At 48.7% G+C, this 56,977-nt stretch overlaps 3 protein-coding genes across 8 annotated transcripts; 2 read left to right on the forward strand and 1 right to left on the reverse strand.

Moving 5' to 3' along the window:
- Nucleotides 1-202: 202 nt before the first annotated feature.
- Nucleotides 203-7,623, reverse strand: LOC120652004 (probable ubiquitin conjugation factor E4). 2 transcript variants are annotated; one of them, XM_039929686.1, is made up of 17 exons: nt 6,579-7,429; nt 5,366-5,570; nt 4,567-4,718; nt 4,199-4,466; nt 3,616-3,771; nt 2,859-3,062; nt 2,661-2,773; nt 2,452-2,566; nt 2,251-2,340; nt 1,970-2,173; nt 1,783-1,878; nt 1,443-1,565; nt 1,248-1,340; nt 1,008-1,172; nt 706-795; nt 442-621; nt 203-406 (listed from the first exon to the last, which is right to left on the reverse strand). In XM_039929686.1, exons 1-16 carry the CDS (start codon nt 7,427-7,429, stop codon nt 457-459), a joined length of 3,090 nt encoding a protein of 1,029 aa, XP_039785620.1. In that variant the 3' UTR covers nt 203-406; nt 442-456. The 2 variants fall into 2 exon arrangements, with proteins under 2 accessions (XP_039785620.1, XP_039785619.1); XM_039929685.1 differs by having other exon boundaries at nt 203-621; nt 6,579-7,623.
- A 29,500-nt stretch (nt 7,624-37,123) lies between these two features.
- On the forward strand, nt 37,124-42,455 carry LOC120652006. 2 transcript variants are annotated; one of them, XM_039929687.1, is made up of 3 exons: nt 37,124-37,244; nt 37,332-37,425; nt 41,457-42,455. In XM_039929687.1, the coding sequence occupies exon 3, from the start codon at nt 41,519-41,521 to the stop codon at nt 42,314-42,316; it is 798 nt and encodes a 265-aa protein (XP_039785621.1). In that variant the 5' UTR covers nt 37,124-37,244; nt 37,332-37,425; nt 41,457-41,518; the 3' UTR covers nt 42,317-42,455. The 2 variants fall into 2 exon arrangements, with proteins under 2 accessions (XP_039785621.1, XP_039785622.1); XM_039929688.1 differs by lacking the exon at nt 37,332-37,425 and having other exon boundaries at nt 37,132-37,244.
- Nucleotides 42,456-46,463: 4,008 nt separating this feature from the next.
- LOC120652007 (EID1-like F-box protein 1) lies at nt 46,464-52,139 on the forward strand. 4 transcript variants are annotated; one of them, XM_039929692.1, is made up of 4 exons: nt 46,464-46,759; nt 47,666-48,480; nt 51,800-51,810; nt 51,850-52,139. In XM_039929692.1, exon 2 carries the CDS (start codon nt 47,712-47,714, stop codon nt 48,462-48,464), a length of 753 nt encoding a protein of 250 aa, XP_039785626.1. In that variant the 5' UTR covers nt 46,464-46,759; nt 47,666-47,711; the 3' UTR covers nt 48,465-48,480; nt 51,800-51,810; nt 51,850-52,139. The 4 variants fall into 4 exon arrangements, with proteins under 4 accessions (XP_039785626.1, XP_039785623.1, XP_039785624.1 ...); XM_039929689.1 differs by having other exon boundaries at nt 51,800-52,139; XM_039929690.1 differs by having other exon boundaries at nt 47,672-48,480; nt 51,800-52,139.
- The last annotated feature ends 4,838 nt before the right edge of the window (nt 52,140-56,977 follow it).

Consider the following 56,977-nt stretch of genomic DNA (forward strand, 5'->3'; position numbering starts at 1 on the left):
CAAACCCTCTTAAGTTTAAATATTTATACTACTTCAAAATAAGACCTCATTTTGAAGTAGTACAAATATTTGAACTAAAAAGTGTTGGAGTTACCAATTTACACCCCTAGCTGTAACCCAACGTGGCATATCAGACATGCCTCAAGAGATATTTGCTGAAACAGTCATACAAAAAATCGACATCCATCTGCTCCAACGTCACTGCAAAAGGCCGTGCTCGTATCAACCGGTGGTAGTGTACAATTTTGGAGAGCAGGCTCGCTGTATAATTAGATTTGTATGGATGAACCTTTCAACTGTGCACTTACAACATTTACAAAGAATCAGGACATTGGGGGCACAAGCTGGGAAATCAACTAGATGTGTACCGATAGAACATCGTGTAAATTAATCACCCCCCATCCCCCCCCCCCCTCCCCCCCCAAAAAAAAGTCCATCCCCTGCTCCTGGCAGACTTCATTCTACCATATCAGCAGTGCCATCCGGTTCGCCAATCTCCGATTCAGCAGCTGTTCGCTTTCTTGACTGCTGAGACCGGACAAACTCTTCTATCTGCAACTTCAGCTCTGTATTTGGTACCAGCATGTCTTGAGTGAGGTGGGATCGGTTAAATGGATCCGTCTGCATAAAAACAGTATGCATGTCAGATTAGTGCCTTGAATCAAAAGTTGTTAAGACCAATGATTTTAGGAAATCAGTAATTACCGAATCACTCAGCAGATGCCTGATTATAACGGGCCGATCTATTGTGACCTTTGATGATGGGAGGATCACAGGATCTTTCATCAGAGTATACTGCATTACAAGATCGCACATGTTTAGCAGATTTAGCAAATTTCTGATGTTTCAGATGGAGCTCCGATGATGCCAATGCGTACAAGATTTTATAAAAAACACATATCATGAGTCGAATGGATTGAGTTGCAGGTGACTGCTATTTTAAGTCAGGAGCTCGTCAACATTTACCAGAAAATTGAAAACCTTCTACATAGTCTAAACTATAGTACCTGAATTGGATCGAGAAATTCATCCGGTATGTCCCCAAGGATGGCCTCAGCATCCATAGCCTCAGAAGCAGCAGCTTTTGCCTTACCAGCAAGTTGCATAAACTCCTTTATAATTTGGGGATCACCCCCAATCCTCCACAGAATATTAGCTGCGCTAGCAAACAACTGCAATGGATAGGACAAATGTCAGACTACAAGTACAGGAGCAAACTCAAACTGGATAAAGAAAGCAAAAATTACCTGGTCCTTGTAAGCTCTACCATCTTTTGAGATTGCAGCTGGGAAGACAGCTTCCTTATCACCCCTTGAGATATGGACATAGATGGTAGCAATCTACAATAGAAATAGAAAGACAGTGAAGAAGATGGAAAAGAACTGTCCAATAACAGATGAAAAAAAAGGTGCCTGAAGAAAAGCTAGATGTCTTCATGGGACCTGTTTCAACAGCTGCTTTGGCTTGAACTCATACTTCTCTGGATCCTTTACCGTCAAAGATTTCCTCTGGGGACCAGCAAGTTGCAAGAGGAAGTAATTAAGCATGCTCGCAACCCTTTCCACCTGAATAAGAATAAGGGTTATCAAATTATTTTGTAACATAAATGGATAGTCTAACATGACTCCACTCCCATTTGGACATGACAAGTAATATAATGTGCTGGTGAGAAATAGAAGTAATTTAGTAAAATCAAAAATCTTAAGTATAATTCTATAACAAAGTTTAAAAAAAACACAGGGCATGATGACATACTAAGGGGGGAACCTTTCATGGTCTTACCATTTCAGGGAGAAGGAAAGGTGCTGGAATTTGTTCTGAAGTAAATGCAAGCATCCCAACATCCTCGTTGGCCAGCTTCATGTCAAATCGAACAATCTGGAACGTGAAAAATACATGGGAGGTCAGAAAGTCAATAAAAAAGGGTTCAATTAGACATGGATTGTAGACACTCGTAAACAGGACTAACATTCTCCCACTGATGAAATACACGCAGCCGCTCCTCTCTTTCTTGAGGGGGCCTGCGCTCCCACTCAACGGTGTTAGCCATTTCTGCCTCTATTTCTTTCAGTTCGAGAATTTTGTTCAAGCTCTCGTCAAGAAGATAGATGCTATCATTGATAAGGAAGTTCAGAAAATTTAAGTATACACCCTTCTCCTCCTCTTTAGCAATCTGTCACATAAATAATATGGGAAATATTTCAGTACTAAGTGATTGCAGAATAAACGTGTGCAGAAAAAATTACTCACTTGTCTCCATGCATTTCGATGACTTGGAACATCCCATAAATACTCCAGAAGTTCAGCAATATTATGTCGAATGTTAAACTTGTCAAAAAACTGCAAAAATAGGAAACAATGTAATCACATGAGTCTGACAAGATTTGAAGTGATTAGCACAAGGCATAGGTTATTCAATGGAAACTATGAAACCAATCATATGCCACTCACTTGTGTATGGGAGCCAGTGAATTCAATATCCACATAAAGCTTTAGAAGATTTCTGACAAGGTAGTCAAGACATAGTTGGTGCCCCTCAAATAGTGAGGCTGTAGAACTCAAGCCACTGCACGAATGATGTTGTACGAACTTTCAGTACGCAACATTATGGTCCTAAATCATAGGTTATAATTTATAATGGGGTGCACAAAATTATGAACCTTCTTTGCGGCATCCAGCAATTCAAAACTTCAACCATCTTTGCTCTTAGGTAGGGATTCTTAATGTAAGATGTGCTTCCCATAAACATAATGATGAAACTGAGAAAGTCATCCTGGCAAAAAAAAAAGAACATTGCAACAAAAATCATAAGCAGCTAAGGGATAGTGCATTGCACAACAGACAAGGAGGATACTCACCAATACAAAGCTTTCCAACGCCTTTGGAATTCTAGAGGTCAGAACAAGTAAATCCATTGCATCATCAAGAAAATGTTCTGGAATACAAGAAAATTTCTTGGGGCACTGTGATGGCAAAGGCATCTTGAATCCACCAACTAGGTCTACTGACCACAGTATCATCAATCTGTAGAAAGATAATGCTCGTTGAAGGAATGCACCATCCTGGTAAAAGATAGACTATTAGTAAATCGCACAGTTTTAAACAAAAGCAATCAAAGCTAAAGATAATAAAGGCACTTCATAACAGTAAACTCTGACTGATACCCGAAGGAGATCTGTACACAAGACTTCTTAGAAAAAAGAATCTTAAGAAACAGTCCACAAGGGGTGTATTGACACCTTCACGAGTAATCATGTATGAAATGAGGAACCGGCACAAAGCCTCCTCTTAGATAAGAAATGTTAAGCACCGTAGAAAAAAAATGATGAACAAGAAACAAAACCAAGTAAGTGCATTTTCCAATAGTTGTAAAATATAAATAAAAAAAAACAGAAGAAAATTTGCTGCAGTCATACTGAGCTTGAACAAGAGAGGATTGTAAAAACTAAAAAGGTAGGGTGCATATTGCATAGATGAACACACTCTTAAGTGCTCAACATCCATTCTATGATATAACAGGGAAAAGACTAGGAATAGGTCATACAGTCCCAAATTTTGATCAAAGAAGATTCACATCAATAGGCAAATAAAACAGATCTGGGTTTGTGACCATACTCGTAGTATCTGAGCTTCATAACAGAATTTGTCCTGTGTTAAAATCTCGACGATCTTCTCCAAGCGATTTATATCTTGCTCCAGCTGCGGTGAGCCCCCTCCTTGATCTCTCATTGCTCTATTTGATTCCAAGTCATCTTCAAATCTCGCAAGTTGCTAAATTTGTAGCATAAATGAAATATGTTCAGTAGAGAGTTGAGTACGTGTAATTTGCAATAAGAATGTGCGCAACCTAACAGAACTAGTAATGTGTTTACCCTCCATCCAAGAATATATAGCACATTTATCTAGCACATAAACCAAGGAGACATTTAAAATGACTATAGTAGCCCTTGTGATTATATCTAACAGATATATTAAACACATGCAAGTGAGCACACAGAGTAAAACACTGTATATGTAAAGGACACATTTTGCACTGGAATATGGAATGTGCCCCAAATTTATGGACAAGGCCATTCAAAATAGGTGCCCTATATCTTTGACAGACAGCATGCCAGAATCTGTTATTTAACAGAGAGTACAACAAAAGAACAGATGTACATAAAGAAGAAAAAGGCGTGAAATGAAGATATCTCCACACCTGAGAAATATGTTTGAAGTCTGATATAGCTTTCATCAACCCCAGATTAAGTACCCTTGCAGTCATGAAGAAACATTCGCAAATAAAAGAGAAATTCTCCTTTTTTGCGCACCTAACTAAAGATGTGCTATTTTTGCCCGAGCTTGTGGCTTCCTGTGATTCCATTAAGCGGGCCTCTCCACTGGCACTATTTTGATCATGCTCATTCTTTATGCTCTCTATCCAAGATGAGACTTCATCTGAAGAAGCATTTATTGCTGTCAAATCTCTACAATAGCAATGTAATGTAATAGTTAGTAAACCAATGCAGAATATACATATACTCAGCTCATCAAACATTTCGGTCACATTGTTCCAAAGAAACTCACTTGAAATCAATTCTATTGTTGCAGAAGAGGTAATTGACATCAATCTTGTCCTTCTTTGACTCCATGTTATCCAAAAAAGGCTCACATAGGCGGAGCATCACAGCACTAAGATTCACAAACATACCTGAGCTCGCGCATTTTAAAGGGTCTACCTGTTCCAGGACACAGGAAGAGTAACATTTTACAATCTTAGGTATAGTTGATCCCCACAACAAAGGGCATTATGCCATGTAGGTTGCCATGTATTACACGATTTGTGTATATTACAAACTTTTTGACAATCTGAAACATATAAAGGCATTATTTCATGTTTGTTGTTAGGTACTTAGGTGTAACAATGATAGCCACAGAATCTATAAGTTCAAGATTGTACCATGTCAATGCTGTGTTCACGTTCAGAGTACAGACCATAAATGAAAACTCCTTTTCCTCCGCTTAGGCCCTGTTTTGCACTAAGGCAACTCATATAGAGCACTTTATCTCACAGAACAATTTTTTGTTGTTTATTTCTAGTTAGTATTTAGCGGCGAATTGAAATCTTTCATGGAGTATAACAGTATTGCAGTAAAATCCTGCAAGGATTAGTTAAATTTTTTGTTAGTTTAATTTTTCGTAGCTAGATTCTGCTTTGCAACACACCTAGTACATCAACCTCAGACTGGTCCTTAGCGATAAACAATTCTATACACTACAGTGAACCAAATTTGATCACACAAGCCTTTATTGTTAAACCACAGCGTGTGATTTAAATGAATGATGGCACAAGGTAAGGAAAATTATTCTAACAGAACAGCTTTACCTGCATGCCAGATCTGGAAGCATTTTTATTTATCACTTCTGCTATATACTCAAGAACCTTTTCTCGAGTATCCAAGTTTTTAAGGAGGATTAGAAGAACATCCTTAAGGCCGTCATACAAGCCATTCATGACACTCTTGATTGTTGTGAAAGATGACAACAAATCAGCTGGTCGCCGTGAAGATGCCTCTGAGAAACACTGTTGCCTGACCAGATGTTTAAAAAAATTGGAAGGAAAAATATAAGTCAATATGATTATCTGCACAAAAATTAAGTAGTAGACTTGGATTGTAAACAGTTAGTCTTGAAGTGGAAGGAGATTAGAAAACCCAAAGACATGGTAAATTAAAAGCTAGACTATGAAGATCGAAAAGCATACCTACTTGCAACCATGCATAAAGGGAAACTATGAAATATCTTCTGCTCAAGAAATTTCTTTGCAGCCAAAAAAAAGAGAGAGAGAAAGGACCCGCAGAAGCCCACACGAGCAAAGGACAATAATGAATCCAGAAGTACAAGAAGACTTCCATTGATAGCCTAAATCTTATAGTGATGAATGTTAATTGATAGGGAAATTTCTTATCTAAAAGCCGATGTTCGCCATGCCCTCAGATGACCCGCATAGTCATAGAGGATAAACAATTAATCCTTAATTGATACACGCAAATCCTTAGTTGAAAGCATGCTTCATATAATGTTTTCCAATCGAAGATTGCTGTTCCTAAGTCCTAAGACAGAATCAAGGATGTCAAAACATTGATAACTGGCCAACTACACATAAGATGAAAATCTGAGCTTCCATATCAGTAGCTCAATAGTAAAATTTCTAACTTTAGTGACTAAGCAGCATAAAAAAAGTTTCAACATTCTTGGCTAACTCTCTTAACCTGCCCAAGCTAGTTTGCGTCTATTGAGTTTATAAACAGTGCAGTGCCAGTTCACAGCTTAACTGAATCATTGGACTATACAAAGGTTGTTCAGAAGCTAGAGGATACATCGCAATTCGCAAATACAGAATTAAAGTCTATATACACAAGCAATAGTCATAATTTCGTTGTCTGCACGAGCATATCAGCAGTTGAGTTCTAGTCATAGTAATCAAAACACACACCAAGGTTCAATATCCAAAATGCAAGTTTTCCCCATCTAAATAAAATGTCATAACAACCGTGAAGCGATCAATCAATAAAAAAAGAGAGAGCAAAAGCACTCACCCGACATCAGGCTTGCTGGCAAACTCGCGGTCACGGATGGCGCTAACGTGGAAGAAGGCCCCAAGCACACTGGAGAGCTCCATGACCCTTCCTTCCCCAATGAGCATGATCTGATTTTTTGGTATCCACTTGGGATGGTTCACCAGAGCCTTGGCACAGTTGGGGATCCCCACGAGGCGCCTAAGCACCCGCAGCGGGCGCTGGAAATCGCCAAGCGCCGAGACCTTCTCAACGCTCCGCCTGAGGAGCTCGTACAGCTCCCCCATTGCCGGCTCGATGGACTCGTAGTCTGCGCCGCCGAAGAACTCGTCGATGAAGCCCGGGGGCGGCGGTGCGCCGGGCGCCGGGGTGGGGTCGAGCGCGTCGGCGGCCTCAGCGAGCAGGAAGACGAGGAGCTCGGCGGCGGGGTGGGGCGCGGCGGGCGGGGAGGGGAATGTGTCGGGGTTCCCGGCGACGATGCGCGCGTAGGAGAGGATGAGCCCCCGGAGGTGCGCGATGGAGCCCGCGAGCCTCGCCCGGAGGCCCGCGTCGCGGATGGTGGAGATCTTGCGGGCCTCGTCGGCGGCGCGCCCGAAGGCGGCGGCGAGGAAGGTGAAGGGGGGCTGGGACGCGGCGGGCGGGTCCAGGAGCGAGAGGCGGTCGATGAGGAGGCGCTCGGCGGCGTCGCGCAGGGCGAGGAGCGGGCGAGACTCGGAGAGGAGCTCGGCGGCGGTGAGCTCGAGGTAGGCGACGGCGGGGCTGGGGTTGGCCGGGGGCGTGAGGGAGACGAGCAGGATCTTGCGGAGGATGATGTCCTCCACCTCGTCGGGCGAGCGCTGCGGCCGCGCCGAAGCCGGCGACGGGGACGCCATCGGCGGCGGGAGGCTCGGGCTCGGGCTCGGGCTGCTGCTTCGGCTTTGGGGAATCGCGTGCTGCGGTGGGTCGAGAGAGCCCTGGACTTTTGGGGTTTGCGGGGTTGTTCAAGGGGCAGCCAAGGTATACGGTAATCATCTACGCTACACTTGTACAGTAGTATACAACTACGTATACATACGGTTTGGAATACAAATCCTCTCTCTCCGTATCCAGTTCCGATTACGGTGTGTCGTGCAGCAGGGTGAAGATTTTTTTCAATCAGTTGGCGTAATGGAACAAAAACATGATCAATCAGACCTTACATTACTGTGTACAAAAGTACATTCTGTTTCGCCCAATTTCATGAACTCGCTCCACTACTAGGTTTCTGCTCCATCAAGTCTCTCATCTCACCATTTTGGTACATGATTCCAACTGAAATGCAACTCCATTTTTTATTCTAGAACTTGTGTATTTTGCGAGAACATTCACAGCTATTTTGATCCCAAGTATTCATTACAACTCAGGTTATCAAGCCAAACCGAGAATCAGAATACTGATATGCTGGTTTCAAGTGCTGCCAAGGATCTATTCTATCCAGCGATGCAAGTTTAAATGCAGCCTGAAGAAACAGTGATCTGCTGAAGCTTGATCGTGATCACGAAACTTTGCCAACTTTGCGGGTATTGCTCCATCACTGATGGTCACCAAAGCGAAAAGGTTGGGCGGCCGAGTTGGCTAGCCCAGTCCGGTAGCATCGCTTTCACGAGGTCGTGAGTTCGAATCTCAGCTGAGACGAATTTCTGCTCGTGGGTAAAAAAATTCTTTCGTTGTACTCGCCGTAAGGCTTGGCCCTCTCGGGCATGGGCCAGGGTTCGGGGGTTTTTTTCGCGGCCAGGTGAAGCCATAGTCGCTTTCTCTTAATGAAAAACGGTGGGGTCCGTTCACCCTCCGGCCGCGTTTTTTTTTTACTGATGGTCACCAAACACTACTTCAGTAGTAGTGTCCATCTGAGAACCGGAGACACCAACACATGCTTGATGGAATCTATTGGTTCCATACAATATTCCTTCCATTTCAAATTGTAGGTCGTTTTGTCAAATCTAAATACGTAGTTTTCCTATGTATCTAGACATAGCATTTATATAGATGCTGAAGCGCCCCGACCCGAAGATCAAGGCTAAACCATGTATTATTTACCGAATTAAGTCTCCGGCACAATACATGTTACATCAAGTGGAGTCTAGAGTCATACAGAGCTTTATTTAACACGTACATGAGGAGTAAAGTGACAACACAAAGCTACACAGAACAACCATATGATACCAACTAGCATAACGACATGCAGGACTAGCTTTTCATCCATCATGGCTCCACTCGAAAAGCTTGGGTGCGAACACGATCTACTCGCAGTCTTCCGGCACAAAGTCAGGATCCTCTGGAGAAAATCAACAGGGGTGAATATAAAAGTACTCAGCAAGCTCCACCTCGCCCTACGGGAGGGAAATGACATGCATGATACACATTAAGCACAATGCATTAGCAATACAACTCATGTTATGCAACTCTTCCCGACACAACCCACAGTAGGTAGCTCACTAGTTGTCAGGACCACACTGTAGCCTGTCCATACCGTGGACACGGACCATTCGAATGGATTATACACTTTGCAGAGGTCGTACACTATACCCACACGCTCGACTGCCAGAACGGACAACCGACATAGCCGACACCTAGCCGTGGTCACGCCCCAGCCCGACCGCACAAACCCTCGGGCCCTGACCCCAATGATCTACACCCGTAAACCATCCATGCGACCGTCAGGCTAACCAGTGGGATTAGGCTAAGTCCGGCTCATACCGGAACCTGTGGTCGTACTAAAGTATGCTAGGTGAGATGTCAAAACAACACGGTCCTTATGGTTCACCAGGGCAGCAACCATCCCTCAACATGTCAACTCGAGCCTACCACCACAGTAGCACTCACCTGTCAGTCTACCACCACGGTAGCGCCGGCTCCAGCATACCCAGCTGTCCTAGCCTCAGCCAAAACCCTTCATATCCTAGTCTCAACTCTGAATATGCATAACTACTCATATGCATGTATGAGCACACTCAATCACTCAAGTACCCGGTATATGTAATCGATCCTAAACCAGGGCTACAACTAGACGTCCTCACATTGATGCAACCGCTCACGTAGGGGTCGATGAAACTTGCCTTCGCTTACGTACGCGTCGGCGGCGGCGGCTTCCTGCTCGCGGTACGGGTCTTCTGGCTCCGGCTCACGGTACTGGCCTTCGTACTCCTTTGCAGGCTCCTCCTCGGTCACTCCGTGATCTACGGGCGAAAACGGCACAACCGGCAAACAAACACAAGCAAGCTATAAAATAAGTTCAAATGGAGATGAAAATAGGAGGAATAGATAGTATATGATTTTAGGAGAGTTTAGGAAAAAGAGTTACGTGAAAAAGAGTTGATATGAAGGATATATTGAGTTTACAGTATTGGTTGGTATTTAATTCCGAAAATAGAATGGTTTGGATTAAGTGCTCACGGCCTGGTGGGTGTTTTGGGCCTTTATTAGTATTGCGGAGTTAATGGTCGGGGAGCTGCCTGCCATCTCACCTTGGCGCGGAACAGCTCGAAGAAGAGGGTCAACTGTTGGAGCTTCGTCTCGTGAGTGAGCTGGGCTCGTGAGGAGTGGTTCAGCTAGCGGAGCGAAGCGGCTCGATGTGCTTGGGCTGATGATGGGGCTCGTCACGGCCTCGCTCCTTTTATAGGCGAGGAGAGCAGCAGCGGCGTCGCGCAGGGACGGGCGACGGCGTGGGCTGCGGCAGCTCGTCGTCAACGCGAACAGTGGCAGCGCTGAAGGCACGAGCGTCGAGGCGGCAAAGCCGGCGAGGACGCTGCAGCGGCGTGGGCGAGGTGGGGACGCGGAGGTGGGCGGCACGGCGTGGTGCCGACGGCAGTGCGCTTTCCCGTCGTGGGGCCGGCGTGTCACGCGTGCGCGAGCGAGAGCGAGCGCGGGTGAGGACGGCAGAGAGGGGGCGTCGGCTTCTTTTATAGACGAGGTGAGGCGGTTCGCGCGGCGGAGAAAAAAATCTCGGCCGGCACTGTGCGCGACGACCCCGATTTATGGCGAGGTGGGTGCCGCCATATTTGCATGACAGACTATTTAATATTGTGAGCACTCTTGCCGGCTTCCAGGAAATGGAGTGAGTGCTGCCATGACGGGTCATTTCAAGGTCAATGGTGTGGGTACTCTGTGGCTTCCAGGGGATGATGAAGTTATAGCGAAGGAGATAGGCGATGTCATGATTGTCTGGGAATTATGGCGTGGTACGGTGACTCGAGAGGCTTCTTTGGAAAGAGACGAGATGATTTTTGTCGTAGGTGCAAGCATGCGTATGCTGGTTACTGAAAGGAACGAATGTACTATCGCAAGACAAGAGTATAAAATAGTTTGCCTAGTAGTTATGTAATACCTTATATAACATTAGTATTATTTTACGTTACTAGTTTAATTGCAATATAAGTTTTATTTTAGTGATTGTTGGAAATTGAGGTGGCCCTAATACCCACTAAGTTGAGGATCTACCCCTATGACACACCAACTCACTTCAAAGTCGGTCAGCTTCTAGTCACTTAGTGTACCGGGTCCTTTTGACGGCAGAGCCGCCTTTTGCTTCCGGGAGGCAGAGCCTACCAACAGATGAAGCTGGCTTCCGGGTGACAGAGCCAACTTTCGATGAATCCCAGACCCTTTTGTGATCCCGGGTGGCAGAGCCAATCTTCGATGGATCACAACTTATACACTAAGTACTTAAGTTTAACCGGGAGACTAACATTTATAAAGACACTTACCTTATTGGAGCAATAATGTTACAAAGGAACACACACCTTTAAGTGGCTAGCCTATCACTCACCCTTCTAGCCCTACCACAACTCATCTATCTTGCTCATGGATGGATGCCATGGCAAGGAGGGGGCTCTATTTATAGGTCAAGGGAAGCCATAGTATTAGGACAAGTGTCCCCCTTCTAGAGAATTCCAAAATATTCTAACATTTTCAAAATTTTACTTATTACTAATTCTAGAGTACTCCGTAGAAAATATCTCACTCTTGCTTAGTGGAGAATATTCTAGAGAGTTGCCTTGCATTTCTTTCAATAGCGATGAAAACTAGGATGTTTCAGATGCATAGCAAAAATTATGTATCAGATTGTCGGAACGACCTATAATTTGGAACGAATGAGCTATATGATAGTAATTATTTATACAAATAGACATTATAGACTACATCCTCTCTTGCACCATTCGATTAGTAAAATTTAGTACCAGACACTTTAAAATCATACTACCATGTTCCCCAAACTTACAAAATGTTAATTATCATAATCCTATATCCTAATTTATAATTTTGTCACTGGAATAACAACCCTCGCAATCTTTTTGCTTTTTTTTGAATAAAGTACACCAGCGGTCCCTAAACTTGTTCAGATGTGTCATCTAGGTCTCTAAGCTCTTAAAATACATTTTCAGATACCTAAATTTGCTTCAAGGCGTCACATAGGTCCCTAATCTCTCAAAAATCATTTTTAGGTCCATAAACCTGTCCAGTGGTGTCATGCAGGTCCCTAAGATCTTGAGATGCTATTTTAATTTAGTATAAATGTCGTTTTGCTACTTTAAGTTAATGAAAATTCTTTTGCTACTTTAATATAATAAATTGCTATTTTAATTTTTATTGAGAATAGAAACAAATTATTTTAATAAATTTATACAAAGCGCATGCAAAATATAAATAGTTAGTAGGAAATGTTCAGAATTAGCATTGATATCTCCAAAAGAGAAAACTATAATATCCACCATTGATATAAAATGATCTAGATTAACCCATGATGTATGATTAATAAGTAGCTGATTTAGAATTAAAATAGTCTTAGTGGTAAGATTGCTAAATGAATCAGCTGAAAAAATAGTGTCGGTGTCTTGACCCGACGGTCCGGACCCAACTAGTAATCCTGCGTGTTTCCTCGTTCCAGATGTTGATGCAAGAGGCAACACAGTAACGCACGGATTTATCCTGGTTCCGGCCGCGGGGCCGTACGTCCAGCAAGGGGGTGTGCGATGGCACTGTATTATCTTGCACCGGAGGTGTCTGTAGTAGGGGGTAGAGGCGAGGTGAGAGAGGGAGGGAAGCTCCCAAGTCTCTGCTAGAGGAGAAGTTGATTGAGGCGAATGCCAATATCGGTGCTCAGTGGTGCTGAGTGTGGTGTTCTATCGAGTTGGCCTGATCGCGTGACGATGACGACAACCCCCTTAAAGGAAGCCCGCCTCCTCCTTTTATAGACACAAGGAGGGATGGTGTACATGCACAGGAGATCATGAAAGTCGTCGTATTTCCCCCGAATCGCTGGGGTGCAGTGGTCGAGCACTGTGGGAAGTACACTGTGGGGCATGGCGTCGGGCGTGACAGTCGTCCTGGGTGTCGTCCTTGGTCTTGCGGAGATCGCGTCGGCGTCCTGCCAGCGCCAGCAGGCGGCGTGGTCGTCACTGTAGGGTGTACGTCTTCCAGATATGGCGTGGTGGCATTCCATGGGCCCTGTAGGCCAAGGTCTTGCATACATATGTGCGCCAGCGTTAGCAGGGCACGTGGCGGTCCCGGACCCCCCTGGGCGGAGTGCTAGCGCGTGCACTAAGGGGTCCGGGAGTCGCGTGGAGGTCCCGGACCCCTCGAGGGGGGAGGTTCGGGCCCTCGGCTGCTAGAACTGGGAATCCCGCCTTGAGGGACACGTGGTGACACCGGAGCCCTTCCCGAGCCGGGGGCGGGTCCGGGGCCATAAGTGTGGTGAGGTGGAGTACGGACAGCCAGAGTTGGCAAAATAGTAACAGGAGCTGTGCCGAGCACGTCTCGTCCCGCGTCGCAGGCTCCCACAGTGCTGCCACAGCGTTCGGGATGGCGGAGCAGTGACCGGAGTTTGCGGACAGGACTCCGGTCACAGCCACTGTGGGGCTGTTTGTCCTTTACGTCGAGGGGTGGCCTCGAGCGAGGCGGAGAAGCGGGGCGCGGTTGAGGGTCTCGATGGGAGCCCTCGAGCGAGACAGAGATCACCCCGCGGGTCCGAGGGGGTGCGGATGGGCCGTGTGCTAGGCTTCCTTGAGTCCTTTCCTTTCTTCCAGATTGGAAGGAGGCCGTAGGCCTTCGTGGGCTCAGTTGCCTAATATGTGCTTGCGTTTTTATGGTGATTTTAGTACCCTGATTAGGGTGCCCCTAATCGCGGTACCCGATAGTAGCCCCCGAGGCTTTGGTCGAGTCAAGGGATTCGGCCAAAGGGTATTTTGGCAATTTTACCCCTTGACGTGATCAATCGATGCTGCGCTCCGCCAGGCGCACCTGGGTGTCGGCCCAGCGGATGTGACAACTCGTCGGTCGGGGTAGTGCGCCTGCGGAGAGAGTTCTCTGAGGCGCGCGCCCCTTCTTGTTTTGTTCCGGTGACAAGATGCGTCAGCGTGCTGAGTGGGCCAGGGCCACGATGGCGTCTGCTGCTTTGCAGCCGGTGCGTTTGCAACGTTGTCCCGCGCTCAGGGTCTCGGCCCGGCTTTCCCTGGTCGCTTTGCGACGCACCGTTCGAGGGCAGTCGGCCAGCGCTGGTGCTGCGCCGCTCAGCGTCCAAGGGCTCAGCTTTGCTTTGTCTCGTCATGTCTCAGCACGGTAGCCGAGGGTATCTCTCGTTCGTGGAGGGCCGCGCCATCACGGGCGGTCCAAGCCTTCACCCTTCGATAGGCTTGATGCTTGGCGCCCGACGCAGCTATAAATAGGGGTCGTGGGACTCCCTTTCCTCTCCAACTTCCCTGCTCTTACTTCTAGCATCGCCTAAGTCTTGTAATATTTTCTTTTGCCTTTCACGACCGGCCCCCAGACGGGGTGGCCTGGCTTTTTTAGGCTTTGATGTTAGAAGAATGCTTGCGAGCGGCGGGGGAAAGCCGGTGAGGGCGTGCGCTCCATCCCTTAGCTTCAGTGGGATCAGCAGAAGAGCATTGGGCCCGCGGGGCCCTGCTTCTGCAATGTCCCTTAGCCTGAAGGGGGATTGAGTCGCTTGACCATGGTGTTGGTGCCAGATTTGGTGGCCGTTCTTCGCATCGTCCCTCTTGGCGACAATGTCGCGCTCGGGGAGATGGTGTGGAGGGTGCCGTCCGCCAGCTTGACCCCCCGCAGGGTCTTCGGTGGAGGAGATGCTAGAAGAAGGCTTGCGAGGAGGGCATCCCGCTTGACCTGTGCGGTCCGGGGGCTGTTCCTCGCAATCCCTAGCAGCCTGGCCGTCGCATCGGCCAAGGGTTCGATGCTCTTCATCGTCGCTCCCTCCTCCCCAAGACAGGGAAAATTACCACGCAGGTGGCAATGCGTTTGTACCTTTCGACGGCTTTAAGCCGGTAGCCCTTTGTAATCTTTGTTTGTAAAGAGCAATGAAGTCTCCTTCTCCTTCACGGAGAGGACGACAGAAAGTATATGGGTGGATACCACCTGTGCATGGGATTTTGGTCCTCGAATGTGTGAAGTTTCCTCCATGGGGGCGCATCAGCGCACCCGCGGGTGTAGCCCCCGAGGCCTTGGAGGAGTGTTTGCACTCGTCCAAGGGCTATAAAAGTCGCCTCGCTTGGTTGCTTCACTGAGGTGGCCGTCCAGCGTCTTTTTCAGCCGGCATCTACACTCCTTTCAGCTGGCCTCAGCAATTTTCGTGCTGGCACAGCGACCCAGTATCCAGGTTAACCATCTGGAAGGCGTGTGTCAAGAGTGGGGGTTTTGGTTAAACACACAGAACTTCATAATCGACGGTCGTCGATCCATTCAATGGTGCTGCCTGAGCCGTGGCGTGTGAGGAGCCCCCGAGTCCTGGCCTACATAAAGGCATTCGGTTACAGCCCTCGTCGCCCTTCCGCAGGGAGGAGGGGTGAAGTGCACCATGCTACCCATTCCCGGGCCGCGAGCTATGGCTGCTTCGGTGAGCTGTTATCGGCTAGTTCAAGTGGACATCCGTGCCCCATTCGATAGGGTCCGAGGGCTCGATGCTCTCCCTCGTTGGGATCCCCCTGCTAGGCACCATCGACTGGCCTTGAACACTGCGTAGGACGTCTCAAACTCCGCGTTCGAGGGTAGCTTGTACAGCACGTCCATGCAGTCCCTGACTCTGGCGATCTGAGGCACCTGTCGAACCCTCGACGGGCCAGGCTTCGAACCCCTAATCAGTAAGGCCTCGGAATAAGGTTCCCTCGAGATGAAGAATCCTCGAAAGGAATATTCCGTCACAGGTCGCAAGCGGCGCGGAGTCGCTAGTCGTGTGCGCTGGTCTTCCGCTGGTCGTGGGCGACGTGGCCCGATTCGTGCGGTGTAGTGCGGGCGCGCCTTTTCAGGCGGCTACCTCGGGTAGACGAAGCGACGTGGGCGGCGGCTAACGGATGGAACAACGCAACAGTCGCGCCGCGCCCGTCGATTACTGCGCAGTAATTATTGCCGAGTGCGCGCGTGGGAGACTCTGTGGTCATGGGACCCATCCGTCAGCGACGGCAAAATCTACCGCATTGAATGCGGCAGATTCGGGCCATGGCGGCGTATCCGCGCATCATGGTGAAATAAAAGCGAGAGAGGGGGGACTGTTCGGGCTCACTTGGCCACTTACCTTCATCTCCCTTGCCTTCTCTGCCTCCCCTGCATCATGTGCCCACAGCCGAGAGCGAGAGAAGGGGAGAGCGAGAGCGTACCTTAGGCACCACAGAGCTTGCCTTCCCACATCTCCCCATAGTTCAAATTAATGTCGGATGTTCGGGAGCCGTTGCCGTGGGGGAAATCCACCGCCACGGAGGCGGTTCTGGAGCAGCTGGTCGCCGACCGGCTGCTACCGATGAACATCAGCTCGGAGCAGCCGGCGTGGATTCCCCCGCGGCCGGAGGAGACCGAGCCGAATCCCCCTAAAGGCTACGTCGTGAGCCTCGTGCGTCTCCACGAGCGGGGATTCGGCGTCCCCGTCGGGAGATTCATGCGGGCGTTGTGCGAGCACTACGGGGCAGAGCTGCACAACTTCGGCCCCAACTCTATCTCGCAAGCGGCGGTCTTCGTTGCCATCTGCGAGGGATACATGGGGATCGAAGCACACTAGGATCTGTGGATCCACCTATTCTGCGGCGAGCTCTTCGTCGAGAACGTGCGGGGGCAGCCGAAGAGGTTCGCGCGCGCCGGAGACCTGATGCTCCATTTGCGCCCGAGCCGGAAGAACCTGTACATCCCCAACAAGATGACCACGAACAACGCCGGGTGGACCCGAGGGTGGTTCTACCTGCGCAACTTCGGCAACAAGCTCCCAGCATTCACCAATAAGGTGCTTCGGGAGAGACCAGCTAAGTGGGACTGGGGGGTATCGCCCCCAGCGCACCAAGCCTGGCTCGAGGTCCTCACCGAGGCGTTGGTGCACCTGGCGAGGAAAGGGTTGACGGTGGCTGCCGTCATCGCGAACTTCCACCGGCAGAGGGTGATTCCTCTCACGGAGATGAGCCTGCCGATCTTCAGCCTCACCCCCGGGGTCCCGGCCTCGGGCTCGAGGACGTTGATGGTGCTGCTCCCTCGAGGCATCGCCGCCCGGAGGGCGAGGAACGCGGTGGCGGAGTTCCCCGATGACGCAAACGATCTCTGGGAGATCAAGATGCACCCGAGCCGGGGTTCCTTTCAGTGGTGAGTTCTCGATTTCAATCCATTGTCGATTTGTGTTAGTCCTTTCCCCACTTCCTGACTCTGATTTGACTGCATTTTGCAGGGGGTGAGCCGCAGGTGCCACCCCTTGAGGCCTCCGATCCCGAAGGAACGCAAGGTCAACCGCCTGCACGCAGAGGCGGTGAAGAAGCGGAAGGAAGGAGCGGAGGAGGCTGCCGAAAGGAAGAGGAAGAGGGAAGCAAAGCACGATAAGGCGTGCAAAATCGCACGTGCGGAGGGGAAGCCGCGGCCTGCTATGCCCGAGTCCACGGATGAGGAGGAGGACACCTCGGATGCCGAGGCCAACCTCCTGGGTGATGATGAGGTGGCAATAGGCGTGGATTGGGGTTGTTGGCGGACCCGCCCCTCGCGGGGACGGAGCGAAGGTCGCCCACGCCAGCGGCGGGACGAGGGTCGGCCACGCCGACGGTGGGCGGAGGATCGTCTGCACCCGCGATATCGATGGGCAGCGACCAGTCCGCGGCGAGCGCGGGGACGCCCGCGCAGATGGCCTCGAGGCCTCAGGCTGGCCCGAGGGCGACACCCTCGGATCAGTCGTCGAGGGGCGTCAGTGTGCCGCGGGCCCGAAGGAGCGGCACGAGCAAATGCAGTATGAGCGCCCGATCCGGGTAAGTGTATTTAGTTTTATTCTTTGCGTTCGTTTAATCGATTCCCCAATCCTGCTAATCTCTGTTTTCCTTCCCCGATTTTCAGCTCCGGGGCCGTGGCCAAGGATGCAGTCCCGCTCGCACCGGCCAAAGCCCTCAAGACCGGGGCGCGCGCCACGCCACACTCGGCGCCGCAGCCCCCGCTCGTCATAGATATTGTGGCGGAGGCCGCGAAGCTGCGGGAGGCCATGGCTCGAGGGGCCCAAGCGGCCCAACAGGCTCGAGCGCCGGGGAACGAGGGTGACACCGGCCAGAGTGGCGTGGCGGCAGTCGCTCCGGCGGACGCCGTGGGGGTGGCTGGCCGGGGCGGCGCAGATGGCGCCGCCCGGCCAAATATCGAAGTCGAGGCCGGTCGGAGCACCGCGGGTAGCGCCGCCCGGCCGGTCGCAGAGGAAGGAGCTGGTGGGGATGCGCAGGAGCGCCCCGCCAGCGAAACGGAGGTGGAGACCCTCGTCCCCGAGCCCCCGAGGGCTGGGGTCGAGGGCGTCGCGGAGGAGGAGTTGGCGCCGAGGGCGCCGGTGACGGAGGAAACCCGTGTCTCAGTGCCCGCAGAGGCCCGGGACGAGGGTGTTGTTGCGGCGGTGACGGCGCCGGCGTTGAAAAAAAGCATGGTGCCGGTGGTGCAGCTGCCAGACAGCAGTGAGGAGTTCGGGGATTCGAGAGACATCGACCCCGCTGCTACGGCAAACGCCGCCGACAAGATCGCCCAGTTTATGTCGACCTACGCGGAGGTGCACGACGAGGGGACATCCGAGGGGCCCCATCACGGGGCAATCATCCAGTCCGGGGTCCCCCAGGAGTTTCTCCACGATGAGTGGGAGGAGGAGTTCGTCTGGCAGGCGCAGATCGAGGCAGGCTCTCAGATTCTGAACCACCTCGATCGCGCCCTGGAGCTCAACAGGACGACAGATTACCAGATCAGCCAGGTAAGCGGCTCCCTCCCAGGAATCGTTAGTATTTTGGCCTTGATTTCATTTGTTTTACCCATGCCTTTCCTCTTGCAGCGGCTGAGGGACATCTCGCGCAAAAAGAGCATCGAGATGACACGGCTGTGCTCTCAGGTGCACTGGCTTGGTCAGCACAATGCTGGTTTGGTGCTCCAGAACATCGACGCCAACACCAAGATGGCGGATCTTGGGGCGCGTCAGCAGGCGCTTGAGGAGGAACTGGCTCGGGCCGCCGACGAGCATGACGTCCAGAGAGCCACAGCAGAGCAGAAGGCTCGGGAAGCCAAGGCGCAAACCGCCAAGCTGCAACGCACTAGGACGGCACTCGAGCTGAAGTAAGCCGAGCTCCAGCGCAAGAAGGCCGAGCTCCAGCGCGAGAAGGCAACCGTCGCCTCGCTCACCGGGACCCTCGAGGAGAAGGAAAAAGCCCTCGAGGGAAAGGAGGTGGCCCTTCAGAATGCGGAGGCCGCCCTCAAGGAGAAGGAGAACTCCTTGTCTTCACTCGAGGAGGCCGCCCGAGTCCAGCGAGAGGAGGCACAAAAGAACATCGCAGGTGGGTGCTCGAAATTTCAATGTTGTTGGATTCTAGTTTTTTGTAGCTTATCTTGGTTCCTTTGATCAGAGCTGAGGCAGCAAGTGGCAGACGAGGCTGCGGCAAAGGAGGCGGTCAACACCGCGCTCATGGCGGCACAGGCGGAGTACACTGACCTGGAGCGAACCGCCGTGAGCGTGTGCCAGGAGCTCGAGGGGGAGGGCGCCGTGTCTGGTAGCTCGGTGATCAGCCGCCTGCGAGCGCTAGGTGGCCGGATAGCCGAGCATGCCAAGGGCACCTTCCGCCTCGGTGTCCTGTGAGCCCTCGCCGTGGCCTCGACGCACTATATCATGGATCTCTAGAGGGTGTCGTCGGGGTACGTCATTCCCAATGACGCCGATGCGGACGCCGCGTCAGCTATCATGGACGATGCCGACGCAGCCGCCGAGGAGTTCGCCACAGTCTTAGCCGGGAAGCTCGAAGCTGACATCCCCCCGATAGCCGAGTTCGATGCTGTTGCAGATCCACAAAGGGGGGACGATAACCTATAGAGACACTGGGCCTCGGATCCCATGTAATGGATTAGTACTTGACTTGATTGTACTTTGTAAGTTAAGAAATTCGTTATCGTTAAATCGTCAGTGTGGCCCATCGAGGCCATCTGCATTCGAGCCCTCGTTTTCTTTACTCTACTTCCGTGTTCTTGTATGCGACTTTGGTAAACTTCTGCAGGGAATTTCGCATTCATAAGCGACTTAGGCATGAGGTGGTGAGGGGGTGCCGTATCCCGGAGGCGTAGACGGCCCCACGACTCGGCCGGCCCAGTACCGTAGTTGCTTATGCCTCGCGTCCGTTTTTTCCAAGTGTACGAGAAGCTTAGAGACGGAAATTTTTCGAAAACACATTGGCACTTTTTGGGGACGTTCGGGGGTTCCCCCCATAGTAGCCCCCGAGGGAGGCTTGGCTTTGCCGAGGGTAAAGCCAGGCGTACCTCAGTGTTCGTGCGCATCCGAGCCCCCGAGGGTCCGGAAGGTTCCCAAAAAATAAACAAGTAAAGCATACTCCTTTATTATTTCGGGAAATCGAAAATGCGAGTACAAACGATGTACAAGTAGCTCGGAATTCTAAGGATAGAAGCGACATAGCTGTTGTATGTTCCAAGCATTGGTGAAGACTTCACCGTTTTCGTTCGCCAGCTTGTACATGCCGGGCTTGAGCACCTCGGCGATGATGTATGGGTCTTCCCACGGTGGTGAGAGCTTGTGGCGGCCCCTGTTGTCCTGTTGAAACCTCAGCACCAAGTCCCCTTTGTTGATGTCTCGGCGCCGGACTCTCTGCGCTCGATATATTCGCAAAGACAGCTGGTAGCGTGCAGAGTGTAGGAGTGCCACGTCTCGAGCCTCGTCCACTTGATCCAGCGAGTCCTCGTGGGATCGCTGGTTTTGCTGCTCTTGATAGGCCTTGAGCCTTGGTGACCCGTACTCCAAGTCTGTGGGGAGTATGGCCTCGGCGCCATAGACGAGGAAGAACGGGGTAAAGCCCGTGGCTCTGCTTGGGGTCGTTCTCAGGCTCCAGATAACCGAGGGTAACTCTGTGAGCCACCTCCGGCCAAACTTGTTCAGCTTGCTGAAGATCCTTGGTTTCAGTCCTTGGAGGATCATGCCATTAGCATGCTCCACTTGCCCGTTCGCCTGTGGGTGCGCCACAGCCGACTAGTCCACACGTATGTGGAAACTGTCGCAGAACGCCAAGAACTTCTTGCCTGTGAACTGGGTGCCGTTGTCGGTGATGATCGAGTTCGGGACCCCGAACCTGAAGACAATATCAGTAAAGAACAGAATGGCTTGTTCGGATTTAATCTTGCCAATGGGTCGAGCCTCGATCCACTTGGAGAATTTGTCGACTACCACCAACAAATGGGTGAAGCCCCCGGGCGCCTTCTGCAGCGGGCCGACGAGGTCCAGTCCCCACACGGCAAACGGCCATGTGATGGGGATGGTCTGCAGAGCATGGAACAGGAGGTGCATCTTTCGAGCATAGAACTGGCAACCCTCGCAGGTCCGCACGACGTCGGTGGTGTCGGCGACCGCGGTGGGCCAGTAAAAACCTTGTCGAAACGCATTACCCACGAGGGTCCACAGCGCGGCATAATGACCGCAGGTGCCAGCGTGGATGTCGCGGATCAACTTCTTGCCCTCGGGGATGGGGATGCATCACTGCAAGACGCCCAAGGGATTGCGCTTGTACAGCTCATCGTCGATTAGGGCGAAGGACTTGGCCCGCAAAGCGAGACGGCGCACCTGATTGCGGTCCGAGGGTAGGACCCCTCGAATCATTCAGTCGAGGTACTGGGCACGCCAATCTTGCGAAGTGGGGGCCTCGTCGATCTCCATCGCTTTGACCTCGTCCGCGGAGGAGGTCCCGAAGTCAATGTCCATGGGCTCAGTCTCGTCCGCCGGGGGGTTCCCGCCGGAGGGCCCGGCGGTCGAGGGGCCTGGCTCCGCCGGATCCTTGAATTCGACGGAGGGCTTGGAGACGTCGTGAGCGAAGATGTTCGGGGAAACGGTGGTACGCCCTGACGCGATCTTGGCTAGTTCGTCGGCATCCTCGTTGTACTTGTGTGGGACGTGGTTGAGTTCTAGGCCGTCGAACTTGTCTTCGAGGCGGCGTACTGCTTTGCAGTATGCCTCCATCTTCGGGTCGTGGCAGCTAGACTCCTTCATCACTTGGTCGATGATGAGTTGAGAGTCACCGCGCACGTCGAGGCGTTTGATGCAGGGAAGTGCAAACGTATTACGTATTGTTAGACGCAGGGAAGTGCAAACGTATTACGTATCGCATGTGATCTCCGAGGGGTGAGATGAAGAGGAGGCCGGCGCCGGCGCCGGTTTTCATCACCGGCCCGTTGAAGTACATTGTCCAGCATTCGGCCTGGATTTGTGGTGGGGTAGCTGAGTGTCCGTCCCCTCAACCACGAAGTCAGCCAAGACTTGGGACTTGATCGCTTTGCGGGGGGCGTAGGAGAGAGTTTCTCCCATCAGCTCCACGGATCATTTGGCAATTCTACCCTCGGCCTCCCTGTTGCGGACTCTCTCCCAGAGGGAAAGACGAGACCACGGTGACGGAATGGGCCTCGAAGTAGTGGCGCAGCTTGCGCCGGGCCAAAACCACTGCGTATAGCAGCTTCTGAATATGAGGATAGCGTGTCTTGGTTTCAGACAACACCTCGCTGATGTAGTACACCGGCCATTGGATAGGCAGAGCATGACCCTCCTCTTGTCTTTCGACAACGACCACCGCGCTGACCACTTGGGTCGTCGCAGCTACGTACAGAAAGAGGGGCTCGCCATCCGCGGGTGGCGTGAGAATGGGGGCGTGAGTGAGCGATGCCTTCAGCTTGTCGAGGGCTTCTTAAGCTTCGGGGGTCCATGTAACACCCTAATTTAAATTCCAGCATTTAATAATAAATTTAAATGTCTTTATTTAATTTTCTAAGGTTTATTGTGTTAGACTTGCATTTAATCTAAAATTTTGTTTCTTAAGTAATTAAAATTTTATCATAGGTTTAAATTTTGGTGTTGCATTCATGCTGGTGCATAGTTTTAATTATTTGAGTGTGGTTTAAATTCAAATTTGTTTTTGAATTCAAACTTTGTTTGAATTAGAAATAGAAAAGAGGAAAGAAATAGAATAGAAAAGGAAGAGAAGAAACCCAGCCCAAAACCAAACTCCACTAACCCAACCCAGTGACCCAGCCCGGCCTTCCTTTTCTTGGCCCAACTGCACCCAGCGGCCCAGCCTTCGCGCCGGCCCGTCTCGTCTCCTGCGCCAGCAGCCCAACACGCACGACACCGGCCAGACTTCGCCCGGCCCAGCTTCCCTATCCGCTTCGGCCCGCTCTTTCCCGACCTGCCGCTGGCGCCCCGGCCCGCTCGCGCGCGGGTTCTCACCGACTAGGCGGGCCCACCTGTCAGCCCTTTCGTCTCCGCCGTGCCGCGCCTCTGTTCGCTGGCCCGGCCGCGTTTCTTGCCGCGCCCGCGCTCTGGGCCACTCGCGCCACGTCCGCCGCCCCGCAATCATCGCTGCCAGCTCCGCCGCAGCCGCACCTTCCAGAAGCCGACGTGGATTGGCACGGATAGCGCCGGACCCATTGCGCCGATCCGCAATCTCCGCAGCTCCGTGACACGCACGCCTAAGCCATCCCCGTTCCTTCTTTCATGCACGCAGCCACGTCCCTGGGTTTCCCTAAACCGCAGCCGGTGCCCTAGCCACGTCAATACCGCAGCGCGCCGACGAATTTCGGCCGAGATCTCCACCACGGTGAGTTGATCCTCCGCCGGGATTGTTCGCCGCCGTGGGACCCTGGACCTACCTAACCCCTTGTGATCCTCTCCAGCAACATCGCGTGTCGAATCCTGCAGCCCAGGCGCCCGGAGGATCACTGCAGCGGCCTCGCCCCCAAACTCTGTTCCACGCCGCCGCCGGAGTCTGACACCGGCACCGCTACAAGACTTCTGCGCTGAGTTCGAGCATCGCGTGAGCTATACAGGAAGGTAATGACTCTTTTCGGCCCGTAATCCCTTTCCCCCGTACCCCTACCGTCCGTGCCCCGTTTCACCGGAGCACAGAGGCCGCACCGCCGTGGCGCGCCCAAAACCACCACTGTAGCCCCGAACCGTGCCTCGACCCGTATCCGTAGGAACATCCAGTGTGATGCGCGCATACCCCAGGTAGGACCTAGCCGGAAACTCCAGCCCAGTGGCCGATTTCGGCCACGCCAGCGAATCGCGGCCGCCAGCGCCGCCCTGCACAGCTGCGCGCCCTGCCAGTGCCCCTGCGTACCTCCTAAATGCCACGAACGAGTTCGTCTCATCTCGCGCTCGCCCCTCGACAAAAAACCGAGCCAAACCAGTCCCGGGCAGCCGACTTTGCCCAACTCCGGTGAGCCGGAGCTGCGCCGCCGAAGGTTTGGTCGCCGGCGGCTGCGCGTCCCTGACCCCACGTTCGCCCTGCTCTCTGAGCCGCTAGATCGGGATCGAACGGTTGAAATCTGATCGTGCCGAGGTCAAAGAAATCAAGTAACGGTCAGCACCCGCCATCTTGCAAAAGGACCCCTGCGATATCCTAGAATCAACCCGCGGCCCAGAGTTATTCAAAAGTATTTCCAAATCTGTCCCTAATTTTATGTTTTAGCCCCTGAGCTTTGTAGATTTAGAACCCGCCGTCCAGATCGGTTGTTTTTATGAGTTAGACCCCAGAGTTTTAGTTTAATTACATTTTAGTCCTCGGTTTTGCCCAGAAACCCCCTGGAACTTCAGTTTTCTTACAATTAGGTCCCTGGAACATGTTTTTAGACTAGAATATGCGTTTTAGCTCCGTTTTAGGCGTTTTTTATGTCCACGCGATCGTTGTAACGCATAGAATAGTTTTAGACTAGTTTAGTGTGCTATTTTCATGTATTGATGTACTGTTTCTTAGCTTTTGTTAGTGTTTGCTTGTATGTTTATGTTGTGCATTGTTTTTGGCCATGTGTTCGTGAGTAGACGTTGAGCTACCGGAGGAGCCCCAGTACTAGTACCCGGAGCAGCCGTCTTCTGAGCAGTTTGAGCAGCAGGAGGAGCAGTACGAGGAAGACAAGTATAACATGAACAACTTATCACTTTTAAATATAATTTCATATTGCATTTTAATATTGTATGCCTATAAGGATTTCCTAGCCACTTTATATCATTTATATATATCCTTTGGGTTGCATTTTGGTTAGTTGTGCTAGGTGCCGCGCTATAACACATAATGGTCCTTTTTAATTAATTTGATTAATAGTTTATGCAACTTAATTCTGGGAGTGGCCCTCTGTGCTTCGTGCTTGGGTGGCTCACGTCTCGTTAAAATATGTTTTGTTAGAAACATGGTTTAGGGGGCCAGAACGGTGCTTAGTGCTTGGTTGGCCACTCTCCATAAGGACCGGTTCATAGGGCGACAACCTGGGACAACAGCTCTACCACAAGGCTAGAATGGGATAGACTTGGTGTAATAATTAGATCTTTTTTGGTTTGGAGTAACTTACCTGCGGGGCAGGGGCGGTAAGCTTCTATGGCCCTCGTGCTGAGTGGCCTCGTCTGTGCTTCGTGTCTTGACGCCCACTAGACCTGCTCCATAGTCGCCGATCCACCCTCGCGGTTACTCCCTACCAACGAGATTCTTTGTAAAGGCCTCGTAGTGAGTTTGCTAGTCATCTCACCTAAGAAAGTGTGATGAACAACTAGTGTAGCTCCCGACTTGTGGGTAAAGATGTGCAACCTCTGCAGAGTGTAAAACTGGTATACTAGCCGTGCTCGCGGTCATGAGCGGCCCAGATCCTCCTTTTGATTAGTGGGGTTATCTCCTTCCGACGAGGGAGGTGCCTCTCGGGGTTACCTTGGTGGTTTCGGTTTGGATCTCAGTAGTAACATGATTAAATTTGATTAATTACTATGAAACTGAGTTTATGGTAATTCATCAACTCGTAGTAAATAGCTTTAATAAAATTTTGCCAAGACTTAAAAGCTAATGCAGTCAGTCAGCCAACCTAGAGCCTCATAGTTTGTGTTATACTTGTTGAGTACAAGTTGTGTAGTCACTCTTGCCTCTTCTCCACTTTTTCCTCTCGGTTACGCTACTGCTGCTCAGTTCCTGCCGACACGAGGGAGTTTGTTCAGTGCTACCAGGACTACGAGGACTACTAGGCGTTCGTCTCCCAGTCGACGTCCCTGTGGCGCCCTGCTCAGCTTCAGAGAGCTTTTATCGTATTTGTACTTCGCTTCCGCTGTATCAGACATTTTTTGTCATTAATGTAATAAATAACTTTCGTATTCGCTTTATTATATCTTTTTACGTGATATGCGCTATGATATACTGTTCATTCTGTTGTATATACGTGTGACTTGATCCTGGCACGTATATGATTGCTCGGTTTATGTCCTTTTATAAACCGGGTGTTACAGTCCACGTGAAGCGCTCGGTTTTCCTCAAGAGTCGATACAGGGGTAAGCCTTTCTCGCCGAGACGCGAGATGAATTGGCTGAGGGACGCTAGGCATCTGTGGCAGCCCCGCCTAAATTAATCCGGCTTAAGTGCGCTAACCAACACCGAAATAGTAACTAGGGTTAACACGCACTTAAAACGGAGTAATCCGGTAGTGCTGTCGGGTAAAATCCCGATTAAACCACTTGAAACAGGATCGACAAAGCAGTCCAGAGAATGCAACATTCCACTAATTTTTCCGCACAGAGTATGAAATAGAATTATTAATACAAACCAAGTTTGAATTTATAAAAAGACAACAGAGTTCAAGTGCAGCAGAAAAAATACACGATAGTCTAGCGACGATAGAAGACGTCATGATGAAGCCCGTACATGACATCAATCACATCCTCAGATGTACCACCTGAAAAACAAAGCCACAAGCAAGGCTGAGTATACTAATACTCAGCAAGGCTTACCCGACTAAGGGTATACTTAGCCCTTAATCTAGACATGTAAGGCTTTTGGCTGGAGGGGTTTGTTTTGCCGAAAAGCAGTAAAGAGTAGACCCTTAATTTCAGGTTTTAGCTTCCAAATTCTAGTTCAATTAACCATTCTATGTGAGCATCTATCCAATAGCATACATGGTGGGAAACAATTATCTTTCATCATCCAACCAACCATATTCTTCATCATCATCTTTCACTTCTTACTTTATGTGGCAAAAGGGTTAAGCAGTCCCAAACCGTGAGAAACGGACGATTCGAATTGAATTTGTTAACCTGGCCAGGCAGACCTAACACACACGTATGGGAACCAAGTCACCCACACGACTTTTCCCCTTTCTTTCCGGGTTGTGGATCAGGGTCACCCACCTCGACTACAAGAATCCACGCCACGGTACGATGCCGGGTCGTGAGCCTTCTTGCACCCGCATGTGGCCGCATGAGAACAACGTTCAAAGAGGGTGAGGGAGAAGTCCACTCGCCGGGCCGATCAGGTACTTAAGCTTACCGATTACCATATTTCTCGGCATGTGGTTAGTACGTTCAAACGATTAACCACCACTACCACACACTGCGGCCTTATCCATTTTCACTAAACAGACGGGGCATCACAAGTACCACAGCCCCGCCCGTGAGCCTTATAGTTGCAGTATGTAGTAGACATTCGACTCCTATAATTCTCGCGAGTGACAGGACATCACTCGACTTCTACCAAACCATTAGCATAGCCCACTAGCGACCTATACATACTAGTGTTCAAGCATAGGAACCTAGGATCATGCAGTTAAGGTTCCAAGCAACTCCTGTAAACTTAAATGCGCAAGTAGATAGGAATAATAATAAGTTGCATAAATTTAAATTATATAGGACATGCTCCGGGGCTTGCCTGGAATTAACACTAGGTCAGTGTTAGTTAGAGGCTTCTGGAGTCGGGTTCGGATTCTCAACGGCGTCTGCGAAGTTCACTTGAGCTTCTTCGGGACCTGCTTCGGCTTCAGACACCAACTTGTATTCCGTCTGGTAGGTTCGTCGGCTCTATATGAATGCATATGTATGAGACGAATATAATGCATTTATTTTTTTTTTGACATAGATGGAGATCAACCAAACTCAAGTTGGAGGGTGCCACTACTTTCTTTTTCATCCAGTTGGGCAGTCATTTATAGAGTAATAATTTAATACAATTTAATTCATAAAATCAAAGTGGGGTTTTCATTATATACCAAAACATACAAAAGTTATTTCTTCTAACAAAAATAAAGATAACATGTTTTATTCAAAACTATAGTTACCCATAGCTCATGGGGTTGAAATTCTGCTGCAAGGAACAAAACTAAAGTACCAACTTACAATAAAATTTTCAGCTATTTTCATGAAGCGGATTAAACATGAACAATAAGTTAAACAACTTATGCTGGGATAAAGATCTATTTTTATAGAACAAAGTAGGAAGTTATTGATTCTCAAAATTGGCATCCATGTTCACCTACTCAGAACCAAGCTCTATTAAAACTATGAGATTTTTCTAATGAAGGAAAGTAGGGTTTTTGATTTACAAAATTTATTCATGAATAAAACAAAAGAACTAGTTATACATTACTAAAAATTCCCAAAATTTTTCTATAGCATATAGAAACAAAGGTAAGACTGTCATAAAAAATTCAGCTCAAGAAAACTAGTATAGAATCTTGTGTATTTAAATCTATTTAACATAGGCATAAACCAAAATCTATTGAAACCTATAGTTAGATTTGTCAAAATGTTCTCAAATTTTTACAGTAATCTATTTATCTATGGTGTAGCACACTGTCCAAAAACTAGCCTTAGTTCATGATTACAACAGGAGATACATTCGTGTGCTATTTAATCTAATCTTTGTCTTAGATTAAAATAGAAGCATAATATGAACATGTGACTGTAACAAAAGTTGTAGGTTTTGATCTAAGGATTCCAAAACATTTTAGTTTGAATTTTTCTTATTTTTTTACGATTTTATATGGAATTTACAAGTTTGCTGTTTTTGAAAACAAAAGAAAAAAGAAACGAACTTTTGCATCTAGGCCCCTGGGTTTCTGTTCTTCTCACGGGAGGTCCTTGGCGGAACTGGACAGAACAGGGGAGGGTCGGGCGGCCATTTTCCGGCAAGGAGAGGCACCGGAGGCGGGGGCTAGGTTGGGAAAAATGGAGAGGAGTTCGAGCCGCACCTATAGATGGTCTCGGTAGGGGCTGGGGAGGCCTGTGGCGGGCTGTCCGCGGGCGCCGGCGGCCGGCGGCAGTCCTGTACCGCGGCTGCGGCACTCCGGCAAGGGGGAGGCGGCTTGGCTGGGCTTGAGAGCTCCGTTGGGGCGAGGTGAAGCCGTTCCCGAGGTCAATTGAAGCCGTGGGAGGGCGGAGGTGGGAGCTCGACAGTGGGCAGGGAAAAACAGCGGCCATGGCTCGTGGCGGCGGCATCCCTGAGCGCCGGGGAGAGCTTGATTCGGCTCGGAGATGGGAAGGTAGTGGACAGGGAAGTCGGGATCGTGAGTTGCGCGAGCTCAAGAGGAAGGAGAGGACCGAGGGCGCAGGGAGATGGAGAAGGGGCGCACGGCACGACACGTCGTCGTCGTGGCGGTTCGGCGTTCAACCTCGACGTGCGCGCAGTGGACGGCGACGCGTGGCGAGGTCGAGATGCTTCAAGGAGGAACCGGGGCGGAGAGGGCTGGGGCGCAGCAAGGGCGTGGCGCGTGGCCGATGGCGGCGGCGAACGCCGTCACGGCGAGAACAGAGAAGGGAGATGGAGGTGATGGCATAGCTGTAATTAGATCGAAGATCAAAATTCGTTTTGCAAACTCAATTTTTCTTCTTCTATATGGCCTCAAATGAAAAACTTTTGAATACCAAAGTTGTTCAAAATTTCGAGATCTACAACTTTCGTTTTATTCACTTTTTCATTCGCACACTGGTTTAAAAGATAAAAATTGAAACTTGAGTACAATTGAAAACATCGTGTACGCTTCGGAAATCACATTTTTCTCCCATTTTTGTGTAGCAACTCGAAAAACTTTGAACACGAAAGTTGTTCGTCTTTTGAAAACCTACAACTTTGGTTTTGGACAAAAAATTCATTTGAGCTATATTTTAGAAATTATTTTCAAAGCAGATTAGTTTGAAATTTGACAGATAAATTAAATCTTTGAACACTACGGTTCAAAGGACCTGTCATTTTATGTTCAAACTTTTATTTTCTCTCTTTGACTTCAACAAGACTTTGATTTAACATGATTTTAGAGAGACGCCTATTCGTTTTCATATGTATATATACATTAATTTAAAAATTATTTACGGTTTCTGACCTATGCATCTATACACATACACATGCATGCACACATAAATGTATTCGATTCCATTTTCTTGGTTGATTATGCATGATATCATATTTAATGTTTCTTACTTAGCATTTTAAAACTCTGGGATGTCACAGCATCCCATGACCCTCTGTACCCCTTTAGGTCTCGGATCGGTCTCATCCGAGTGATGGCCGAGACTTTCTCAGGGTTAGGTTCGATGCCCCGCTGGGAGACAATGAAGTCCAAGAGCATGCCTCGAGGAACTCCAAACACGCACTTCTCGGGGTTGAGTTTTAGCCCTTTAGCCCTTAGGCAATCGAATGTGATCCTGAGATCGGCAATCAGGTCGTCCGCCTTCCTGGATTTTACAACGATGTCATCGACATATGCCTCTACGTTTCGTCCGAGATGGTCCCCGAAAACGTGGAGCATACACCGCTGATATGTAGCTCCGGCGTTTCTGAGGCCAAAGGGCATCGTGACGTAGCAGTACATGCCAAAAGGCGTGATAAAAGAAGTCGCGAGCTGGTCGGACTCTTTCATCTTAATTTGATGGTAACCGGAGTAAGCATCAAGAAAGAATAAAAGTTCACATCCTGCAGTTGAATCTACAATTTGATCAATGCGTGGCAAAAGGAAAGGGAATCTTCAGACATACTTTATTTAAACTAGTGTAGTCTACGCACATCCGCCAACTCCCATTCTTTTTCTTCACTAATACAGGATTAGCTAGCCACTCGGGATGAAATACTTCCTTGATGAATCCGGCCGCCAGAAGTTTCTGCAGCTCCTCGCCGATCGCCTGGTGCTTGAGCTCGTCGAAGCATCGCAGGCGCTGCTTCACCGGCTTGGAGCTGGGTGGATATCAAGGGAGTGCTCGGCGACCTCCCTCGGTATGCCAGGCATGTCCGAAGGGCTCCACGCAAAGATGTTTGCGTTGGCGCGGAGAAAGTCGACGAGCACCGCTTCCTATTTGCTATCGATGGTGGCGCTGACCTGCAACGCCTTGTCATCGGAGCGATTCGGGTCGAGGGGCACCTTCTTGATACCCTCGGCAGGTTCGAAGCTTCCCGCGTGTCGGTGCGTGGAGTCCAAGGCCTCGCTTGCCATTTTATCGAGGGTGGCTGCGAGGGCCTCGTCCTCCGCTTGAGCCTCCGCGTGCTCAACGCACTCGACATCACACTCGTAGGTGTGCTCGAATGAAGAGCCGACGGTGATGACACCCTTCGGACCCGGCATCTTCAGCTTGAGGTAGGTGTAATTGGGGATGGCCATAAACTTGGCATAACAGGGACGACCAAGAATGGCGTGATAGGATCCCCGAAACCCCACCACCTCAAAGGTGAGTACTTCCTTGCGGAAGTTGGCTGCCATGCCAAAGCAGACGGGTAGATCGATATGGCCGAGTGGTTGGACTCACCTCCCCGGCGCAACGTCATGAAATGGCGACTTGCTGGGGCGAAGCTTGTCCAATCCAATCCCCATGAGCTCCAAGGTGTGGGCATACATGATGTTGATGCTACTTCCTCCGTCCATGAGCACCTTGGAGAAACGAGTGTGGCCAATGATGGGGTCGACAACGAGTGGGTACTGTCCCGGGTGCGGGATGTAGTCGGGGTGGTCCTCGCGGCCAAAGGAAATGGTGTCCTTCGACCAGTCGAGGTAGGATGGCGTGGCCTTGGTGACGGAGAAGACTTCTTGGCGCCCACGCTTGCGCTGCCGAGAGGTCATGTTCGTCGTTGGTCCTCCAAAGATGAAGAAGGCGTTCTCCACAGGGGGGAATTCGTCATCTCCACCTTTGTCGCCAGCATCCTTTTTCTTGTCCTCGTCGTGATGCGCGACGTGGTTGTAGTACTTCTTGAGCATCTCGCACTGCTCGAGGGTGTGGTTGACCGAGCCCTTGTGGTAAGGGCATGGCTTCTTGAGCATGTCATTGAATAGGCCGCCTCCACCTCGAGGGGGGCCTCGAGGTCCTTTGCGGTCCGGGGCGGCGACGAAGGCCTCGTCGGAGTCTTCTGCCTGCCCCGGTCCACGCTTTATTGGTGGGGCCTGCTTCTTCCCTTTCCCCCCCCACTTTTATTTCTTGGCGGGGGTGTTGATCTTGGTGTTACCGCCCTCCGCGGGCGCATATTCCTTGCGCTTATTCGGCTTGTCGTCGAAAATGGCACCAACTGCCTCCTCGCCGGCAGCGTAGTTGGTGGCAGCGTTGAACAACTCGTTGGTGTTGGCGGGACGGCTTCGCGCAAGCTCATGCACCAGGTTCCTGCACGTCGTGCCCTCGAGGAAGGCGTTGATGACCTCGACGTGGGTGACACTGGGGAGCTCGGTGCATTGCTTGGAGAAGCGCCGCACGTAGTCGCGCAGGGACTCATTGGGCTTTTGCCGACACCCTTTGAGATCCCAGGAGTTCCCAGGGCGCACGTACGTGCCCTGGAAGTTGCCCACGAAGATCTGGACCAAGTCGGCCCAGTTGTGGATCTGGTCCGCGGGCAAGTGCTCGAGCCACGTTCATGTAGCGTCAGCAAGGTGAAGGGGAAGGTTGCGGGATCGGTCTCGCCCGAGTAATTGACGAGAGTGGTGGGTTGTCGAAAGCGTGGGGAAAAAGGAGCGGTTCGAATCTCCCGGCCAAACACCCAGGTGCCCGGAGGCTCCGGTGATTCGCCCCTGTCGTGCTCGGGGTCGAAGCGTCCACCCCGTCGAGGGGTGTACTTCCTGCCGTCGATGATGTAGCGAGCGTCGCCATCGCCAGCATGCCCGCGCGTGTCGCGGAGTCGCTCCCTTGCGGGAGCCCTTCCGATGCGGTCGTGCACCGAGGGTACCTTCGTGTGATGCGCTACGGCTGCCTTCCCCTTCCCCCTGGTGGAGTGTGCACCGAAACCTCGTAGTCCTAGCGTGCAGTCCCACCGGGCTGCTTCGAGACTATCGAGCGCATGCGAGACGCAGAGCTGTCGGCCTGCTGCACAGCAGCTTGCTCGATGAGCGCCTGTGCCTCGCGGTGCAGGTTGCGACCCGAAGTCGTCGATGGCTCGGGCATCGCTTGGAGTAGGTAGGCCACAGCGACGAGTTTTTCGCCGGCCGTTTTCAGTTCCGGAGGTTTGTCGACGTTGTCATCGGCTAGGATCCGCTCCTGGGCAACGCGTGCCGCCGCCTAGGCATGTGCGCCACGCGTGGTACGTTGCTACTCGAGTGCGTTGCGCAGCTTCTGTGTCTGCCGACGCTGCTCGTCGAGCTTGGCTTGAAGCTCCTTGAGCTGTGCCAGCTGTGCCTGCCGCACCGCCGAGCTTGACGAAGAAGAAGGGGCCGCAGCCGGCACCACCGGTTGGTTTGCCTGCGCATCTGCCCTGCCGTTCCCGTCGTCACCCGGAGCGTTGTCCTCTTGCCCGTCCGCGAGCTGGACCATGAAGCACTCCCGGGCGGGATTGTAATCCCCCTCGCTGGAGTCCTCGGAGCAGGTGAGGCAGTAAGCCACCGCTAGCTGGAACGAGCGGAAAGCGCCAGGGTCGCGGACCCCGAAGTAGTCCTCGGCCTCCTCGGCCGTGAAGTTGTCGATGAAGAAGTTAATGTCGTTGGCGATCGAGCTCGCCGTCTCGGGGTAGGAGTCGTTAGGAGATAATGCGATGAGGTTGCGGATCGACAGGAGGTGATGACCCGGCAGATCCTCATACTCGGCGAAGTTGGTGCTGGACGGAGAAGCGTAGGAGGCAGCGTTGCGCATACCGATGGGGAAGGGCGACGCCGCAGTCGCGCCCCCCCTGGGAGGCACTAGGGCCGCAGTCGATGATGGTGCTGGCGTAGTTGACGCCGAAGCACGGGATGACGAAGCGGTGGCCCCGTCGGTCGCGACGCTAAGCCGTGACATGGCAACCTCAACCCACGTGGGGGAGCTGAGGGGTGCCGCCCGGCGCCGCTCTATTCACGCTTGTCGCGAGTGCTGGCCTGAGCGCCTGTTGCGCCGGGCTGGTGAAATCGGAGTGTCCGGGTTGCGTCTGGGCGAGAGGAGCTCCATGAGGTAACCGTTGCCAGTTGCTCTGAACTCAAGACTCCCGAACCAGATCTCGTATCCTGCTGGGAGCGGATCCGAGACACCCATGGGGAATTGGTTGGATCTGCCCGCCATCCCTGAAGATCAAATGGGAACAAAAGAGAAAATGTCACGCAGCGCTCCCCTACCTGGCGCACCAACTGTCGGTGTCCTGACCCGACGGTCCGGACCCAACTAGTAATGCTGCGTGTTTCCTAGTCCCAGATGTTGATGCAAGAAGCAACACAGTAACGCACGGGTTTATCCTGGTTCCGACCGCGGGGCCGTACGTCCAGCAAGGGGGTGTGCGAGGGCACTGTATTATCTTGCACCGGAGGTGCCTGTAGTAGGGGGTACAGGCGAGGCGAGAGAGGGAGGGAAGCTCCCAAGTCTCTGCTAGAGGAGAAATTGATTGAGGCGAATGCCAATATCGGGTGCTCAGTGGTGCTGAGTGTGGTGTTCTATCGAGTGGGCCTGATCGCGTGACGATGACGACGACCCCCTTAAAGGAAGCCTGCCTTCTCCTTTTATAGACACAAGGAGGGACGGTGTACATACACAGGAGATCGTGAAAGTCGTCGTATTTTCCCCGAATCGCTGAGGTGCAGTGGTCGAGCACTGTGGGAAGTACACTGTGGGGCATGGCGTCGGGCGTGACAGTCGTCCTGGGTGTCGTCCTTGGTCTTGCGGAGATCGCGCCGGCGTCCTGCCAGCGCCAGCAGGCGGCGTGGTCGTCACTGTAGGGTGTACGTCTTCTAGATATGGCGTGGTGGCGTTCCGTGGGCCCTGTAGGCCAAGGTCTTGCATACATATGTGCGCTAGCGGTAGCAGGGCACGTGGCGGTCCCAGACCCCCCTGGGCGGAGTGCTAGCGCGTGCACTAAGGGGTCCGGGAGTCGCGTGGAGGTCCCGGACCCCTCGAGGGGGGAGGTCCGGGCCCTCGGCTGCTAGAACTGGGAATCCCGCCTTGGGGGACACGTGGCGACACCGGAGCCCTTCCCGAGCAGGGGGCGGGTCCGGGGCCATAGGTGTGGTGAGGTGAAGTACGGATAGCCGGAGTTGGCAGAATAGTAACGGGAGCTGTGCCGAGCACGTCTCGTCCCGCGTCGCAGGCTCCCACAGTGCTGCCACAGCGTTCGGGATGGCGGAGCAGTGACCGGAGTTGGCGGACAGGACTCCGGTCACAGCGACTGTGGGGAATGACGGCCTGACGCCGTCTGTCCCGGGCGTTGCGGAGGAGTGGTTGACATTTAATGCCTCCGTACGACGGGCGGGTGAGCGGAAGGGTTGTTTGTCCTTTACGTCGAGGGGTGGCCTCGAGCGAGGCGGAGATGACTCGCCCTGCTCGAGGGTGGGTTCGTTACCCTCGAGCGAGGCGGAGACGCGGGGCGTGGTCGAGGGTCTCGATGGGAGCCCTCGAGCGAGACGGAGATCACCCCGCGGGTCCGAGGGGGGTGCGGATGGGCCGCGTGCTGGGCTTCTTTGAGTCCTTTCTTTTCTTCCAGATTAGAAGGAGGCCGCAGCACTTCGTGGGCTCAGTTGCCTAATATGTGCTTGCGTTTTTAGTGTGATTTTAGTACTCCGATTAGGGTGTCCCTAATCGTAGTACCCGACAAATAGTTTAATTAACAGTCCCTTTGTAATACAATTAATTAATGATAATTTTTAGTGATATAAAAATTCAGCTTGAGAGTTTAGGGACTGAAATGATACATTGAGATAAGTTTGGAGATCTGAAGATGCATCTTGAGAGTTTAGGGACTGAAATGATACATTGAGATAAGTTTGGAGATCTGAAGATGCATCTTGAGAGTTTAAAAATCCGAATGACACCTCCGACAAGTTTAGAAATAAAAAAAAGCATTTTGAGAGTTTAGCAATCTACACGACATCTGGAAGACCGCCCATATATTTTACGTGCTTCCTCCAAAATCAAAAGGTGCAACTCGAGCTCACAACTTCACGTAATTACTATGGCATAATGTTAGTCAATTCGCATACTATCAATTTCCAGACCAACAAATGATGAGTCTCAGCTCTAAACTATAAACATTAACCGTTGTGAATGGAAAATATAAATACAAAATCTGACTCTGACTGCTTTAGGCCTTGTTTAGTTGTCTTCAAAATTCCAAAATTTTATAAGATTCCTCATCTCATCGAATGTTTCCACGCATGCATGAAGTATTAATTGTAGCTAAACAAAATAACTAATTACACAGTTTGTCTATAATTTGCAAAATGAATCTTTTGAGCCTAATTAACTCATGACGGAATAATAATTATCAAATACAAACGAACTACAGTACTTTACACCCAAAAATTTATGCATCTAAACAGACCCTTAGTTTCTTTACTCTCGAAACATGCTGAAGAGAGATGCGTAGCATTGCATCAGGAGAAAAGAATATAAGAATGCACCACCCACCCAAGACTCTTGATTACATTAGAACCAGAGTTAACCCATCTTCTAGCGTTGGCGCCAATTCCTGGAGACCAACTTGTTGTAGCAAACAGTTAAACATGTCTGGCGAAGAAATAGGTGCTCAGTAAGTCTTGCATATCTTTTTAATGAGAACGTGCTCAAACACGGAGTCTTGCATATGTGTTTCCTGCTCCTCTTACAAGAAGGGTATTTCTCACGGTGTGGTAAACCTTCCGAGCTAGGCAGCGCTGCTGTCCAGTAGTGAGGGTGGAGCTGGAGCCTGATCGATGCATGTCGTTGAGTTCTGAGTGCATAGACCCACTTACAGATGATCAGATCTCTCTAGCTAATCTGAATTTTTTTTAGAGCACAAAGTGATTAGTGCGGGTAGGTCGTCAACTCGTCATGGCTGCGTGGCAGCTCCTCGGGAAAAAAAATCAGAGTGGCACCCACGTCACGGACACGTGGGGGTCCCACACCCACGCAGACCTGTGGACCGCATCCACATGGCGGCCGCCCAACCCTCCCTTCCATTTGCCGCTGACCATCCACACCCCGCCCCCCGCCAGCCACCGCAGATCCCCAATTCTTCGTTTCCTCCGACCCGAGCTGCGACGGCGGCGGCGTCTCCCTCCCTCCCTCCCTCCGTCCCGCCACTACAGGTGAGTTCCGACGCGGGAGCTCTCCCCTTGCTGTGATTCGGGCGCTTCCCCTTACGACGTTTCTGCCCCCCCTCCCCCCCTCTTCAGACGAGCAGATTGGGTCCACCGCTTCTTCTCCGGCCAGCAGCAGCGTCCGTGTCCGGGGTCGAGGCCGTCCGCGCTGCGGGGCTCGCCGAGACAGGTATGCGTCCTGCTCCTGCGGCCCCACCCGTCCCTCGCTCCGGTGCTGACGGAATCGGTGCGAATAGCGAGCGGGTTCATGGATTCAGTTTAGGCGCGGCGGATTTGGGCGCTTGCGAACCTGGAAAGAAGCATTACGGCCGTCCTTTTTGTGCTTTCCTCCTTGTCGCCCAACTTCCATGCGTGCATGCGTCATCTGATTCTTGCGACGCCTAATGCGATTCGGCTGTTCGATCCGGTGTCCTGCGGCTGTGTTTCCATTATATGAAGAACTGGATTTGGTTGTCGACTGTTGGATAGATTTTTCCGGTTGGATTATGTGAAGCTTTGATCTGTGGGTAGAAAGATGTTGGAAAAAAAGGTGTCTTCGATGCAATGATCAGGTGTTCTTAGGCTAGCTGTATGATAGATGGCATTGCGAGAGGTAGAATGTGGTTACGCACATAAGCACGGATGGGGATCAAGCAAGCCTGTTCTGCATAAATGTGTGCTGGCACTGAATTCTTTTTCTTTATTAGCTAATTAATAAGGAACCAGATATCACATAAGGGGAAAAAAGGGATCAAATTGCTAACTTTCATGGGGAAAGAGTTGTCTGACATACATTAGCACCGTGTTCAACATCACATGCCTTGCCAAGTAGCGTCGGTAAGCTGAATTTCTTTTTGTAGAGTAACTGTCTGAAAGTCCACATGTATCAGGAACCTACCTCACATATAATTCTACTAGAGTGTAATGATTGTCATCACGGAGTTCCAACAGGTTGTTTGGTTACCTGAATTCGATCAATTTAGAAACATATGGACTGTTTTTTTTTCTAGCTGTTGTTAGACTATAACAACCTTTTAAATTGGTCTTGGTATGGTTTCCATTGAACATCACAAGTTCTCCCATGCAACAATCAGTTACACTATCCAGGAAATATACGCGAGGAAGTTAGGTTTGTACCTTGTTCCAGATGCTAACAGTTTTACCAAGGCCCTGTTTGGGAATGCTTATGCTCAGATTATGAGCAGAAAAAGCAAAATAATCCCGCCAAACGCCCTGATTACCATCTAGCTTATTTGGACCGCCAACGCAAAAAAATCCGGCCCAACACTGCGTTTCGAAATGCAGCTCGCCCCTCGCTTTTCTAGAAACGCGAGGCTTTTTCCCTTCCAGCCCCTCGGTCCCTCCTCCCACACCCGACCGGATCTCTCCATCCTCACTGGTGCCGGCCCTCTCCTCCCTCATTGGTGCCGGCCGCCGGCCCTTTCCACCTCGCGTGCCCGCTCCTCCTCGTGCTGCGCCCGTCCGCCCTCTCGTCCTCCGTGCAGCGCCCGCCGCCGCCGGCCGCCGGCCAACACCTCCTCCCTGCTGCGCTCGCCGGGGAGGGCCACCAGTAGGCACCCCTTCGTATGCTGCGTCGGCTTGCTGCGGCGGCCGCCGGCGGCTCTCTCCTCCCTGCTGCGCCCGCCATCGAGCAGGTAGCCGCAGGCAGGCCCGCCAAGAAGTGCCTTCCTCGCCCCTCTCCTCCATGGAGCAGGCAGACAGGCCCGCCTCCGCCAGGAAGCGCCAGCGGCCAGAGATCCGCTGCCGCCGCCTCGCTTCGTCCAGGCCACCTCGCGGCGGCGCCTCCGTCGACCCCAAGCAGCACCCCTCCTCCGAATCCGGCGCCGCCGGCTAGAGATTTGCCGTCGTCGTCGCCTCGGTTCCGATAGGGAGAGAAGAAAGGAAAGAGGAAACGAAAAAAAGAAAAGGAAGGAAAATAAGGAAAAAGAATGGGAAAAAGAAAAGAAAAAAAAAGAAAAAGGGAAGAAAAAAAAGAAAACTGGTGGTACATTGCACCTTAATGAAATGTTAGCAAATTAAAACTGGAGAACCATATTTCTATCTCAAACTTTAAAAATATTGTTATCATTGCTTTCACATCATTGTAACGAAGTAAAAGAAGTATTATCAGCCTCAGGGGCATATTGGTCTTTTTACAGTCAAGATAGATAATCTGCTAGAAATAATCAGAACAGCCAAACGCCTAGCTTATTCTGACAGCGGATTCTCCCGATCGCGGCTTATCAGAAAATCCTGCTCAGCTTATAAGCGAGTCTCAGAAAAGCTGAACCAAACAGGGCCCAAGTGTCCTGAAAGCATAATAGTGCAGCCAAGTAACTAAGCTTACCTTGGTGTCTGTAACTCTGTATGTAGGCGCAATTGCAGATAGCGTCCAGGTCTGGACATATTCTCCAATTGCGTCCTTCCAGGATCTATACAGACCGGTTCTCTACTTAGTTCTGGCTTTATATTTCTTATTTATTCGTAATAAAGAAAATGGGTTATGGCCTCTGGGCCTTCTGGCGTGACCAATAAACTATTTTGTTACTGTTTTCTAGCTATCACTAGACACTAGGTTGCTTCAACGAAAGAAATTCTAGGGTAGGATGTTGTTGGCATTTTCTTTTTTTGTGTGCACGCCATGCCTTTCTTGCTTCTTATTAGTAGTCCAAAGGAATCTGCTTGCATGCATCATGTTCTTATTTTGTAGAAAGTCAAAATAACTGCATGGTCCAAAGCTAGCTCTTTTATAAGGTGTTTCAGGAAGAATTTTAGATAACTGCAGCCATCAGTACTTTTCTCTGATAATCAGATACGCTTTGTTATTTGTTTGTTTAAAGTATTTACTTTCAAGTGTGTCACAACATGTTTCATTTCGTAAATTTCTTTTTTTTAAAAAAGGAAAACATGAAACACCACACTCGTGATATGAAAACTCTGTGTTTATATGGCTTCATAAGTTCTTGTGTTTGTTAAGATCTGCTGCTCATCAGCGCTGCTAAGTGCTAACGTCTGCTATAGTAATAGTGAATTGTTGAATTTTTGTATGATAGGCCTTTTAGAATAAGTTCTTCAAGTCAATCTTGATATTTAAGAACTTTTAGTTGGATAAAATCTTTTCATTTGCAAAATGAAAGTACTTAGTTATATATGTCAACTTTTATTGACCTGTTGGAAGTGTTGTTTCATAATTATGCTACTCGATTTTAAATTAACAGAAATGAAGATTTTAAACAGAGTGCCAGTTCCTGATAAACATAGATGCCATTTGCCTGCGCATTTTCTCTAGAGATATCTTGGGTCCCTGCTTCTTTTGGGTTGCCATTCATTTGGTGTAGCTATACCATCAGGCCATATGCGAATGTTGTGCCCTAGTTGAAGTTAGGACCTGAGTTCACAATGTTTCTTTTATACATAAAAATTCATGCAACAAGGAAACATTGGCAAGTGATATGAAACAGAACATAACTGATGCATGTCTAACTCATATTAGCTTTCAAGCCAACCAAGGGTCCAGACTTTTCAACTGTTTGCCTATCATAGATGATTGGAATGCTTTCCACTCGCTTCTTCGGTTTTCTTTAATACGACATGAATAAAAGTGACCTCATATCTTAACCTACTGTCTTATAAAGTTCTGGTTTTACCATCACGTTGTTAATTAAGTTCATAAATCTATGAAGGGCAGAAGGTTTCTTCTGCGCTACTATGTACTGTCGAGTATCCTGTGCAGTCATGCTTTAGTAAAACTCGCATAGCTATGAGCAGATAAACTTGTTCAGTTTTAGCTCATTTGCTGCCTCCTGCAGCTGCTCATCTAGTCTTGCCTAGCAATGTGTTGGTTAGTTAGATACAGAAACCATAAACTTTTCTACTACTTGTTTTAGTATCTATTTTGTGACGTCAAAGCAATTGAGAAAACAACTAGGGCTGCTAACATGCTTCCATCAGCCTCTGCTCTTGTGGACTTGTTTTCCCCTGCCTAGCTGCACAAGGCAAGCAATGGATCTAAACGATCCTTGTGTCTGTGACTTTATGCTGATGTCTGACTAGTTAGATGTTTCTTATCTCCTGAAAATGTGCTGCTGTTGTGCATATTGGTTTTCTGTCTTCACTCTTAGTATAATGCTAACATCAGCTATACATTGGTTTCATTTTGGAATTTGGTTCTCTTTTTTCTTATTGTCATTGTCCTCATACATGATTCACTTGGTCTTTCAGGTCTACCCCTAAGTGAATTTTTTATGCAAGTCTAATCAGGGTCTTTAAGGTAGCTTTCTGAAATGTGGGGTTTTGCATCAAATGCTTGGACATCTGGGCTGGGAAAGAGGAGTCCTCCAAATTGCGCCTCTCCCACTGCTGCTTGTTCTGATGACGAGGCATCCTCATGCACAAGCAGGGAAGAAGGCCTGGAATGCCCAATATGTTGGGAATCTTTCAACATAGTGGAGAATGTGCCTTATGTGCTATGGTGCGGTCACAGCATGTGCAAGAACTGCATCCTAGGCCTTCAATGGGCTGTCATCAAAGTTCCAACGGTGCCAATCCAGCTTCCATTCTTCATCTGTTGTCCCTGGTGCAACCTCCTGTCACTCCGTATATTTTACAAAGGGAACCTCATATTCCCACGCAAGAATTACTTCCTCCTTTGGATGGTTGAGGGGATGAATGGTGAGCGTGCGCGATCACGCTCTGTTATTCATAGTGAGCAACATACTCCATGGCTCCCAAGCAGCAGCAGAGCAAATGGAAATGCAGGTTGTGCAAACCCCATTCGACGGCCCCTCCCGCCACAGGCTGACAGATCCAGTGCAAATCATGCCAACCATGGAATCCCTCTCCTGAATTCTGAGAGGGTGCAAGCTTCGCTGCGCAAGTCCCTGTCATTCCTGGTTCACCTGACTGCCAAGTTTCCACTGGTGTTCATCTTCCTCCTCATAGTTCTGTATGCGATCCCAGCCAGCGCAGTGGTCTTGTTATTGTACATCCTTATCACTGTATTGTTTGCACTTCCCTCGTTCTTGATACTGTATTTTGCCTATCCAAGCCTAGACTGGCTTGTTAGAGAAATATTTGCTTGAGATTTCCTTGTTAGGTGAAATCTCAATGCTGTTGTTTGATTTGTGTAACCGTAACCGAACTCCCTAGTATTTGTTGTAAGTGCAAATGTATTGCAATGTTTTGGCTTCGACTAGATGTCGTGTTTGCCTCAAGTTTACATGGAAAGGCCTCTCTGTTGCATTGCAAACGACGATTACAATGCTCCAAAACTGATGTCCAAAATCATATTGGGAATCAGTTGCAGCTAACCATAGCTGGAGTGCTTGGAATGGCATGGTGTGCGGTCTGAAGCTTACTTCTGGAATTTCACATGAAGTTTTTGCAAATTTATTTTTGCCCAGCTGCCGAATCATCCGGTCTTACAACTGCGTATTTGGGAGTAAATGGTGAACAGAATTGCATTCTGAAAAAATTGAAGAAAAGAAAAGTGTGAACAAACAGGACCTGACTAGGCAGTGTACTTCATTCCAGCAAACGTGAACATCAGAGTCATATGACAAGAGGGTGGAACGAGCAGAGTGCAAGCACTGCCCAAGTGTTCACGAAAGCAAGCTAAAGACCGTTGTTTTCTCTGCGCCAGGCGCTGGAGCAACTTGGCAAGCGGGGAGCCAAGTGGTTGGTCGCTTGGCTGCCGAGGCGAGAAGATGATGGCAGCAACCAGCAAGTGAGCAAGGCAACTTGGCCGGCATGGGTATCTTCCCTAATATACGCCCATGAATGGCCGGCTAGGGAACAAGCCCACAAGCGTGCCATCGACTTGCCATCTCGAATTCTCGATCGCTGGTCATCCTCGACTCGCAACTTGGTGATCCTGACGTCCATGAATGGACCAGTGGAGCCAGTGTGAGGACGCCCCGGTCGCTAACACAGAGGGTCATTCAAAACATTGTGCACTCACTACCACTCTACTACCAGCCGTTGACAGTTACACCATCTAGAAAAAGCAACAACTTGGCACATGCTAGTCTTAACTACGGTGAACTTTAGTCAGTTCCAAGTGTTCTGGTACTCTATTCCCTGTGGAGGTCCAAATTCTCCCTTAGACAATGTAGAGTACAATTCCATGCATCCTAGCTGGACATTTGCATACTAGTCATGCTATCCACATACAAAGTGCTATTGATTCACTCCTGTTTGTCAATATCCAAGCCTTTAAATCTTTACATTCTTTTTTTTTGTTTTATTGAGAACTTTATAAAAATGATACAATCAGAATCCATTCAAGGCATTTTTTAAACACTACTACAGAACAGACCTTTGTTCCAGGCCATTTGTCCCGGTTGCCTTTGGGCCCGGGACAATAGGTGGCTTTTGTCCCGGGTCCAACGGTTAGCTGGGCCAGCGGGGGGGGGGGGGGGTCTTTTGTCCCGGTTGGAGGTACCAACCCGGACAAAAGGATGAACCTTTTATCCCGGTTGGTGGCACCAACCCGGACAAAAGGACCCTTTTGTCCCGGTTGGTGTTACCAACCCGGACAAAAATCCCCTCCACGTGACAGTTCAAAAGGAAGTTATTCTATACTGAGTCATATGTACTACTTAGGTGAGTTGGCAATGAAACCATGCACTAGACAAGAGGTCTTGGGATCGAATCCCGCGGGGTGGATTTTTTTTTTTAGCGTGTGGGACATTTTGTCCCGGTTCTGCCACCCGGGACAAAAGCCTCCAGCCTTTTGTCCCGGAAGGCGAATCCCGGTTCCAAAACCGGGACAAATGGCACTGTGGAACCGGGACAAAAGGCCGTTTTTGTAGTAGCGAAAAGAACTCCATATTACTAACTGTATAGTATATAATGCAATAACTAGAGTAAGTGCACCTTCATATATAGGTTTTTCTTCATCGATCCTTTGTTGCTACATTCCTAGTCCCCAACTTCACATAGGATTTGCTGACTACGACTCTGCAAGCAATGTCATCGGAAGCATAAGCTAGTATTGTGTTAGCATCAAATGATACATATGCTAAAATAATAACTATTAATCATATGTCCTACATATATCACAAAAAACAATCATTCATGCTGGGTCTTTGTATCTGTAGGATTTTCTCAACTATTAGTATTCTCAATGAACTAAACTGTTGTATATGTTGTGTGATTTTATTTTACTTGTTTTTTCCTCACACAACAAATAATGTCACTGCAGACAGAGGACACATCTATTTACTGGGGCGGTTATGTTCAATATGCACATGATACTTCCAATCATGATTTTAAATCGTCGACTAAGGAATTTAGCGACAAGGCTGCTGTTACGGCGTTTCGCGGGCTATAGCCGGCTTTAGCGGGCTAAATGCCATAGCGGTTATCCTTCCTAGAAGCTATAGCAGGCTATTTGGAATCTTGCTTCCAATTAAAACATTGTTTCCTACTTTTGCCTTACAACATGATCAATGGTGTGTTAGATCACCGTATGTTTTCACTGGCTGCTGCCACTCACATTTGACTTTTAGGGTTTAATTAGTTTGAAAATTGGGCAAAGCATATTCATTAAGTTGTTTTTGTTAAAACAGTGAGTTTTGTCAAGTTCCGAGGTGTTTCTTTTCTCCCTAGTATTGAAATTTTCTCTTGAGAATAGAAAGATTGATAATTAATATCCTAGCTTGATCATTTTTGCATAATTCTAAAAAAAAATCCTCTTAGCATACTAGCTAGTTTTCTACTGCTAATCAAGTGGCAAGAACTCATCCTATTTAATTTACTTTGTTATGTGCCCTTCAGAAAGTATTGTCACTCTGGAAATTCCATGTGAATTTTGTGCTCTTGGAAAACTATTTTTTTTCACTCAATGAAGTTCCATGTGAATTTTGCACCCTTGAAAAACAATTTTCACTCTTCCTTTCATTCTTTTTAGTAGCTAGCCATATTAGGGCTATATGGCCGTCAATTTCCCTTACAACATATCATGAATTGTTACAAAATCAATGTTATATTAAAATATCTTTGAAATATGGGCGTATTCATATAATTTTGAACACTAAGCATGCACATGACTAATTGTTTATCAAATTTATGATGTTTGACTTCTTAAATCCTAACTCCTACTATGAGTGAGTATAATTGAATGGGGATAGTAGGTTGATGATAATGAGACACAAATCTGTTCTTCAATTAATATCCTTCTATATGTCGGCGTATATGAACTTTACACAAGGTTATTACAAGCCAAAAAAAATCAAAAGATGAAATGACTGGTTGGTTAGGGAAAGATGCAACTGAAACTGCAATATCCCTTGGTTGGTAGTTTCCATGTGCGTTTCTACTGCTGCAGTCAGTGCCATACTGGGTGGTTAACCGGTTATCCACCATTTGGCCATAGTCATTCGCTTGTGAATGATTAAGGCCAGAACTTTCCATATATGTTTCCATAACTAACATCGTTCAGATTGGGAGTAAAGCATGTGCATGCCGTGGCAGGGCAAAGGTGTGAATCATAAAACATAATTGGAAGCAGCAGGATGGAAGATCATGTAGATATACCATGAAAGTGTTAGAAGTTCATACAAGAAAATGCACGAGGCAAAAAAATGGAAATGACAATATCTCCGGATCGGTAGTTTGCGCGTTTTCTACTGTTGATGCCGTGTTGAGTGGTCTCATGGTGCGGGAATGAGTGGCATGAGATATATCTTTTAATATCAATTGTGATTAGATAGTGTATCAGTTTCTACAGCTAAAGTTGAGCTACCTAGGAATCAATACTTATGCACACGAGATGTACTATGTACCTTACCTAAGTATTGGACTTCTATCCTATCTTTATGACAATTGGTATCGACAAGTTGCCACGTAATTTACGAACAATCCCGACACTTGACAAGTGTCACAACTCTTCTTGCATGTGCGCCGCGTGTTGAAAAGGCATCGCAATATTCATAGCTAGAGCATATTTAGTTTCAAAATTAACATCCAGTTTGCCCTCATCGTTTCTTTTCTTTTCTAACCTCTCGGTTTTACTAAGAGGTGAATTTCCCTCAAATCTTTTGTAAAAAGATGGATAACTTGCAATCTTTGTTAAGATATCTCTCAAGAAAAACGATGAATGGTTCTAGGTAAAATTGATGCGATACAGGCAACTTTGAAGAATTACACGTGTAGAGGAAAAAACAAGTCGATACATATGTCTGTATCTATATGTCTATATATCTGTATATATAATAATAAAATAAAACAAAAATCTCCGTGTACTTCCCCCTCCTCGGCCTCTCTCCCTTCCGCGGAGACACCAGGAGCCAGGAAGAAGGCGAGTGGCGTCAATCAAGCGAGCCATCAACCAACTGGCCCCCCTTCCCACAATCCCACCCAAACTGCACTTCTCCACCACCTCAGCGTGAGCAGAGGGCCCAGCATCCGGAGGTGTTCGTCTAATTTCTCGCGTCAGGCTTCGGTCGCATAGCAGGCGGGAGGTTTGGAGGCGGGGGCGGGGAGGTAGGAAGCAGCGATCTTGGCACCGTCCGAGCTGTCAGGTAGGTTTCTTGGCTCGATTCAGCTTGGAAAGGTGCATATTTTGACGCGTCTCTGGTGTTTCCTCTGGTATTTGGGCGGTTCTTCCCGTCTGCGTTTAGGGGGTGTGGGGAATTTCTTTGTTGGCTGCATTGAGGAACATCCTGGACTCGTCTGTCTTCTGCCGGCTGGTTTTTTCTTTGATCAACTCGTTTCTTGCGGCGAGATCCGCACCAATCCATCTTCTGTCTGGTAAATTGTTCTAGAGATAGGCCGATGTTCCTGGGGTCTCTGGAAGCTGGCGTTGCCCAATGGTGCAATTATCTGGAGGCAACTTTCAGAGCCCCTCTGGAAATCAAATCTTCCTGAAGAAGCTCAAGCTGGGGGTGCCGTTGGAGTTTTGATTCTGCCTTTTTCATGTGCCCTCTCTGGAGTTGTTTGTCTGCCCAAAACTTTGTGCCTGGCAGGCTTTAAGCCTGTAAAACTGTCTTGCTGCGGCGGTTTCTGCTGGTGGTCAGCTTGTAAATCGTCGGTTAGCTTTCTCTATGCTGTAAACGCTTTAACAAGCTATGCTTTGCTCTAATGAATGGGGCTCGGCGTTGTCGCCTCTTACTCTAAAAAAACTTGTTCTAGAGATTACTTTTTTTTTGACCTCGTTTACTGGTTGTATTAATGAGTGGATGTTTGAGGCAGAAAAGGTTGGTTGATTGTACTAGCTGGTCATAATCCTAAGAATTTTATGCGTATATTGCTAATTTTTTTTATTTTCCAAAAATTGGCCTCGTAATGTTGGCAGCACAAGAATACCGAAACTAATATTTTGGCGTGCTAGTTGACTTACTGGTTTAATCATCTAGTGATTGCTAGTTTCAGTGTTTGGTTAATCCATGATGAATATCATCTCAAACTGTGGTACTGAACTGCTGCAGGAGCAGGATTGAATGGCTATATAGAGTTGGTCCCAAGTCGCCTGAAATGGAGTTGGTGGTTAAGCGGCACCGCTGTACACACTCCGCGAACTGTGTTTGCCTCAAGGGCCACATCAGTGATGATGCAATGTATCTCGTGTTTAAACACATGAATTGGAACCCAAAGATGATTGCTATCTTCTCCGGCGTATGTAAATGGTTTGATGAATTCGCCAAGAGGGTGCTCTGGAAGGAATTCTGCCAAGCCAGGGCACCAAAGATGATGACTGATTTGCACTCTGATGGAAGCCATATTGTTGATGGCAACTGGAAAGCCCTAGGGAAGCTTCTTATCTACTGCTCAGGGTGCCCTAGGGAAGACCTGTTTAGTAACATCCATGTCCCAATCCCAGGGCACTTTGTCTACAGGACCCGTTTTTCTAGGACGTTGGGGAAGAGCTTATTGCCACCACAGTGCAGGTCAGATGTGTTGTATGTCTCGGAGTCTTGTGAACATCTTGACCAGGGTGAGGAAGGTGACTTGGGCCTCGTCCGGGGTATCTTCAAGTCATTTGCTGGGTCGAATATGAAGAAAATGTTGATTGAGAGGGAGGCAACGTTCCATCCAAATGAGGTGTGTATTTATTGTAAAACAAAGCTATGGCACTTGATGCAACCAAATATGATACCGAGCAGTGCCTCCACGAGGTTGGACGCGGATGATGATTCTGTTGAGTATTATGTATGCCTTAATGGACACATCATTGGTTCATGCACTCTGATGCCCTTCTCAGATTCTGAGGATACAAAGGAAGAGTGATCAAGACTTGAACCAGGTATTTGCATGCTTAAGCTTCCTTTCTTTAGGACACAAAATACATGCTCATGTTTCTTTTTTCAGTTGCAGACTTGCAGTCTATAGCCAACTGATTTAATTCTCTCCCACTTGGTGTCAGTTTTAGTTAATTTGGATAGTAGAACTTAAATGCCTTTATTGTACACTGAGTAATTTATGATGATTTTTGTGCATGTTTTATTTTTGAATTGTTGGTTACATATGTAATGCTCTCCCACTTGGTGTCAGTTTTAGTTAATCCGGATATTAGAGCCTAAAATTGCCTTTAGTGTATAGTTAAGTAATTTATTTCAATGAAGCATTTCTTATCGTCAAAGAAAGTTCACCTTCAAGTGAACTAACACATAAACCGTGCATTTACTTATAATATTGCCCTGTTATCTTCATGGTTTAATAGATTAAGCTAATGAGTCAATGTGTTGTCCTGAGTATATTGATTAAATCATCTGACTGCATACTGAAATTATTGCTATGCAAGAGTGCTTGCTTCTAAGGTGTCTGCGATTGTCATATTCATGCACTATCCATTCTATTTACAGTTTGTACTTGAAACTTTTGATTCTGAAGTTTCTATTAGGAGATTAGTTTGTACTCAAGCTTTTGCTGTAGACCAGCTACTTGAGCTTTGAACTTTCCAGTTCCTGATAATCATCTAAGAACGATAGAATAGCAGTAGGCGTTGTGGTTACGACATCATCACCTGTTGTTAATTTCTGGTGTTACGTGACAATATTCACTTCCTCATGTTATATTTTGCTGTTCCTTTTCAGAATGTTGAATATAATGGCCAAATCTACCATTTACTCTTGTACTGTAAAAGATGTATCAAATGCTCGCATTTTATATTTATATTGCAAATATAATGCGTTGCATCACAGTGGTTGCACTCATATAGTTTCAAGTTAATTCACTGTTTTCCACACTGCTTCTTCTATCATATATAAAATTGGTTGGGCTGTTAGTATCGAGTGAAATGCTAAGCATTTTATCTTAATCAACTAATGTCATGTGCATAAACATGACTGCCTTATTGCTTGTTTAATGTTAGGAGTACATCCTATATGTTTTAATATTACTTAGAACTTCTTGATAGGTTTGATGTATCACTGGATTTGCTGAAAAGTGAGATTGTGGGACTCTCTAATGCCTGCTTTTGAACTTAGGTTAGTATAGAGAAGGTACCAGATTTAGTTGAAACCAATCACTGCTAAGAGAAAGGAAAGAGAAATATCTGACAGGTGTATAAACAAAATTTTGTATGGAATAAGATATTCTTTGTTACTAGTTGCCGTGGCTCTAAGAGGAGGGCCACAGCCGGGTGGCGTAGTGCACCCGCCTAATCCCAGAGGGTGGTTACTCAGGGAAGTGCAAGCTATTCCTCAGATCTACTCATGAAGCAAGAACACAAGAACACACGAGGATTTAGAGTGGTTCGGGCCGCCGGAGCGTAATACCCTACGTCCACTGAGAGTTGTATTGCTCTTGTGTCTGTGGATCAGTCTATCCTCTGCTTCTAAGTCATTTTTCCACTTGAGTTCTTCTCTAACGGGCGTCTCCCTTTTATAGCGCAAGGAGGACGCGTACACAGGCGTTGGACCGCGACAGGTGGGCCCAACAAGGATGTATAGTCTACCATGAAAAAGATATTGATGGTGCTATAGTGATGGAGAATCTTTTGCCGGATACGCTTCATCGCCCTGTAGACTCTCTGATCGAGGGGGGTCTTCACTTGTCCCATCGGCGAGGCGCCCGTTGAGGCAGCGTAGGTTGCGGCGTAGACTGTTGGGTCTACCGTGCAGGCGTTATGATGGGTAAAGCCGAGCTGTCATGTCTAACTGGCGTAGCAGACTGACGCACGTGGCGTGGGCGGCGCCAACGGCTGCATTGTGCGCCTTGGTAACTCGCGATCAACAGGACAGCCTAGCAAAAGTCGCCTCGGGCTCTGCTGTGGCCGAGCGCACTTACGTCTCCCGCATTGAATGCGGTAGGTGGGCGAGTCTTCCCGAGGAAGCTTCATGGCTCCGCGCGTGCCTGCGCCTGCGGACACGTGACGGCTCCGGACCCCCCCCCATGCGGAGTGTCTGTTCCCTCCCCGCTGTGGGGTCCGGAAAGTATATGGGGGTCCGGGACCTCGTGAGAGGTCCGGGGCCCCCAGCTGTTTTGGCTCAGCGCTCTTCTCCGGGACACGCGGCGTCACCGGACCCTTCCCTAGCAAGGAATGGGTCTGGGGGTTGCTGATCGGGTGAGAAGGGCTTCGGACCGCGGTGGTCCGGTTGCTCAAGCCGTCCGCGCATAGTCAAGGATAACTACGAGGCTCTTGCCTAGACACAGCAACAACTCTGGGACACGTGGTGTCACCGGACCAGTCCCTGAGCAGGAAGCGGGTCCGGGACCGTTGGTCCGGTGAGGTGGAGCCGGACCCCAGGGGTCTGGCTGCTCAGCTCCTTAGGGCGTAGTTACGGATAACTACGCGAGTCTTGACGCAGCGAGAGGGGGTACCCTAGTCCAGAGGTACCGACACTCAGTGGCGGATGTACACCCCGGGCCACCCGTGCCATGGCCCGGGGTTCGGCCCAAAAAATTGCTGAAGAAGCCCAAAAAATTGCTGAAGAAGAATAAATATACTACTTCGCGATGACACTTGTTGTATGTTTTCTATCTTTCCATTATGTTCTCGTGTATTTTTTGAACTTCCATTATGTTCTCGTGTATCTTTTGAACTATGAGTTTGTCGACGTCTGGTTTTTGTCACAACTATATTTAAAACTCGGCCCGGGGTTCAACTCAATCCTGGTTCCGCCACTGCCGACACTAGTGTACTTTACCTTTATGGTATGGAATTTTGTATTATGGTGGAGCACATTGAGTCTTCAGTACTACTTTAGAATCTCATATTGATTTGATGTCATAATTAAGTGGCTTAACATGCTAGTTTGTCTTAGGCTTTCATGGAATTTGACGATTTAAGATGGTTTATTTCAATACCATGCTGCTCGTTGTGGCCATTTATGCATAGGAGAACTGCATTTATACTTTGCTCAATATCTCTAAGTACATGATAAGTGTCCTGGGTCAAGTCAACTGCTGAGAGAAAATAACCTGTGGAATCAAGAGAAATAGCTGTAAGGCTGCAACTTGACTTCAGGCCAAAAAAACTTATCGCCAACGATAAATATAATTTGGCAAGTGGCCATTGGAACAACAATGATTTTCATATTTATATATGAATATTTTATCTAGAATGTGATTTTCCCATGATAGTAAACTATGTTAAATTTTGGCCCTTTTTTTGCTGGCAGGTTTGCTGTGCCAAACCCCATGCATGACTAGGGCGTGACTTGGTGAGCAGCAACAAGGACATGGGCCGTTGTCGCCTTGGTATTTAACTGCAGTCCCAGTGGTGTTCTCCTAGTTGCTTTGTAGTAAAGGAAGAGGTAGCTGTATGGTGTTTTCTTTATTTATGAGTACCTCATTACAGGTCTCTCTTTGCAATTGGCCTAGGTATGTGTAAGGCATGTGGCTTGGAATGTACAGGTTTTGCTTGTGTTCTGTATAGCTCGTTGTGCTCTGACCCTGTGGTTGTTCTCACATTGGCATCACATACAGACTTACACCAGAGGTGCTGGTTCTTTTCGGTTACTCCTGTCTCTCGGTGTTGTCGTTAAGCTGTGGTGCAGATATAAGCGGAGGGGTAATGTGCAGCTCCCTATTTTTGTAGCAGCAGCAGCAGCAGCCGCAGCACATTCTTGCTTTGCAACGAACGCCCAGCTCGTTTTGGCACATACATGGGACAACAGTGACTTTGTGACGCTTGCATCGGCACATATTTATACATGACTTGATGTCGGGAAAATTTAGAAAACTGCAAAGAGAAAGAACGTGTAAAAGAAATGAAACGAAAAAAAAAATTGTTCCAAACCAGGCGGTTTTTTCTTTTTTATATTTAAAAAAAAATTTCAAAAATATATGTCCGTTTTGAAATATTTCAAAAATATACCCCGGTCGCCCTCCCATAGGGCGACAGACCCAATGTGTAATTTTTTTTTTCAAATTTGCAACGAAGTCCCTGGAGAAAAATAAAAAAAAAAACAAGCTCTGTCGCCTGTTGGGGGGCGACAGGGGCCTGTCGCCCGGCCCACGGGCGACCGCCGCTGGGCCCGGCCCACAGTCGCGGCAGGGGGCCTGTCGCCCCCCCCCCCCCGGGCGACCGGGGTCTCCCCCTTATAAAAGCCCCAGCCCTCCCCTTCCCTCCTCATTTGAGCCCGAAAATTCCATCAAAAATCCAGAAAAAAAAGAGAGGAGTGAGGAGAAGGAAAGCGGCGAAGCCCTGCCGGATTCAGCACTTGTGATCTGCAGGTTAGTACATTTAGTTTAAATATTGTTATATTTAAGTACTACGTATTTAAATATAAATAATTTAATTTAATTAGTGCTATAGTAGATCCATTTAAGTAGGAGTTCAATGATACTTTAGTTTGTAGTTACGTAGTAGTAAATTAGTTTAGAAAATTAGTTCTACGCATTTATTATTACAATTGCAGTGCTATTAGAGACATGTTTATAAATTAATTATGATTTAGAATAGAATTTGGCATATGCAGTATAGAATTCGAGAGTCATCACGTAGTTATGAATACTTATACGTTGTAGTTGAATTCCATACTTAGTTTTTACGGATTATTGAATAAGGTAGTGAAGTAAAGAGTATAACTCGATAAGTATTATGTGATATACAGATATGTCGAGCAAAATGCAGTTTCAAGTATTTTATGGTGAATACAATGTTATGTATGGGCCAAATGGAGTAGATCTTTCTGCCTTTAAGCGCACATCTAGCGGCATAGATAAACCTCTGGAAAGGAGTTTTGGTTCCATATGTAAGTGGCTGCAGCGTGGGTTCCATATTGATCCGTTGACACATGTGATCACTGTTCAGTCTCTTGTTAATTGGGAGGTAGAAAGTGATATATGGGAATTAATGATGATACACAGCATTGATGACTGGCAGAAGTACATGCAAGCAGCTCTAGAGCGTGGGTGGCCTCTGGCCATTCTTGTTCAAATCCGGGAGAAGACACAAAATGAAATCCAACATTTTGCAGATCAAGGAACTCCGAGTATTCGAAGAGAGACCAATTATGTTGAGCAAGATGAGTCAGAAGAGACAGAGAACCAAAACATGGGACCACAGGGCCTTGCTGATGAGGGAGAGAGGATACATAGCATTGTGGACGAGATGGAGGCAGAAGACCAAGCCGCAATAGAGATGGAAGAATATGAGGACTCATCTGATGACGAGCAGTACTCATTGCCAAAAGAGTGGAAAGAGCATGGATTTGGCAGTCATATCGCAGAAGATGTACGAAATCAGGAGTGGGAGTACAGAGGGAATGAGGTAGTGCAAGGTGCAACATATCCAAACATTGAAGCCGTAAAAGATGCTGTGAGACTATGAGCAATCTCATTGAAACGAGAATTCAGAGTCGTGAAGTCTGGCAGTAAAGAATATGAGGTGAAGTGTGTGAATGCTGGATGTCCATGGCGAGCACATGCATTCAAGGGAAAATGAAAGTCAAACTGGAAATGTTCCATTGTCACAGAGCACACTTGTTTGCTGTCAGAAGTTATTCCCTCGCATCGCAATATATCATGCGACTTTGTTGCAAAGCAAATGTATGGGTTTATTATGGACAACCTAAATTATGAGCCAAAAATGTTTATTCGACACATTGAGCAGACTTACCAGTACACCATCAGTTATTTGAAGGCATGGCGGGCTAAACAAAGGGTGTTCGAGATGCGGTTCGGCACATACGAGGCATCATATGATAACCTACCTCGTATGTTATCCCAGGTTGCTGCTAGAAATCCTGGAAGCTTTTATGACACATACCTTTTACCAGCCGTGATTAGGGGACAAAGAATTATGCAACGAGCCTTCTTTTGCATAGGTGCTTCTGTTAGAGCATTTCAGTTTTGTCTTCCGGTGATCTGCATTGATGGCACATTTTTGACTGGAAGGTATAAAGGTCAGATACTCACCGCAATCGGTGTAGATTGCAACAACCAAATTGTTCCGCTCGCATTTGCATTTGTTGAGAATGAGAACATAGACAGTTGGTATTGGTTCCTTGAACGAGTGAAGAATCATGTTGTTGCTGCACGTCCAGATGTGTGCCTTATTAGTGATAGGCATGCAGGTATCCTGCAATCAATACTGAAATTGCAACGTGGAACTGCGACAACGCCTCCATTATGTCCTGATGTCCAAAACAGGTGGTGCATTAGGCATATGGGTGCAAACTTCTATGAACACTTCAAGAACAAGGATCTTAAGAACCTGTTTAAGAGGTTGTGCACCCAAAATCAACAGAGAAAATTCAATGCATTATGGCAGATGCTTGATCAGTTGACTGCAGAGCTAGTGAAGGTAAGGGCATCAGGAGCAGGCACGAGTCAGGCTGCAGAGGCTAGGGATTCAATTGAGAAGCCATTTTCACACTGGATTCGAGGTGCACCTAAGGAGAAATGGTCATTCCTTTATGATACCAACGGAATACGGTATGGTATTCAGACAACGAACCATGCAGAGTGTTTCAATATGGTTATGCGTTCTTGTCGTGCCTTTCCACTTGTGGGAATTGTTGAGTTCATCATGTATGGGTGCATGAAGTATTTCAGAGAGCGTTACACGGCTGCAAGCATAAACATCAGCAACCCCCAAATTCAGTTTTGCAAAAGAGTGACACAATATATGCAAGAGAAGATTGAAAAGGCAAAACTGCACCGCGTCATATCCACAGGTACAATGGAGCATAGATTTGAGGTTCTATGTAAGGATAGAAGTGGTCGTGGTATCCGTAGAGATAGAGTGGTACAAGAGAGTTTGATTACAGTTGATGGCAAAGCATTCTGCTCCTGCATGAAGCCTAAGTTATTGCATATGCCATGCTCCCATCTCATTGCGGCATGTGCAGAGTCTGCGTTACAGCCAGGACTATTTGTTTCACCGTACTTCAGCAAGGAAGCAGCTGTATCCACATGGGGACATGAGGTATACGAGATTGGAATTGTGGGGCCTTTCACTCAGGATAATGAGAATAAGATGTTTATTCCTGATCCAGCCACTAAGAAAGTCAAAGGCCGCCGTCAGACACGTCGTATTCGGAATGGTATGGACGAGTCGGAAGCAAGCAAGGCACAAAAACATTGCAGCCAATGTGGATCATTGAGTCACAACTACAAGAAGTGTCCTCAGAATACACTTCACGATGCTGCTGACGTCGGTCCTTCCGGAAATCCCAGAGATGGAGCACCTCCTATGTTCAGACGAGCATCGGCGAGAATTGCTCGTGGAAGGCATTCGGTGTCATGATCCACAATTGTATTTCATTATTTGTAATATGTAGTAATGAAATATGGCAGGTATGTAATGAAGTATTATTGTATTTATGTGTCTAGTTTGTATGAAATATATATTTACCTATGTGTTCTCATATATTTTTGAATGCAGGTATGGAGATGGACTCCTTGCTAGACCCAGTGATCGACTCGAGCCACAGGTCTTACTTTGCAGCTGTTGAGCACCGAGCCCTAGAGGTGCTACGTCCTCGTCCACCCGGCGAGGTGATCTCTATACACCACGATTGGTGTGACCGGTATGTAATGAAATATTATTGTTTATGACTTATGTATTCGCCGGTATTCCTTTGTTTCGACATTTTTTGTTTTTTGCAGGTTACGTGAGGCCGGCCTACTGACTCTGAGCCGTCTTGTCGAGGTTGGGCCTATTCAGCTCGACCGATCCCTCCTGACGGCGCTCGTTGACAGATGGAGGCCGGAGACACACACGTTCCACCTCCCGTGTGGGGAGATGACTCCTACGCTGCAGGACGTGGCCTACCTCCTCGGCCTCCCTATCGTCGGGGAGGCTGTAGGTCCGCGTGTGGTGGCGGCCTCATGGAAGGATGAGCTGGAGGCCTGTTTTGCCCTGGTTGACCGCGTGGATGAAGCAGGTCCGATCAACCCGCACCCGCGAGCAGCAGGTCCTTCGAAGACCTGGTTCCTACAGTTTACAGTACGTATTCATTCCAAATATAAATTTAATTGTTACAATTCACATGTTCCATTAATAGTTGAAACTATTTATCTTAATTGTTTATGCAGCCTGCCCTTTTGGCTGCGGATGCCGACGAGTACAGTGTGACCAGATCGCTGGAGGCGTACCTACTTTGGTTGTTTGGTTACATCATGTTCAACAACACTCATGGCAACTCGGTCGATAGGATTCTCCTTCCGTATGCACGGGAGATTGCGGATGGGGACGAGGACGTACCGCCCTACAGCTGGGGTGAGGCGATACTTGCAGCCACTTACCGTGGACTCTGTGACGGCTGCATGAAGACACATGGGAACGCTATCCTGTCAGGGTGTCCACTACTGCTACAGCTTTGGTCGTACGAGAGGCTAGCCGTTGG

The sequence above is a fragment of the Panicum virgatum genome, chromosome 9K (assembly GCF_016808335.1).
Source record: "Panicum virgatum strain AP13 chromosome 9K, P.virgatum_v5, whole genome shotgun sequence".
Taxonomy (NCBI): Eukaryota; Viridiplantae; Streptophyta; class Magnoliopsida; order Poales; family Poaceae; genus Panicum; species Panicum virgatum.

Excerpts from the sequence above, each read along its gene's own strand:
- LOC120652004 (XM_039929685.1), bottom strand. The coding sequence starts at position 7,429 with ATGGCGTCCCCGTCGCCGGCTTCGGCGCGGCCGCAGCGCTCGCCCGAC. Across the intron at positions 3,772-4,198 it reads ACTTCAAACATATTTCTCAG|CAACTTGCGAGATTTGAAGA; the intron begins GTGTGGAGATAT and ends CTACAAATTTAG. Across the intron at positions 1,341-1,442 it reads CAAAGCAGCTGTTGAAACAG|ATTGCTACCATCTATGTCCA; the intron begins GTCCCATGAAGA and ends TTTCTATTGTAG.
- LOC120652006 (XM_039929687.1), top strand. The coding sequence starts at position 41,519 with ATGTGGGGTTTTGCATCAAATGCTTGGACATCTGGGCTGGGAAAGAGG.
- LOC120652007 (XM_039929689.1), top strand. The coding sequence starts at position 47,712 with ATGGAGTTGGTGGTTAAGCGGCACCGCTGTACACACTCCGCGAACTGT.